Source organism: Erithacus rubecula (genome assembly GCF_903797595.1).
Source record: "Erithacus rubecula genome assembly, chromosome: 3".
NCBI lineage: Eukaryota > Metazoa > Chordata > Aves > Passeriformes > Muscicapidae > Erithacus > Erithacus rubecula.
Window position 1 is genome coordinate 30,501,963 of NC_136689.1, and position 60,948 is coordinate 30,562,910.

General features: G+C 40.2%; 2 protein-coding genes across 2 annotated transcripts; one reads left to right on the plus strand and one right to left on the minus strand.

The window, feature by feature from the left end:
• The first annotated feature begins 20,512 nt into the window (after positions 1-20,512).
• Positions 20,513-24,194, plus strand: AGR2 (anterior gradient 2, protein disulphide isomerase family member). Its single transcript, XM_079302424.1, has 7 exons — positions 20,513-20,670; positions 21,003-21,066; positions 21,136-21,188; positions 22,188-22,261; positions 22,640-22,703; positions 23,113-23,196; positions 23,789-24,194. The coding sequence occupies exons 1-7, from the start codon at positions 20,541-20,543 to the stop codon at positions 23,836-23,838; spliced, it is 519 nt and encodes a 172-aa protein (XP_079158550.1). The 5' UTR covers positions 20,513-20,540; the 3' UTR covers positions 23,839-24,194.
• Positions 24,195-27,236: 3,042 nt separating this feature from the next.
• TSPAN13 (tetraspanin 13) lies at positions 27,237-44,282 on the minus strand. Its single transcript, XM_079302423.1, has 6 exons — positions 44,121-44,282; positions 33,028-33,195; positions 31,919-31,999; positions 30,976-31,089; positions 30,527-30,637; positions 27,237-29,353 (listed from the first exon to the last, which is right to left on the minus strand). The coding sequence occupies exons 1-6, from the start codon at positions 44,181-44,183 to the stop codon at positions 29,279-29,281; spliced, it is 612 nt and encodes a 203-aa protein (XP_079158549.1). The 5' UTR covers positions 44,184-44,282; the 3' UTR covers positions 27,237-29,278.
• Between the last annotated feature and the right edge of the window lie 16,666 nt (positions 44,283-60,948).

Below are 60,948 nucleotides of genomic sequence, written 5' to 3' on the forward strand. Positions count from 1 at the left end.
ATGGAAAAAAGCACCAACTAATTGTCATTGCCTCTGACTGTGGATCTGTTCTATCAGTCATTTGAATTCCTCATATTGAGGGAGAAAAGGCATTGTGCTAAGACAAATGAAAGAGAGCATCCACAATTCTGTAGCTAACACATAAACCATGAAGCCTTTCCTTCCTACACTGAAGCAAATCAAAGGATACGTGTCCTTTGAGAGGATGACTCACCAAGAAAGCTAAAGAAAAATCTTCCTGCTATAGTTCCATAACATGGTCTACTGAGCCATAAACCTAGAAGTAACAATGTCTTTGAGAAAGAGTGAATTCCCAAAATACTTTTGGTAAACATAATTCCATAGCTCTGTCTACAGTGGTAGAGGTTAGCTACCATGTCTCCAGGAAAAGGTGAACTTCATTTAAAGAAACTGTGGCTCCAAGTCTGACACTAGGAAGCATTGCCAGAGCCAGTAAATACTTAGGCATGACACTATATGTATATTTTAGTCATGTAGGGTCAATATGTTTGTGGAAGTATGCTGATAAATCATGGAAATATTCAAGCTACATAGGGACTATAGGGGCAAGTTGCCAAAAAGATGTCAGGCTCATAGCCACATTTGAAACAGCAAAGTTGAAAAACAAGCAAAATCTCCCATAAAAATAATTATAATAATTTAAAACAGTGCAGAGAAAAATAAAAATCTTACATATTTGTATGCACAATTTGTGAAGGTATTGGCTATACTTGCGAAATGGAGAATAAAAAATATACTTTAAGGGATATTTAACTTATGAAACTGTAGATTGGTTTGCATGCTGATACAGGGCTGGGGGAAGGACAAGTGGCAGGATTATGGCTCCCATCCCTTTTGTGGGTAACCAAAACAACTGGGTGCTCTCTATACTGCCTGTCCAGAGAGACACATGGCATGGGGAGCCCATGGGAGGAATTAGAGGCCTGCATGCAGTTGCTGGGTTTACTAGGACTCTAATGGATGATCCAAGGCCTGCTTGGATGGGGCTCTGAGCAAACTAGTCCAGTGGAAGGTGTCCCTGAGCATGGAAGGGGGTTTGGAAATAGATGAGCTTTAAGGTTCTTCCCAATTCTCTGGTTCCATGGAGTGAGGACAGAACTCAGCCCCAACAGCAGCACATATTGCTGACATGAGCCCCTTTTTGGCCATTGTGCTCCTCACATGGTACTTGAGGTGAGTGATTACTGCACAAGTGAAATGCACTATTCCTACTCAACAATACTGGCTCTGCCTCAATGAAGAGAAGCTATGGTAGCTGTCATCATTGCTCTGCTTGGCTCATTTTGACACATAATTAAACAATAATCATAATCCCTTGATTGTTATGAGCTTATCTGAACTTTAACTACTAGCTAAATGCTAGTTGGCCTTGTACAAATTAAAGGGAGAAGCTTATGTTTCAAGGTCAGAGTATCTGCATAAGGCAGATGGCAGGAGAAATAAAGCCTTGGCACTGTTATCTTCCAAATATGAAGCTAACTTCCATTTGGAGAACAAAAATTGTCTCAAAGCAGAGCCTTGGCCTTCAGTGTGCACCTAGGTGTGGAGCCCTGAAGTTTCCTGACAAGTTCTTCTCTCTTGTTTTAGGAGTATTACTCCAAAATCAGAAGTGTTAGCATGAAGTGCTTTGGTTTGAAAGATGCCTGAATTCCTGTTGATGCCTGAAGGGGAGTGTGCACAAGCACATGAGGACCTACCACTGCCTGTGATTTACCTACACATCAAGTGCTTTCATGCCATGCTAATACATATTTGGATGGTAGTATTTTTAATTATTGATTTTATTACCTATAACAAGGATATAAACTTACTGTATGAAACACCAAACATATTGCCAGTGTGTTTCTGCAGCTAAATTATGAGTGGTTATAATCTCTTGCTATTAAAACCTTGATATAGAAAGGCTGCCTCCTCCTGGCATATGTTGGCTCTAATCAGCTCTTTAAGCACCTCTTCAGGCAACAAAAAACATCTGTAATTATCCTCAGTTACCAAAGCATTTACTGTGTGATCATTACAGAAGATTTTCAAACTCATCTCCTATATAAGCTAGACTTTGTGAAATCAGAGTGGAAGAGCAGACAGAAATTAGCTTCTTTAATAGAGAAAGGACAGCTTTTACACAGCTGAAGTGACAATGCTAGGCAAGAGTAAAGCCTGAATAAAACAGATTTCTTTGTTAATTTTAGGTGCAAATTGATGAAGTAAGTGATAACTTATATAAGCAACTTACATAAGTGTAGCCATTCTACACATTAAGCTTTAAAAATGTATTCTCTCTCTATAGCTGTGTCATTTCCTTTTCATGTCAACAAAACCACTTATAACATATGGAACCTAAAATTCATCTTTATGGTTCAATTAATTATTTGGATAAGACAGCAAAAGGGACTACAGGTGGGGATGATAATTTGGCAACTCATGCTACTAAACTTTAATTAGTTAATTTATTGCAAAGCATTGCATACTAGGGAACATAACAGTGATAAACTTCTTTAATTTGTTTTTAAATGTATACATCCATCTTAATTCTCCTGGTCATTGTTACCATTGCACAAAATTTGATTTAAGATCAAAAACATTATTTAAGATGAAAAACATTATTTAAGAGGAAAAACATGAAAGGAAGCAATGTCAAAAGTAAGACTGAGTCTGGAAGACTGTAGAGAAAGAAAGAATAAGCTATTCACTGAATAATTCCTCTGTATATCTTAAATGATATTTTCCTGAAGTCAAGTCAGAATCAAGCCAAAAAATTAAAGCCTTGAGGCTGCCATTCTCTAGGAAAAAAGCATGAGTCAGCTGTCAGTTGCTGCCTGGGGAAGAGAGGGTCATCACTGACAGATATTTAAGACAAATATTGCAACATATAATCTTGTCCTACTCAAAAGAAGATGGAGTGACACAAGCTGCAAAGAACAACAGTGCAAAATGTGCCCTCATAGGTTCTTTTCTCCAAAGATGGAAAAAAAAAAAAATAATTGCATCAAAGAGAGGCTGGTCTGAGCTACTTTAAACTACCATTTCCCTGCACGGATTTCCTAGGGAAGGAGCTCTGGAATCTGCCTCCCATTTACAGGGATTACACACTGCTCTTTCTGATATCTCCAGGACATGCAGTTTCCTTGTGTAGGCAGTTTGTGCCTATGTCTTCTCCTCCCTGGAATGAAGAAGGAAAGGAATTGTGGGCATGACCAAAGGAAGGCTACTGGGATTAAGTGAGCTGGTAAATGAACCAAAGATGTTAAGGATGTAGCTTCCACAGGAAGGGGTATAAATAAGGAAATACTTCTCCGGTGAATTTCACTCATAAGCAAGTAGAAAATTATTTTATCATCAGGGCATGTAGTCTAAGTAATATTCCTAAATCAAAGGAATTTTCACAATCAGAGGAAAATTGCTACAATTAAAATACATAATTCTAAGTAAAACTGTAGGTATGATGGTGGGGGGGGTTCACCAAAAGAGCACTTTGTGCTTTTCTGAAACATAAATTCAATTGCACAATTAAAATAACCCAGAAATGGGCAAGTATCCATGACAGCAAACTTCCAGTTCCTACACAGAATTTTGATTGTTGCTCAACACTTCTTTGTCATTGATTTACTATATCACTGATTCTATTTATCTTCATTTAGAGATCCCTCTTTCTGAAACACACAGGAGAGCAGAAGTGAGCCAAGCCCTTCACAATGCAGCTATTCACTGTGCACTCTGCTGAGCAGTCACTCAGGGTTAGTCACGTCAGGAGTGGCTGCAAATGTTCCTACAGGGTTTTGTGGGAGGTTTTGTGGGAGACAACTGCATCCTTTCCTGCGCCACAGGAAGTTCACACCACAAGCACGTGTATCACCGCCCTGATTTTCATTTCATCCTCCAGCACAAAAGTGCATCCAGGCAGGAAGAGCTGTCAGTGACCATCCACTCTCCCTTTTTGGCACAAAAAGCACAGGGCAGCTCTCTTCCCTTTTCACCACATGATGACTCCTGCGTTTCATTGAGGATCCTGTGCATGGCAGGCAAACTAGTCCAAGCTCCTGTCCACCTCACCCCTGTCTCCAGCATCCACCCAGCTATGCAAACAGGGCAAGGCAAGGCTGTGTTCAGCTGCAGCAGCAGCCAGCCTGCACAGCAATGCCACTCTCTCTGCTTCAGCTTAATTTCCAGAACACATCTATCCTCCCAGGTTGGTCTGCACAAAGCATTCTGTGTCCCTTAATTCTTTTCCACAGATAAAAAACCTTCACTGAATGCACAGCAGGGCCTCGGCCTGAGCAGTGAACTTAATGTGACCAGCTCAGGGATCAAAGGTCTTACTGCACATTTACAACACAAAAAAGAGTTGTCAAACAGTATGACAGGAATGATCAAGCATTCAAGAATCATTCCCTATCACTTCATTTGATAGGATAAGCTGTTTCCTATGCTCCCTCAAGACCAGAATATTACAGGGGGCAAGAAGGCAGAATATTAATCTTCAATAATCAGGCAAGAAGGAAACAAATAGCTGGGGTCAGAATGACAGCCATGCCCCAGCGTGGGTATATTTAGGGCCTTTGTTGAACAGACTACCATGTGAAAAACCCCCCAGTAGTCCTCCCAGCACAGCAGCTTAGTGCAGTTGTTTAGTCTCTCATTCCTGAGCCCCTCGCCACAGGAGCACAATTAGAGGCAGCACAGAGGCATCCCTCAGGCTGGGCTGGCAGGGCTGACCTCCTGCCCTCCCCTTCACCAGAGGAGCAGTGATCTCAGCCAGCACCAACCACAGCACTGACATCACGTTAGCACTGTAATGAGACAGCATGGCCTTTGTCAAGGGGCAGATTCATCCAGCTTGGCAGTCCCCAGTCCCAGGCATGGCTTACTGGTTTGGAATAAATTCACTCAGAGAGGAATAGAGCTGCCTGATGTCCACAATGGAAAGACCCTCTGATGGACAGCCTTGATGTGACTCCTTACAAAAAAACCCAGAAAAGTTCATGAGGCTTTTCAATTTTGCAACAGTGAGAAGTGGTCTTAACAAATATCAAATGTTTAAAATTACCACCATGAAAGAAGCTTGTTTCCTGTTCCCAAATATTAACTGAAAAAGAGGCCTTCTGCATCACTGCTCCGGCAAGACCCTTTGTCCTTTCTGGAGTCTGCACATGTATAGAGATAGATAGATAGATAGATAGATAGATAGATAGATAGATAGATAGATAGATAGATAGATAGATAGATAGTTTTCAAATGTGGATTTGACAGACAGACATGGCAATTTGAAATCTATGGATCAGATTTTAATGACATATATAGATATTTGCCTTTATAGAAACAGTAAACACAGGAATAAAAGTACACAAGATTTGGCACAGGTCTGAGATTTAGGACAAATTATTTAAGACTAATCAACTTGGAAATAATTGGTTAATACTAAAGGAAGTTCTTTGCAACTTAAATTAGAAGCAGCTTGACAAATTGAAACCATCATGGATAAATATAGCACGGGTATATTTATTCCCTGAAACTTCTTGAAAACATCAAGTCAGTCAGGAATAGGCAGGCAGCCCCTCACAAGCTGACACATTTTCTCTCCATCAGCAAAAGTGATTTGAAAGGGATTTGCATTACAAGAATACTCAAGAGATTTGCTATTGCTTAGCACAACATGCTGCAAATAGAACATTTGCAGCAGACTTATTGTCTGACCTAGGTCATCTCCTGATTAAATATATATAGATTGGAAGAGATTAGTCATTAAACTAAGTGGAAGTACAAGCCAAGCTACTGCTTACATGAAAAAACTATATCCAATTAGCTTTGCAAGTGAGCTAAATGCAGGAATTAAGAGGAAGGTAGTTTCAGGACACTTCCGCCAGCACATCCTGTTCAGGATGCCTGAACACACACCTGCTACACCCTGCATTATATTGAGTTGTATTTCCATATTCTGTGCCACAGGGACAGTATTTAAAAGATTATTAAATATTGACATCACTAAAATCGGGGAAAATTAAGGATTAATTTAAAAACCTGAGTCAGTAACAAAAAGTTGCCCTGCCACATTGTTTTCAAACTAAGAATTATAATCACAAACATTCATATCATCATGGCCTCAGACCATTCAGGGAGAGAGCTGAGGTCTCACTCTAAGCTGGTGCTTCTATTCACAGCCAGTCCCCAGGAAATGGACAGGAACCAGGACACAAATGAGCACTAACACCTGACACACAAGCTGTACCTCAGACAGCTTAACCTTAAAACCATGTCTGGCAGAAGTGAAACTCTTCATATAGACCTGGCAAAGGAAGGGCTACTCAGCACTGTGACAAGGCTCACCCAGGAAGAAAGGGGAAGTTCTCAGTGATAGGAGTTTAGAAATGAAGGCACTAGGCTAAGCAGTTAACTGATTACCCACAATGGTGCATTTCATCTGTCAAAATGACAGTATGATCACTCCTGTGTCCCAAATAACCCCAGAGGTGCTTAGCCAATTTTTGCACAGTATTATATCAGATAAGCTAAGATTTACTACTGAAAAGGAGAAGCTTTTCCAAACATTTGTGTGGCTATGCTGTGACCTGCCAATTCCTCCACTTCTGTATGTACTTACAACAACACTCTGCTCCAGTAGCTCTGGCATAGGGGACTCCATCAACATCACAAGGAACCTGTGCTCTCACATCTTCATTTATATAATTTCTCTTTTTTTTCATTATAATAGTCACAGTTTGCCAACAGGTTCATTGACACAGTTTCATAACTGCATTGATCTATGTGAACAGCTTTAGAGCTTTACAGTTGGTTATTTGATTTCATCTTTGGAGGCATAAATGGTAGAGCTCCATGGAAAAACTGGATTCAAAGTGTAGATGTCATATTAAGATGCCCCACAAGAGCTCTGGAATGACCCAGGTTCATGTCCAAAACAAACTCCTTCAGAATGGTAAAAGCTGTAGTCATTGTGCAGTACTAAACATCTAAACAACATTTAACAAAGTGTTTCTAATCAACAAGTACATGAGGGTGACTTAGTAGAAAGTCACAAGTAAATTTAGTAATGGTAGGCACAAAATGCAAATATAGGTCATAGATCCAAGTGTTGAGTCCAAAATTGCTCAGATTTCAGGGGCATTTTGTCCTGAAGTTGCAGGTTGAATGAATAGCAACTTCAAAATTGTGAATCTCTTGTTCTAAAAAATTTTAAAGCCTCAAGGCTTTTAATGCTTCAAGGAGCACTTAAATTCTCCATTTTTACTCTATAAGGCAAAATTCCACTCTCTGATTTTCTATCAAAAGTGGGAGACTCTATGGAAAATTACAAATTTCACGAGTCATGCTACATGATTTAACCAATTTTATCTTATTGATATCCCACCAGACTGTTCAACAGGTTAAGTCCTTTCTAAAACATAGACTTTGCAACTGGCTCATGCTTTCACTTAGAGAACTATTCACACTGTGGATCTCCACAAGTACAAGCATTCTCTGTGACAGTCTCATTTTGGGAAGTGAAGCCAAAATAATTACTTTTTCCAAACAAATTTTTACGTCAAGGAGAAATTTTGCAAAAAAAAATCCTACTTTTCATATCCAAACAGATTTTCTTTCTTTTTGAAAAATGACAATTTGACACAGCAAAAATGCAAGTATTTGATCAAGCACTTTTTTTAAAGTTAATTTTTTTGTTTAAAGTTTTTGGTTGACAGCAAATAACTCTCTGGATCCCCAGTCAACCCTTCTAAAAAAGCTGACCTAAATCATAGATGTCATCCGTCTGCAGAAGCCTGAGGGAAAAAAAGAATGAATGAATGAATGAATGAATGAATGAATGAATGAATGAATGAATGAATGAATGAATGAATGAAAAAAGAGTGGTCTGAATCTGACTCCACTCTCATTTTGAAGTTTCATGGTCCAGACTCTATGAATAGGTCCAAGGGCAGGGATAGCTGTCACCAAAACAAAGAACAAGTGTTATTTCTCCAGCCTCCAAATATGTGTTTATTTTCCAAAATATCAAACCTGGCACCTGTAGCAGATGGGCAAAGAGATGTTGGTGGGTCTTTCATTAATATCTTTGCTAAATTCATAACTTAGCACGAACTGGAGAATAGCACAATCTTAAAAACATAGAATAATATAACAAAACCCCTAAAGCTGTAGGGTGGAGCTTTTGTTTGTATTTAGTTTTATGTCCAATTCATTTCCTGTTGGAAGAATTGCAGCAGTATTTTTGGTACAACTTAGCTGCAAGCTACTGTTCAACCAGCAGAGTAAGCCCAGCATTAACTTTCATCCATCTCAGATTTGCTGACTGAGAGCTGCATTCCTGCATAAGAATGCCATCTCCAACATATTCAGAATGCAATACTATCCTGCATAGAACACACAATGAGAAAATAAAAGAGTGTTTTCCTTCATGGACAAAATAAACTCTTTGTCCTTTATCTACTGTAATATTTAAAACTCATTACTGTTATACACCACAGGTAGTCCTGCTCTTTCTCTCTCTCCCCCTCTCTACTTCCCTAGTCAAACTAAAGGTAGCAAGCAGGATATTTTGATCGTTAATTAAACAAAGCCACTCCCAAATTGTTTGGTGCCACAGAGCAGAGAACCAACACCCAGGGCTACTGCTATTAGAGATTCCTGCTCGCCAGCTCTGCGAGCCATCCTGGGAGAGACACACACAAGGCAGATGTCAGTGAAACCAAGCAAATTGCAGAGCAGCACTGCTCTGGGGCTGAGATAAAGATATTTTGAGATAAAATATTTTATCCAGCAAGGTTTCTATATAAAGCAATTTGCAAGGAGAGCTGAATTTATCATACCAGCTGACATGCAGTCAGAAAAAACAAAGGATATTCAGCTTGAGACTCACTTAAGGGCTCACTTGAACACTGGTTCTTCTGTACAAAGATTTTAAAATGACTTTTTGACAAATGGTCAAGATTAGAGCTTGGCTTTAAAATTTTTAGACATAGCAGTAAGAGAGATGCATAAGGATTTGGAAGCTGAAGTCTCTGTACTGAGTGTGAACCAGATCACAGACTGCACTCTCAAAAGGTTTGTTTGCTCACCAAACAGGCAACAGGAAAGAAACATGGCAACATGGTGCACTCTCATGAAGGCAAAACTCTGAGACTTCCCTGTAGGGGTCTTTGCTAATAGATTCACCTTACTAATAGAATCAGGTACTGTAGAGCAAAAGGAGTAATTTTTCTTTACATGAGCAATGTTACTGACAGGAAGAAAACCTTATGACTGTGCAGTAAGAATAATACTCCTGGAACAATTTTGCTTTTCAATTTAAATTGCCTGTAAACACAAAGCACCAGTTTCACTTTCCCCAGACCTTTGTGAATTCAACACTTCTTTTAAATTAAAATCTTTATTCTTTTAATCTGACCATAGAAATATAGAATATGCTGAGTTGGAAGGGACCCAAAAAGGTCATCAAAATTCAACTTCTGTCCCCAAACAGGGCACCTCCAAGAATCACACCACGTGCTCCTTTAAGCATATTTAGTCTTCCAAGGCATGTGTCAGTTATCAGAAAAAGATTTGTTAAATTAAACTCTTTTTCCTCATTTCCCAAGTCCATAGGAGCTAAAAAGCCTATGAGTAATGTAGACCCAAGCTCTGCTAGACAAATGCACATTCAACAACAAATGGCCCCACTAACTTTGCTGGAGTGCCTCACAATGGTAAGGCATTTCCCAGAAACTCTTAACAGTCTGCAGCTGAAATAGTTAAAAGGTAGGGCTACTCATATCAGGATTTGACATTCCTACATTTTCTATATTTAACAGAGAAAAAAATAGGTTGGTTTTATTTCAACACCAATCTGACTGACTCAAGGAGACAGTTGGAAAATTCTTATTATTATGGTGAATTCATGCTTAAGTTTCATTCACATAGCAGTGTCAATCACCAAAAGGATGGTCTCAAAATTCAAGATGTAGCTTGATACTTCTTCCAGTAATTCTTAGGCTTTTATGATGACTCTACTTTAATTTACCAGCTATAAGAATGCTATTTATTTTTTGGGCTGAGCCAGGATAGTCAAGACCAAAAAGTAGGACTGGTTCTGCATAATAGCTACATGAGAAACGGAGTCAGGCAAGCAAGATGCTGATCTCTTGCACACATCAACCAGGAAGTTGGCAAGAAAATACAGGTGTGACAATCTTATTGGTGAACAGAAAGAAAAAAAATATAAGGAACACCTCTCAAAACTATGAAGGCATCCTTAGTTGAACAGACTGCCTGATAGATTACTTTTCTTCTAAAAGAAGAGGAAAAATAAAGATTTTATAGATCATGCCAAGGGTCTCAGCTCCTAACCATAGAGGATAACTCTGCACACACACAGTATGACATTTGCAATATCTAAGTGTCCACAGGACACTCACCCAAAACTGCAAAAAATTTTTAGCTTTTTAGGATTTTCAGTTAGAAAATACAGGGAGCTAGAACAGATTGTGGGGCTTACAGGCTGTTAACAGTTTATTATTTAATCATCATATGAGCCAGGTAAAAGTATTGCCTACTATATAAAGCTGTAATGTAAATAATAGCAAGTATTATTGACTCCCATGCCTGTGGTCTTCTGGCATGTTACAGCCACATGAATATAGCATTGAATAATTGCTTCTCTCCAAAGAACTGACATCATCATCCACATGGCTGCCATCCATTACCTTCAGCTTGCTTTTTAACTTTTTTGAATAAGATATTTGACATTTTAAACTTAGAATCACTGGAGGGATCAGCACTGTCCTGCTAACCAGCCCACCAAAGCAGCAAACAGCAGAACTCCACAACAGCCAAACAAAGACAGGCATTTCCTCCATTCTTCCTGTGCTGCTGATCTATATTCCCTCCACTCATTCCAGAAAGGACGTGGATGCTACCAGCTGGTCCCTGGTTACTTCTGCCCAGCAACACCTGCAGAATGCAGGAGGCTGCTGCTTGCAGGCAGCCTGTTTGCTCTGCAGCTCCAGCAGCTGCATGATATGAAATAGGAGAGCAGGAACTGAAATCCCAACCTGCTGGTGCTTGTAATGACTCAATGCACTCAACTCTGGAAACCTAGCTAGCTACAGCAGGACAGCTACAGGTCTCTCAACACAAAACACTTCAACACTTTCTTCTCATTCAGACATGTTAAAAGCAGAAATGTCTCCTAACAGATAATGGACACAGGAACTCTAGTATGTGCATTTTTACTTATGTATGGCTCTCCATGAAGTGGTCTACTTTTAAGTGATCTGCTTTCAGATCACGCTTGCATCTTTATCTTTTTCCACACAGTTTTTTTGGCACGCAATTTTTTTTCGACTATGTGGGAATTCCCTGCATCCCAGGGAATCCCCAAGTGAGACATCTAGATAGGGGGAAGAGCTGGATGCAAAAAGACCACACTGCTTAACCTTGCTTCTATTTCAGTCTCTGTCAGCTGCTGGAATGACCTTGTAGAGAGGGAGGGCAAATGAAACACAGCTGCCCTGTCCCAAATCCTGCACCTCTGTGCTAAGCATAGCTGAAACATATATCAGCCTTTTGACCACCAAGTATTTCACAAGATTTAGGATAACATTGCTTATGCCACCTCCAGAAAAAAAAAAAAAAATGTAAACCCAGCAATTTTAAATGACCGGTTTGCATTTGAGTGCCAAGATAGAGCCACGTTACCATCAAGCCATCAGCTGGAACTGTGCCAGCAGGAGAATGGGAACACCCATCCTCTATCAGCTCCCTGTGACTGATACTGCTTGTTTAGTGTCACCACCTGTGGGGGTGTGCTCACCATTTCCAGGCCATGATGTTTAAACAAAAATTTAAGTACACGTTGCCTAAAGTCACTCCAGATGGCTTGAGCAGCCAGCTAGCTGTCCTGATAGAGACATTACAACTTCATTTGTACAGTGTATGACCCAAACTGTGGTGAAACATGAGCACCTCATGGGTAAAAGTTAATAGCCATTCATTACTGTTCCAGCAATAATATTCTAACCTGTGACATAGAATGGCATTTTCCCTTTAATTTAGCTTATATTGGACAACAGATCAGGCATAGCAGAGAGTAGAATATGCATGGGTTCAGTTACAAGTTCATCTTTGTACTATTTAACCTTTCTTTTATACATACTACCTATGTAGAATCACCAAATAACAGAATTGTTGAATTTGGCAGGCACCTCTGGAGACTGTCTAGTCCAAGTCTCCTGCTTGGGGAGGAGGGGTCACCTCCAGCAGGTTGCTCAGGGCTATACCCAGTTCAGTTTTAAATATATCCAAGGATGGGGATTCCACAACTTTTCTGGACAGCCTATTCCAGTCTTCAATCATCCTCACATTACAAAAAGAAAAAAAAAATGCATTTTATATTTGCATGTAATTTCCTGAATTTCAATGACAGAGAAGAGTCTGTTTGGCTTTTCCTTCTTTACTTAGAGCCAAAGAATCATAAAATGGCTTGGGTTGGAAGGGACCTTAAAAACCTTGTAGTTTCAGCCCTCCTGACACAGGCAGGGCACCTTCCACTAGACCAAGACCCATCCAACCTGGCCTTGAACACTTCCAGGGATGAGGCACCTACAGCTTCTCTGGACAACATGTCCCATAGCTTTACCACCCTTTTAAAGTATTTCTTTCTAATATCTAATCTGAATGTATTCTCATTCAGTTTAAGGCCATTACTCCTTGTCCTATTCCTACATGCTCTTGAAAGGAGTCTCTCTCCAGCTCTTTTGTAGCCCTCCCTTTGGATACTGGAAGGTGCTGTAAGGTCTCCCCAGAGATTTCTCCAGGCTAAAACCCCAAACCAGTCACTTGAAGACATGGTCCACCTTCTGATCATCTCTGTGCCCTTCCTCTGGATAAGCAGGTCTCCACAATCAGGTATTGATACACCCTGATGAGATCCCCCTGAGCTCTCTCTTCTGCAGCTGAACAGTCCCAGCTCTCTCAGCCCCTCCTCACATGACAGATGCTCCATCTTTTCACCACCTTCGAACCCTTCTGGTGGACTTGATCCATTGTGTGCATATCTCCTTTACTGGGGAGCTCAGAACTGGACCCAGCACTGTGGACGTGCCCTCACTTTCTTTGTCCTGCTGATAATTCAGTGGCCTGCATATGTCATTAGAATACTGTATAACAAAAGGCATTAAATTATATCAGTATTTGAAGACAAGGATTGCAGTGAGAAACTTTCAGAAGTATGTTCAATATCCTGCACTAGGAAGCACTTCACAGCATGAAGCAGCTGGAACTGGGTGCTGTGCTATTCCCAAGTTCACATTACAAAAAGTTGAAGGTCAGGCAGGATAAAAATACTCCTTCCAATGCCATCCCTGTGCATAATGAATAATGGCATTAATCATCAAACAATAAGTTTGTTGAACAACACTTTGAAACCTGACAGAACACTCCTCTGGGTAACTTGTGCCAGTGGTAAACTATTCTCTTCACAAAGATGAAAAAACAATCCCCACACTGCCCCCTCCCAAAAAAAAAAAAAAAAAAAAAAAAAAAAAAGGTAAGGTAAGGGGGAAAAGAAGTAAAATAAGAAGGTGAAAACATAGAGGATTTTATACCTACATTTGAAGAGTTAGTTTTACAACTTTTTCAATGAGACCCAGATAAAAATACAATATTCAGGATCTGGAAAATCCAGCTCATAAATGAGACTGCTGAATCCCAGATTTAATCTTGACAAGGCAACTGGAACTGCCCAAGCAGAGACCCCCACCCAGGTCAGACTGAAGCAGAGAGAGAAAAACATGGCATGTTTGGATGTGGTGGAACATCTAAGACACAGCAGCTGTGAGAGCTGGTGCAGAAAGGAGTCAGCACTGGGGTCTACTAAACCTGTGCAGTCTGTGTGACTGACTAAAACTGCACATTCTGTGATGAATACACAAGCCAAGGAAATGTCAAGAACTTGGGAGAAGAAGGAGGACATCATGCAGAGAGTGTCAACACCACGAGAGTCTGCAAAGCTTGGAGAAAAAAACCAACACCAGCAGGAAAGAGAGAAACCCAGCAGAACAAATGCATACACTTCATTGCAGAGGTCATGCTAATTGGGATATTGGTCCCAAAGCAAAAGCAATGTTACAAGAAAAAAAGACACTACCACACAAGCAACAGCAGGGCTAAGAAAGCAGCTGTGTCAGTGGTTTCAGCTGGAATTTCACTAAGATGTATTTACTGTTCATTGAAAAAAAACATAAATAAAAAGAACAGGATGTAATCCTTCATCTTTATCTTTGCAAACTTCCAGGTAAATTAGCAAGAATAAAGAGAATAAAGAGAATCCCATCCATTATTACTTAAGGACCATGAATTCTGGAGTCAGTTCTGGGACATCATGTCACTGCTATTCACTAGAAACCAAATGTTTCTGATCTTTTAGGTAAAGCATTAAGAAAACTAAGAGGATCTGGATTGCAGATAAACAGACATAAATTTGAAATAAGAACAATGAATACAAAGGAGGCCTACAGAGAGATCACAGCAAGGTGGCAACTCTGGGAGACTTGCTGAATTATGAGCATTGTGGCTCAACTACTTGCCTGTAATAGAGTTTAGCATCCAAGGACCAAGGCAGGCCAAAAACAGAAGAGGGCTTAATTTAAAAATGTCCATGTACAAAAATAAGATGTTCAAAACATAATTCTTTCCCCACTGTTCTCAAATATTACAGTATAACAAAATAGGAACTGCTGGCTTACAGATTTCAAGCTGTACTGCAAATTGCAGGGGAGGAGAAGACAGGGAAGGAGTCATTGGCTTTAATTCTGTAGTACAGCAAATTTTCTGGCTTTAGATAGAACTATTTTAATTTATTAAAATTCATTTATTTCAGTATAAAAATTTCAGACATGAAGTGTTGCTGATCACAACTGACTTGTCCAGTTAAGAAGACCAGATAAACAGCCTTCTTCACAGGCTGTGGTACAATCCCAGCATCCCAATCCCTCTCATCACAGAATTCCTCTTAATCCATTCACTACTTCCCTGTGAGACAGAGAAAAATATTTCAAAGCTAAATCTAAATGCTACCAGGATCAGGCTTTCTCTAACCAAACACAACTGAGCAATTAAGTTCCACATATGCTGGAAATCTTGGAACTCTTTGGTGTAATAGACCATGACAGTTTCCTTATTGTTGTGAAAAGGGCATTAAACAATACAAGAGCAAGTATATTTAATATGGGTCTTCAAATGACTCAGTGATTTTAAAACATGTCATTCAGCAATGCCTTCCAGACATCACATCAAGACTCAAAAGAAAGTATGGGATAAGAACTGGCTACATGACAAACCCACATCTTCATCTAAAACTGTGTAAGGGATGCTCCATGCTTTTCATGACAGCCTGTATCAAGAGGTGGTGATTTGTATTATAAACATCCAGTGAGTGGAAAAAAATGCCTCCTGAGATATCAAAATCCTCACAGATTGCTCTTTTGTTTTGCAAGCAGCAATTAAAGAGTCAGACTATAGCTTTTTAAATCCTTAGTGTCTTTTGTTCTAGCCAATTTGAAATATATTACCAATAAACTGTAGGTACTGAAAGTTAACTGAGTAATTTATTCAACCAAAAAAAAAGAAAATATTGGGTTGACATATTTTGGAAAACCATCATCCTTCAGGACAAATCATCAGATTCCTGGTAAAAGTTTACCTGAGCTCCAGTCACCAGCTTTAAATGTTCAACAACAGAAATCTGCTGAACATTTATCTTTCCATCCATACATTGAAATGTTGCTTTGTAATGAAAATAAAGTAGACCAGGGATGGTTGAACAATGGCCTTCCCACTCTCAAGAGAATGTCTGGACCACTTATAAGACACCAGTTTCTCCTTTAGTAATGCTTTCCATTTGCAAGTGGTAGCAAATATTTCCTGAGCCAATGTGAGAAAAATCACTTTCTTACCTAACAGATCACAACTGGGCAGGCCTGGGATTCAGTGCCTGCTCCAGCATAAATGCCTGTTACACAAATAAACAGCCCTGGCATGTGTGACAAGGGACATTGATTGTCATGGAACCTACCTATAATAGTCATGAAAAGGATTTGAACTCTTTCATGGCAAGAAGGAAATAAAATTGAACCTGCATCTGTCAGAGGTTTAAGAGGATGTCTCAGCTCCTAAATTTTGGGGTATAAGGCTTTCTGGAAAATTTTAGTCAAATTTGATCCAAAGAGCTTTCAGGTGATAAAAATTCTGTATAGGGTTAATGCTCTGACAAGAGAAATTTGTCCAGTTCTCAAATAAGTTTTGTTTGCTTTCAACCACTGTGTCTTACAATATACTTACTACTTCTTTAAGAGCACTGAAAGATTGATGATTTCCAGATCTGGCTGTCTCTGGCTTTGACTCAGAGCATTGCTAGTGTGGGACTGACTACACATCTCCTTCATTGCTTTTCATTCCTTCCATCTAAATTTCTGATATTTATCCTAAGCAGCAAATCATAAGACTTAGAAACATGTGTTTCTTAGGAAAGTAGGAGAAATGCCTGAATTTTGAAACTTCTGTATTGCAAAAGACAAGAAAAAACAAAGCACATCAGAGAATGCTTTCAGAGCAGAGGTAACATCAGCCACCTGAAGCATTGCAAATTTCTGTAAAACATAATGAACAAGGGCTCCTCAGAGCAGGAGAACCAAAATTATATTAAAAACCTGATGACTAATTTTGTAAAGATGTTAATATTTAACAGTAATAGGGTCTATCAGATCTTTATAGGCAAAGAGGAAAAACATTCTGGAATAGTCCTACTGGGTTTAAAGCTCTCTGGGCCATTTCCTGCAGGATTTAGTGACTCAGGCAGAGAAGGTAGCCCATTATAAAAGGCCAGAAGAAAACTTGGCAGCTGGGCACAGCTCAGTCTCAGGGCCCAACAGAGAGCTGTGGGAAAGACTGAGCTCCCCCCTCTCTGCATTACCAAGGCACAGAACTGGTTTGCAGACTAACTATCTGCATTGAGGTCACTGGGATTGAGCTGACAGGGAAACCCCTGTGAGGAGCTGCATTTGAATTACTGAGACTCTTATAGGAAACAGGTCTGTCAGAGTACAACAAGGCCATGTGGACACAGGTTAAGATACATGCATCCCCTGAAAACAGGAGAAAACAAGAGTGCAAATGACATGGAGACACATTTAAGGCTGGTGCCAGGAGCAGGTAGAGGTTTAGCTTTGGGGATGCATTTTTAGACAAAACCCATTTTTTTATAAAGTGTGTGAGTGAGAACCTACCTGCTTATTATCTCTTATTATCTCATAGCACCAGAGAGCAATTGGAACTTCTTTTACAAGCTTTAAAACTACCAAATGCTCTTAGATGTAACCTGAGAAGATAGTCAGCAAGAGTGTGTTAAATTACAATTATGAATTGTCTAAGTTGACATCAAAATGAGTACCCAAGGTTAACTTCTACATGTGTACTAAAGAGGATTTAGAATGTAAACTGAATTGTCCAAAGTCAGTGGTCCCATGTCGAAATATGAACCTTGGAGACTTCTTTTGGTGTATGTTTTGAAAGGAAAGCTGAGAGGATGTTGTTTGGATAGACAGTATAGGAGCAAACAAATGATATCTGTAAGTCTTCAGGGACAAGTGCTGAAGGAGAAGAAGAAATTTACATGCATATTCTCAGGAAAACATTCTTATTTCATGAAACTTACAGAAGGGGCAGTTAAAATTACTGATATGTCTGGGAGCTTTGGTTTCACCCTCCTAATACACCAAGCAGCTAAGCAAAGCATGGTAGAACTCGATTTTTTTTTTGCTGGAGTTCACCATCTTGCGTCTGAACTTTGTTGTCCTAATTACTATTCACGAAAAAAAAAAAAAAAAACAAACCCAAAAAGCAAGCCAAATCCACACTAAGACCCAAAACTCTAAATTCTCTCAAGTACATTTGCAACAAATGGTTGCTTTTAGCAGCCATCAGTCAGCACCATGAATTTCAAACAGGAAAATCCATATCTGATGTATTCATCTACCCAGCTGAGAAATATTAAGCATTCACTGCCCATGAACAGGGGATTTTAATCTCACTGAAATATATGAGGCATGCAGCAAGGAGGACATACTGCACTGACCTCTGGGGAAGGACCATGTGTGGTCAGTGCAGCAGTGGGAATGACCATCCAGGTCTCATTTTCCTGAGCATTGCACTGTACTCTACGTGCATCTGAAACCAAAGATGCTTGATTGGGCTCATATTGAAGTTAAAAATAAATGTCTACTCAACTAATTAAGTGGAATTTAAATTAAGTGTTGGCTTAAATCTCTGCTAATGAACACAGTTTTTTAGTATAGCCTCCAAATACATTTTTGTGAAGACCTTCACAAACTTTTTTTAGGTTTGATTACAGTTCTGTGTGCTGTTATATGTGCATGTGTGCACACATATCTGTATAATGTGCACAGTTATTTATCTAATTAACATCCACAGTTCTGAGTCATCAATTAACTTTTTCTAAGGACTAAAAGGACAGCAACCCATACTGGTTTTCCAACCAATCAAAAAAAGACAAATCACTCTTCTGGCAAATCAGGAGTCTTGACTTAAGCTTACCTGTACTTGGATCTTTGCCAATCTTTTAAAATCACCTTTCAAGAAATATCCCAAAAGGCTACAGAAATATCTCTGAGCTTTAGATACAGTATCTGACAGGAACCGGTATTGTTATTTCATTACAAAATTAACTCTGAGCGTTTTGGTGGGAAAAAACTCCAAAGTTTAGCTCTTTGAGAGTAGTATTCAAATTCAAATCTTGTGGGTGGAGTTGGGGTGTGAAGGTGCATAAATAGGCAGTAGGACCAGCAGCATTCACACTGAAACCAGGAACACCTTCACATCCTGGCAGGAGACTGGGAGTAAACAAGGTAAGGCACTGCACGCTCCCTGCTCCAGAAGGTACCTGGGGAGCTGTGAGCTCACTGGGGAAAGGAAAGGCTGCAGCAAAGCAGGCAAGGTCCAGCACAGCTTGTTAGGGAGGAAAATGTCCAGAGAAAGATTGGCTTTGCAGGGTAAAAACTCAAACAGAAGAGGGGTTATTTTGGAAAGCTTTTCAAAAATGCACATAGTCTTCAGAGGCAAAGCTTTTAAGGAGCAGGTTTAATGTTTCTCTGTCTTTACTTTCTGCATGCTGCATCTACAATAGCCTAAAAAGTACCTGTTCTTCAATTTCCTGGTTGTCCAATACTTTTTAATTTTTTTTTCTTTTTAAGGAAGCATTACTTCTGCTATACAGCTCTAGCCAAAAAAATTCTTGAGGCAACCCTGAAAATCCAGAGTTTGACTAAACTTTATGCAATTTTCTTCCTTGCCAAGGAGCCTTTTCTTGTGGCAGAAAAGCAGTATGCAGTAAAAGTTGTGTTTCATACCATTGAAACAGGCTCTCTCTGGATATTTGAGTTCTATTGGACATCCCACTAGCAAAGAGCATTGTATCACTCGTGGAAACTCAGCTTATGTCTCCTCCTGCAGTTCTCACCTGGAAAAACATTTCTCTTTTCCTGGAGCCCAGTTTTCATTGTCTGAACTTTACAAACAGTCTGCTTTGGTGAGGGATTTTTTGGTAGGCTCCTTTCTCCATTTTTTCCTTTTTTCTTTTTCACATGAATCTTTTCAATGTTCTGCACTGCTTTTGGAATCTCTTAAATTTTCTCTTGGTACTCATTATATTGGTTCTAGTTTCTAGAAGGAAGTGTAATGAGAAAACATAGGGTCATGTTGCTGAAATGATTTCCCCTTTCAGAGAAACATCCCAGCTGAAATGCTGAGGAGCTTTCCATCAGATGTGTCTTGTCTCCATGCCCCAGCCTGGCTCAGGAAAAGCTCTCTGCTTTGTGCTGCTTTCACCCTCAAACTCCATTTCAGTTCTCACTGGGCCACACATTAACTCCTCCCAACTCTTTTTCTTATACATTCTGCTGGCTTTAAGGATTGGATAATACTTTTGAGGGAAAAAAGAGGATCGGAAGCTTTAACACCACCATTAAGCCGTGTCTATGCTAATGTTCATTGTAAAGCCAACTTAAACTTTCTGACTTCTCATTTGAGCTGCTCCCACGGCAAAATGGGAGAAGAGCTGAGACAAATGAACTTTCCAGCACCTAGAGCTGGGTTACTGCAGCACTGGGAGACCAAGGTAGAACTGTGAACTTATTAGGACTTGCAAGGACTTTGGGAATTGCTGTAACTCAGTTATTTTCCTTTACGTAAAAAGAAGATACTAACAGGCACAGACAGGCACATCCTAGAAGGGCCATAGCCTGCCGGGGTGGGAGGCAGCCGGGTCCCTCAGGGCGCTGTGCTGAGCAAACCTGACCCTTCCGAGCCCTGCCCGGAGCTGCTGCTTCCAGCCCTGCCTCGCCCCGCTGCATATCTGTGACTGAGCTTTACCTGTCCCTCCCCTGTCGCTGGTGCCTCGCCGCCAGCTGCCATCGGGGAGGCACCGCCACCAGCCGGAGCTTCTCACCTGTTCCAGGGCAGCCATGGAGAAGAGTTACCTGTCCTTGTTCCTGCTGCTCATTGCCATCTCCTGCGCTCTGGCCAAGGATGCGGCCAAGAAGGATTCCAAGGACAGTACGGCTAAGCCAAAACTGCCTCAGACACTCTCCAGAGGTAAAAAAAAAAAACCAAAACCCAAACAACTGGAAAAAAACCTTCCACCAAATTTTTTAAAAGTTTTTCTTTTAAATTCTTTTGAAAAGAAATATCTGGTGGATATTTCAGCTACTATGCTGTTCTAAGAAGTTAATTCTCTAGCAACTCACTCTGCCAGACCTTTCCTAGTATTTCCTAGCCCCTCTCCTCCCTCGTTCCCGGTTTAAAGCCCCCGGCAGCGGGTTTGTCCCAAGCCCGTCCCGCAGCGGTGGGCAAGGGCAAGGCAGGGCTCGCTCCCCGGCCCCGCTATGAGGCTCTGTCTCAGTGTCTGTCTGTCTGTCCCTCCGCAGGCTGGGGTGACCAGCTCATCTGGACGCAGACCTACGAGGAGGCGCTTTTCCGAGCCAAGCACAGGTACCTGCCCCGCCGCGCCCCCCGAGCCCCCCGCGCCTCCCCGCCCTAACCACGGCTCTTCTTTTCCAGCCAGAAACCCCTGATGATTATCCACCACTTGGAAGACTGCCCACACAGCCAAGGTAATGCTTTTGCACTCGGGAGGGGAAAATTAAAAAAAAAAATTAAAAAAAAAAAAAAAAAAAGTCAATCAAGTATTTCAATTTTCTGGAAAAACTCTGCTTTAAGAAAAAGAAAAATTGCCACCGTTCTGCTTAAAACTTAGTGACTACTAGATTGCAGTACTAGCTTGCACAAGCATAGGGAGTGTTCTTCAAGTTACTGTACCACGAAGGTGCTTTCTAATGCGTGGAAATAAAATAAAAATGGTAATTCAGTATTGCATGATACAAGATGAATGTAGAAATGAGCATAGGTCAGTAGGGCTTGACCTCTGGCAAATCTGAATTTGGTTCACAGCACAGTCATCCAAAATCAATAACAGCATCAGTAGCAAAAAATAATTTGTTGGAAATACCATATTCAGCTCTTGATATCATCAGTGATTGAGACTGAATCCAGCCAGGGACTAAATCAATCCAGGTTGAAACTGAGCTCTTCCAGTTTCTGGTAACTGGGACTGCACTTTTCCCAGTGTCTGAATTTATCTGAGGACCCTCCTTCCTGCAAGTCAATCCACATGGCAGATCTTTGCAACCATCCATAGCTCTGGTTACTCCAGAAGGGTCTTTGTACAAGCATTTAAACCTTTCCAAATATTTTAGTCTGAAGCCCTACATGTTGGATTATCAAGTGCCTTAAGATCTGGGGCCAGAAACCACTATAGTAAAACAGGAGGTTTGAAGGGTTAAATGGTCAAGTTCAAACTTAAGCAGACAAAATTGAGAGCCAGCTTCCTCTGAAGGAAGATGGGACATTTTGCACTACTGTAATTATTCTTTAATGAAGAATATAAATGAATGGATCATGTTCCAACAGAATTAAATGACAATCTTCGTTTGCTGCAGTTGTAAACTGGAAATTCTCATTTTGTTTCATCAGTTTGTTTGAATTTCTTTTTGGACGACAATATATTTCAAAGGCATCTTTTTATTTTTCTCTCCCATTTGTTTCTACTCTAGCTCTCAAGAAGGTCTTTGCTGAACACAAAGATATACAGAAACTGGCTGAAAAATTCATTCTCCTGAACCTTGTGGTAAGTTCCCCAGTTACACTTAATTAAGTGAAAGTGACAAAGTTCTGCTTTTAATTTTGGCTTCTCTAACTTGAGTTTAATAGCTAGGATTGGCTAGGAAAATGGCCACTGCTGAAACATAACAGATTTCATAGTAAGTCTTTTTCACTTGTAGCTATCATAAACTCAGAAGGTGAAAGAATGTAAAGTTTAATAATAATATAAACTGTTACCAGTTTGCAATTCCAGCTGTTAAAAAACTGCACCCCAGACAGTGAATCTCTTAAACTGCAAAATGTATTATTTGAGCTGTAATTCATAACACAAAGTACGCTGAAGGAAAAAAATACTCATGTCACATGCCCTCCTTGACTAGGAACCTTCTCTGTTTTCTTTAAGTATGAAACCACAGACAAGAACCTTGCACCTGATGGCCAGTACGTCCCTCGGGTTTTGTTCATAGGTGAGTACCTCAAGCATCAAAGCTGATCTCAGCACAGAGCCCCTGCTGCACCTTGCATCCCAAATCCTCAGGCTGATTAACAGGAATTTATTTCATGAGAAATATAAAGGTTTGAGTTGGTTTTGTGAATCAAAACCACCCAGCTTCACAGGTCCAGCATTCCTCCCTCAACAGCTAATGCCACAGTCGCTGGAATGGGTAGCTCCTCCCATTCCTAATAAACCTGCAAACAAAACACTTAAAACTGAAATGTCAGTAACCCTGTTAGAACAATCTCTTAGTCAGCGGAAGCAGACATGTCTCACAGACACATTTAGGAAGCAAGCAGGAGTGCAGAAAGATTTATTTCCTTTTATTTCCTTCTGCTTGAAGGTTAACCTTGACAAATTCTTTCACCCTTTTTTCCCAGATCCTTCCCTGACTGTGAGAGCAGATATTACTGGAAGATACTCAAACCGTCTTTACGCATATGAGCCCTCTGACATTTCATTGTGTAAGTAGAGTGTTCTGACACATTCTGGAAACATTCTGAAAGCAGTCCCATTTTTCATGCGACAAGGAATAACACCAGGCATTACAGATTCTCACCATCAGGACTTGCTGAAAGACATTTAACTAGGATTAAAATTATACAGGATGCTAGACTTAAACTCAGTGAGATGAAGAAAATTATGGCAGAGCCCTGGAGCTTGAAGCATCCATCTGTTTTAAAAGCAAGCATACATCAGTAGGAACTTGCATAATTCAGCAGTGTTCACTGCAAGCAGTGGTGGGAACTCACGAGTCCCGACAGGCCAGGTCAGGAAATCTTCTGGGAGCAGGGAAAGGTGTTTGCTACAGCCATCCCTCACTGCTGCACAGCTCCAGTCTCTGCCCATGTGTTGGCATTAATGAATGTTCTCACCAGTAAAAATTAAATCCATGACGTTCACAAATTGCTCGGAAGAGTAAGTGCATCTGACTCCCTATAGCAATAGGCATGTGATTAAAAGCTTTAATAATAATGACAGTTTCTCTGCAGCATTTTTGGATGCTGGCAGAGGAAGTTGCAGCAAAAATAACATGCATGAATATTTCATTTCTAGTGTATTCAAATATGCAGAAAGCGCTGAAGCTCCTGAAGACTGAGCTGTAAGAGGAAGAAGAAAGCCCTTAAATATTATGGAGTCTTATCTTCCATCTCTTCTCCACACCTTGATACTGGTGAAGAGACTATTTAGAGTGATATTTAGTGATGTGTAGTGATGGTTTCTATACATAAACACTACAGTTTTACATTAGCACTTTTGTACTGGAAGCATTTTTAAAAGCTGGAAGCTTTTATTTTAAGGCGTACAGAAGAACACTGTATGATCCAACTGTAAAAATGATTTTTTAAAAAATAAATTCAAGTGTTTACATACAAAACCTTGTTGTGTTTTCAACTTTTTCCTTTACTTCGTTTACCATTATTAGACATAGCAAAATCACCATGTTGCTTGAGACCACAGCTTGCATTTTACATTCAATTTGGAAGGAAAAAGGCTGTCATAGATCAATCCCAGCCAACAGCCCCCACACAGCCACTTGCTCTCTCACTCCACTCCAGTGAGAAAGGAGAGAGAATCAGATTAAAAGTGAGAAAATTTATGGGTTCAGATAAAGAGAGTTTAATAGGTAAAGCAGAAGCTGTGTGCACAAGCAGAGCAATAGGCAGGATTAATTCATTGGCATTAATTCACTGGCAGGATTAATTCACTGCTTCCCACAGGCAGGCAGGTGTTCACCTACCTGCAAGAGAGCAGGGCCCACCGAATATAATGGTGACTTGGGCAGACAAACACCCTCACTCCAAATGTGCCCCCATTCCTGCTTCCCCCAGTTTGTATGGTGAGCATGGCATATCCTCTTATTCAGCTGTCTCAGCTCTGTCCCCTCCCAACTTCTCTGCAGCCCAGGGCTACTTCCTGGCAGGGCAGTGTGAGAGAGCAGCAGACCTTGACTCTTTGTCAGCAATCATAGAAAACAACCTGGTTTAATCAGCACCATTGTGGCTGCAAATCCAAAGCACAGCAGCATACAAGCCACTGTGAAGAGAATCAACTTCACTCAGCCAAAGCCAGCAGAAGAAAGCAGCTTTTTATCTCCAGTTTCAGCACCTAGCTAAGCTCTCTATTACTCAGCCTACTTTATCTCCAATTATTTTCTAGTAGCACCAGCCCATGTAGCATTTCATTATCAGCCCTTCCTTTACAGCTAAAATAGCAAGAGTCAAAAAAGTCAAAATCTTTCACAGAAAAGTACTTGAGACTAGAGAATGGGATTGTTTGCATACAGGATTGTTTTTCTTTAGAACTGAATGTATTCTGAAGTGATTTAGGATGTAAGTACTTCCCTTAAAAGGCCCCTGCTTACATCAGATTTCAGTAAAGCCCTGAGATGATTAATAAAGGGATTCCACATTGACTATGTGGCTGATTTCATGATTGCTTATTCAAAAGCCCAAAAGGAACAAGAGAAGTCAGAACTAAAATAAACGCTGCATATGAACACCATGAGAGTGCACATTACATAATGACATATGCAAAAAGGAGATATTCCAGCCCCAAATACTTGCTATCTCTGAACTCAGCAGTAGCATCAATGACAAACACTTTGGCCATGACCACGCCTTCATTATTCTCTCACTTCTTTGGCAACAGCAGCAATCTTACCACTTCTATTACTATTACTCCCACTACCAGTCATGGTGAGAACTACAAAAGGAAAATGCTTGGGAGGACAGGACAGGTGAGAGAAGCAAGGGTTTCACCTCAAGGGAATCTCTCAGCAAAATCAGATGGGAGGTACTTGCTAATAGTTCTTTGGCAAGTTGTGCAAACCCTGCCTCCCAGAAACCTCAAGAGGTACCTGGAAAGGGTCCCAGACATGGAATTCAGTATTCCTTCAGAACTTCAGTAAGATGTTACTTACTGTTGCAGCATCCAGAAGACAGAGGAAAAAGCGATGCAGTGGGGGGCAGAAATAGTCTCTAGAATCACACATCAGTCAGAAAAAGCAAAAAAGGTGGTAATACCATTTAGCAGAGGGACAGCAGAGAGGGAGGCCAGAGCAGCTGGTTATCAGAACCATCTTTACCTACTCAACCCAAAGTACACTTGCTAGAGCTATGTGACATAAACAAAGGCTGCCTGTGCTACAGTGTTTTACAAAGCTGTGTTTGTAACACTATGAGAAGTAGCATGATTTCCTTAAGCAGAGGTACTGATGCTATGTATAACATCCAGTAAATTGATATAAGGCATAACTACAAGGGTCTACCAATGTACATGCAAAGGAAGATGCAAATATACAAGTTAGTACTGCCTGCAAATATCAAGAAATGTTTCTGAAACTGAAATTTTTGATACATAAATGGTCAACTTAATCCTGCTCTTTTAATCCCTTCCTCTAAAGTGAGATTTTTTAGGCTTACAGAGGCATCAAGCCAAGCTGAGATACTGCAAAAAGCATCTTTCCATTTCTTTGGAAAACCTGAGAAAGCATTGCTAACTTACATATGATCACTAAATAATCCAAAGTACACAGGATGGATATGGGGGTTTTAAGAATTCCACTAGCATTCAATCTTCTAATTAATTAGGTTTAAAATAATAATGCAAGTTAAGAATACTAACACATTCCTCTTCACTTGTCATCTATAGCTTTTAAGGCATGTTTTTACAGGTACTTCAAGCTTTCCCTTTTGTAATAGTTACCCTCACACAAAAGGTGGCAGATACTGTGCAGTAGCATCAGGATGTTAGTCAATATCTGGATTCACTTTCTCACGTAGCTAGAATTAAATTGTTTTATAGCCAATTATTTTTATATTATAAAAATGTGTATGCATTTTAAAAGAAGACATCTTTCTACATTTTTCCCCAAGAACCAACTTGAAGAAAGCATTTCAACAAACTAAGGCTGAAAGACATCTAATGTAAGCAGTAAGAATGCTCTAAATTAAATAATTCCATTACTTTGACATTGGGCTGCTGTAAACGGCTTCTTGAAAATCTGGTGAACATGAAGTTCAAGTCTCAAGCAGTCAGGTGAAAATTAAAATTCATCTCTAGAAAACAAACAACAATGAACAAAAATCTTTGTGTGGTGAAAAAGTTTTTCCAGAGGAAAACACAACAAAGTTCAAAGACAAAACCCACCAAGAACAGGTATAAATAACTTTTTTAAGTAATTAAGTTTGGATTACAACAATGTCAGAATAGTATGGCATTTCTTGTATACTCACACAAGTCAGACTTAGATAGGCAACACTTCACCTTCCAAAAACAGTCTGACTCATTGTGTTTTACTGTCCCCTTCAGAATCAGGTTTGGGAAGCAAATCCACACCTCTGATTGGGAATTTCAGTGTTCATGTGAGTGGATGGATTTGTTTAACCACAATCTCAGAGAGACAATATATTCTTAATATGATAGAAAAACTTTAATCATTCCATGCAACCCACTGATCTGTCTTTTGACTACTAAAATAAATTCACATTATGAGACATGAGAGTTTTGGAAGTGGTAATATTTTCAGTGTTTTTGCATTGGTGCACATTTACACTCCAGTATCATCTACCATACTTATGAAACCAGATCCACCCAAAACTAAGCACCACAAAAACAATCAGGAAAAAAAAAGTCAAAACTGAAGCAGCAATATGGTATTATTTTAAGCTTCATTAACCCTCTCCCTATGACAACTCCTTGGATTTATTACTGTAATGCACAAGTAATGCACAAAACAGAGCCTGTCTAACCAGGAAAATGAACTGTTCCTAAAGGCAGCCATGAAATCACCACTGTCCTCTTGACACATATTGGGAATGGCTGGAGAGTAACTGGGGGAAGGAAAGTGCTGTGTACATTTTATCAGACTTCAGCAGGCCTGAAGGCTCTTAAGGTGCTTCAGCACACTTGTACCCTGGATCTCAGGTATGTGCTCAAGCCAGACACAGCAGCTGGGCAGGCACAGCAGCAGCTCCCAGAGCAGCTCCATGAGAAGGTGCTGACCATGGATGCTGAAAACTCAGCTACACCTGAAGAGAAGCAGTTCTATAGCAAGTTCTTGACATCCCTCTGCTTTCAGTTTCTGCTCTTCCCCTTCAAAACCTCAAAATAATTCCTTCTTCAGGAGCACTCAGTCCATGAAAGGCTGAAAGTGCTTTAATGAGCATGTGTTTCAAGTTCTTTTTGCCTCCTCTGCAGGAGTAAGGAGTGATCTCTCTAGTAAAGGGCAATTGTATGAGAATCTACTTCTGTCTGCCTCCAGACTTCCTTTCCACCTTGCTCAGGTACTGTATTCCTTGGCAGAGGGTCTTAATACTCTTCCTCTTTTCTTCCTGTAGACTTGTCTTTCAGGCTACAGCAACTGCCTACCCTGCCAGCAGCAGTGTGTGAATAATGAATGAAGAAAAGGTGCAGTGTAGATCTGCAATTCAGTATGATTACAAACAAATGGAATATTGTGCACCTTGGGTGTTTAAATGTCTGCTGTTTCAGCTGATGTAACACTTCTTTTACAGACAGCAAGAGGGACCATGGTTTCCTTCAGCTCAGAGAATACCTTTTACATGGAAAATGTACCATTCTAACTTGAAATTTTTGTTTTCAGAAAACAAACTACTGGAAACCATTTTTTGTTGCTGTTTTTCTTTCTTTTAACACATCACTCAATCTCTCATGAAATCAAGACTGTTATCTGGATGACACAGAAATATCCACTGCTGAGTTATTACAACAATGACTTTACACCATCAAAAAAAAAATAGCTGTACAACAACTTTCCAGATATCAAGTTTCTTACATCAGAGATGACAGACATTGATTGTGCAAATACCAAACCTCATTCACTTGTCAAGGGGAAAAAAATTCAAGTTAATCAGCCGCAGATTACATTCTCCTGGTTTTCTTCATTCATTGTTCTCATAATGACAGTATTCATTAACATTGTTTTTATTCTCAACAAAATTCTAAAGCTACAAGAAAACCAAAACAAACAGGGAAGGGGAGGGTTGAAGACTACAGTAGTCATTAACATACACTTATGTGCACTATAGAAAATAACATCTCTAGTTTCTATTTTTATTTTAACAGGAAAGTGGGAGACAAAAAAGTTTACAAGAGTACATCCTAAAACCTAAGTAAATCATACCCAACCATCCACCATAAATTTTTATCATTTTAATGAGAATTCATGTGAATTTTTGTAATCAATGAATACAGCAGAAAATACCTGTGGGGTTTTCTTTTACACCAGATAACCCAGTAGTGCTATAAAACTCATTGTAGAGAGTTCACCATATCAATTAACAAAGTCTTAACCAGCAGTTCAACTCTCCCCAGCTACTGAATGCACCCATCTACTTTAAGATAGAGATTCTTAGAAGAGAAACAGTAAAAATTAAATATGAAAACTACACATTTCTTACAGAACTTGAGTTTTATTTTGGGTACATGAAGAATACCTATTATGGAGAAATACCAAACTATGGAGAATCAGTATTTTTAAGTAGAGGGTGCAGAGAGAAGATTTAGTCCTTTATAAGCTTATCAAATAAATGCACTAGGGTTTGCACGGGGATCCTTTTGGTTCCTGTATCTGTAGGTCAGCCAGACTCCCAGAATCTGAAAATAAAAACCAAAGATATTATTAAGTAGAAAGTCTCCACCCCATCCTCTAGTTTTACAAAATTTGTTTTAAACATAAAATCACAACAACGAACTTCCAGTATACAGGTTTAGGATATTTTACTGTTGCTAAAATTGTATAAACACACTCCATCTTTCTTAATTAGAAAAAGCAATGCACCCTCTCTCTATGAAAAAAAACATACCCTAGCAACAGAGAGAAAAACAAAACAAAGACCACAAAACTATAAACAACAAAAGCCAAACCCATATTCACAATGCAATAAAAAATTTCTGTTGTTATAACAATAGTTAAATTATTCTTTTCCTCTTCCCAAATAATACTCATAAAGCTGCTTTTAGTATAATGATAAAAAAATTCTCAAAATTGTTTCATTTTACCATAACCACTTAACTATACAGCTATTCTTGTGCATTTTCAAATCTTGCTATTGCCCCCAACTATCTCCCTTCCCTCCCAGCACCTTCACTTTTTTAGCTGAGATGGCTGAGGTTAGCATGATTCTGCTTAAGTTGCCATATCTCTCTTGTTGCTGTCATATGTACAAACCTTCTAAAACTCCATTAAGCAACAGGGAGAACGTTTTCACATGCTCAGCTCTGGGACTAGGAAAAACTTGCTCTGAGGATTTTATACTCCAATCAATAAAGCAAGTTATGCATTATCATGGCACTAAAGCAAAGAGCCTAAAGAATTTTTAATTTTAACTTACTGTTTAAAGTACAGTTCACTCTTCATGCACTATCTTTGCACTACAGGTGGCACAAAAAAAAAAACCAAACACAAATCTCAAAGACCTTATGTGAGCAAGAGCAAGGAACAGGTGGGAAGAAGAGGGAACAACAGCACTCTTTTTATGACTGTTGAAGAATGGTACAATTGAATAGCCAACTTTTTGAAACGCTTAAACTTTACAGCACCATATTTTAATGCTGAGGTTTCTTGTCTAAATAACAAAGTTGCCAGAAAAGTCTTCCTTCTGACAGACTGAAGCAAGACCATAGTTTTGAAAAATTTGGCCTATTTAGTAATTGGACTACTGAGACCAGACTGAGATTTCCTGTAATAAACCCCCTAAAATTGTGTTTCATGAAACAGAACTTTACAAGTGGGAAAAAAACCACTCAATTTTCCAACCATCCACTCACCTCTGTGAAACTGAAGAAGAGTCCTATCCCTCCAACAAATCTCAGCACCATTCCAGCATATTCCTCCATTATTGGTGCACATGGTCTACAGTGGAGAGTTCTAAGACAATCCTGTAGCAGATACAGAGAATTGCTTTCCATTTGCTTGATGACACTTTGTTGTTTGAAAGCATCTAGTTTGCTCTAGAGGAGACTGCTACCCGTGGATACAACTCCAGCAGTTTTAGAAGATTCCAAGAGAGCAAGTATATATAAATGACAGAGGAGTACAAACTTTGCAGGGTGCCCTGTAACTGTCTTTCCAGTAAGTTAAGAAAAGAGCTTAGTATCGCTGCAACAACTACATTAGTCATCTGTTAAAATGCTGCTTTCTGTAACTGTGAAAACAGCTGTACATTTTTGAACAAACACAGCATGCAAAAGTTATGGTTTCTCACACTTGAACTTACAGCAGCGCAGGTTGCATTGGAATAAAAAACTCGGAATCCACAACAATTCAGATTTCTCTCAATATCTGATCTTGCACTGTTGGTGTTAGTCCATCCCACCTCTAGAAGTTCACTCTAGAAGCCATAAGCAAAAACATATTACATTAATTGAACTGTTTTACACTACAAGACAATATACAAAATCAAGCTGACAATGCTCTAACTAAAGCATTCAGATCTTGCTGCTTAACAGGAGCATACAAATATATTAAGGAATGACTGGGGTGTCCAAAGAGGCTGCTGTCCAATAGAAAAATGGCACCTAACAGCAGCAGATTCACAGATGTAATTCTTTCCTTCCTTTGTTTTTGCTAAACCCAACAAGATCACTAGTAAAGGGACATATGACTCTGCCCAGGCTATACACAAAAAGCACCCTCACATGGAAAACCTTATTGTTCAGTCACTGTGTCCTTATTCACTTTAAGAACAGGTCTCCTTACCACATGGAAGACTGTTTTACTTTCACACATAACTGCCTGATGTAGTTATAACCTTTCCAGTTACACAAGAACAATTCAGTGACTTCATCAAACTTACACCATGATTACTGCATATTTCATCAGCTTATCTGAAATTGCTGAACACAAGACATATCCAAGATATCATGCTGCTACACCTGTGACTATAAATCTAGAAAAGAAGCTTAAAAACAAATCAATTTTTTTAAAAAAAGTCAGTTTTGGCCCCAAATGTATTTCTTTCTAGCTGTCAGAGCCAAGCACTGACCAAGTTCTAGTGCTCCGAGATAATAATGTATTATATAAATAGGACAATGCTGATTTTCTTAAAATATCCTATCTCCATTTTAGGGAGGACCATACATAAATACATGTGTCTCTGTACATATGTCTTTATAATGCTATTCTATAGATTAACTGAGAAGTCAGAAAACTTTTCTTACCTGCTGTTCCTCATTTAATGCCAAACAGGCACAGGAGACAGAAAACTGGACAATAAAGACTAGCAGAAGAATAATCATGTACTGGAAACAATTAATAGTTAAGGATATACTCTCAAATTAATTCTGCTTTTATAACATATACATCTAATGGTATTCCTTATTTTACTGGGTAACAGTAAGTCCTTTAAAACAAAAGAATTATGATAGCAAATTCTGACTGGATGTGAAAAGATTACCTAAATAATGTTCCCAAAACCCAATCACCATGTATTGTCTCTTTTTGGCTACTACTATAGTTAGCTGGTATTTCCGGGTTAGGTATTTCTTGCCTAGCAAGAAAACATGAGCAGAGAGGTTAATAAAAGGAGCTTTGACAGAAAAACCTCCAGCTATTTTCTCCAGCTTTAGGGGTTCATCTAATTTCAATATATTTCACTTAAATAAAGTAGTAGAGGAAACAATTTTCTGGGTATTGCATATTCAGATTACAGAGTCCTGTAAAAAATTACAAAAAGTAACTTTAGCATAGATTAAAATTAAAAAAGGTAAGAGCTGCTCTTGAAACACAGCCTCACACACTTTCAGACTGCTGCATCTGCAGATGGTATAAAACAGAAGGAATAAATTTTGATACTAAAAATCATGTTTTGAAAATTGGGGAGTACTTCAAAATTTGGCTGCTGTGCTCAGAGGCAGATACTTCACACAATTAAGCTGTTTGCAAAGTGGAAATCAGTTCTTATTCACAGAGCACAGAAGTTAAACATTAATAGTTCACCTACTTTAGCTCTGTGTATGGCTGAGCACACAGTAAGAGGCACCTGTGACACTGTGAGCTACCACAAAAAGCTCTCAAAGAATTAAAACAGTCTTATTTTTAAAAGGAGATGTGAATACTTCTATCTTCAGAGCACCAACAATGGAGGGAAAAAAGGAAACTGAAACAAAGTTAAATGGGAAGGAAGTCTAATTTAGAGTGCACTTGACCAAAGCAGGATTGTGAATTTCTGTTGTTTCTGAAGCACTTCCCCCAGCCTCTCAGCTGACAGAGGAGGTTGTTCACATGGCTCCAACCATGCTGCAATCAATGCAATGCATCAGAAGGATACAAAGAATAGCAATACTTGATGATGTTTCACTGCACCAATCAATCCAACTAAGGCAATAAAGAAGAGGAAGACTCCTACTGCAATTACCACTCCAACAACTTTGAAACTAGAGATGAGGCCGAAGCCAATTCCCCATGCTGCAATTCCAATCAGTAGCAGGCTCACCAGCTGGAGGGAAGAGAAAACACAAAGTTAGACTGCATATTAAAATTGACTCCCACACACAGGTACTTTTTACATTAAAGCAGTTTTTAGAAAGGTACAATTTTTCTTTCTGGTGCAAAGAGAAGAAACATGACCCTAAATAAACCAATCTTCCATATCATTGTATAGGTAACTTCAGTTCCAGATGTTTTAAGGCATACATATTCTTCCACACTGCCAATGTGGAACTGTTACAACTCAAACTACCTATAAGTGAAGCCATATTGTACTATCAGTGACTGACTACGGACACTAAACTTTAGATCCCAACATAGTTGACAAATAAGCTAAAAATCACCAGCTTTAATTCAGAGTGGAATAAGAACAAAAGTTTCTGATGTTTTGTGAAACTGTGGCAGTGTATTTAAAGAAAATAGAATAATACAGCTGCACAGCTCCGAATGTTTAAAAAAGGGCACTTTGCCAAAACTTACTGTAATCAGTTGTATTAATTCATTGAAGAAGTTTCTATATACTTGATGATGTAACACAACAGTTAATATGGTCACACAAAAATACATTTTGGATCTGAATTTCAAGGATGTTATGCAGTGAAACAATAAGGGCATCCTGTCTCCTCTGCAAATTTCTTTAAGAAAATAGCTCTACTATTAAGGGAATCCTATTTCAATACCCAAAACACTTATGCTGTTTCCTTCCTTTTAAACATAGTATTCAGGGAAGGCAGGCAGGAATCTGCCCCAGTTACTTCACAGAGATTTATTGTTTATATGGGCAGGAAGCCCCAGCCTTTCCTGTTTCCACACCAAAAAAACATGACCCTGAGAAAAATTTCAACATGAAAAGCTGCAGATAAATCAGTAATGAAATCCAGCAGAAGGGAAGCAGCAGACAAAGCCAACCTAGATGTCCAAGGTACAAGATGCCCAAGAATCTCTGGTTTGAAATAGACCTATGGGTAACATTGCTCATTACATTCTCTGTTAAATGACATCAATTCAACATGCAAGTTTTAACTATCCAAAACTCTGATCTCACAAAAAAAATCCCACTTTATAGCTACTTAAAAAAATCCAAACCAACAGTATAAAACAGTAGGCACTCAGTCTAGTCCAAACTATTTGGCTTTGTTTAATAACAGGTATAGAGCAAGCAGTTACACTTGCTCACCACTTCCATCCAAACAAGGCACATTCTCATGACATTTTACTGCTTACCCAGAGGCAGGAAGGATTTAAAAAATAAAAAAAAATAAAAAAAGGTAATTTCCAACTTATCACTTTAGAATTCCCCTACAGGTGGGAATTCTTACTGGTTTTAATGCCAAATGCATCTGTACACTTTTTCTATTTAAGTACATTTTAGAGGACTAACCTATGTAATACAGCTCTTGAAACATGGAAATCTAGGATAACATCAAGAGAAAGCTAGAAAAACAGCCACAGATGCTCATCAATATAAAAACAGAGCAGGTGGAATTTTGTGTTCACACAGGAATACATTTCAAAAACCTTTTTACCAAAAACCAGTAATCCACACAAGAAATTTAAGAGCCTGCAAAAACAAAAGCAGGATATTTGTCATACCTACACTTCTCTCTTAGGACATAGAGAGACAAAAAACATATAACATTCACAGGAATTTTCAATACCAGCAGTGTTTTAGGATGATTTCACAATTGTCTTTGTTTCTCTTAAAAAAGCCTGAATTAACACATTTATTTAAAACCAAAACAACAGGCCAAGGTATCATGAATCAAAATTACAGAGAGGACTGAAGAAAAAAAAAAAAAAATAAAACAAAACACCTTGGCTCTAATACACAAATTTTCTGAATTCATGCTGCACAAGGCTATAAATTTCCTGATACCAGTACATTAAATATTAGCCTTGCTAATGAGTTTATTGCAAGACCTTTTTTGATCTGTGCCCATTCACTTAATTTCACTGTCTCATTCCACTGTAAGGATGTATTTCTCCATGTAAGTACCAGAAGTAACAAAAGAAACCCCACAGCCCCATGTCCAATCAAAAAGTGCTGTCTGACATCCTATGCTGTGCATCAGCTTCTAAGCACTAAACTCACACTGTCACTACATATGTCTTTAAAAAAAAAAAATCTCACAAGCAATGACAAATTTCAATTTATTTCACAAAGAAAACTTTATTCCTTATGATTTTCACCAATGCTTTTCTGCCTGAAGGCAAATCTTTCAGTAATCTGCCTCCAAGATGCCAAAACGTGTGTTTGTTCAGCTCTTTGCTCATTTCATAAGAGCTCCAAAAGCATTAGATGAAATTAGCTGGTTCTTAAAATACTGAAATCAAATCAAGAGACAAAATCTGTGCCTCTAAGACCTACTGGATAAATACAGTCTGTGAGGTGCAGGGTACCAGTTGCTTCTTGCTGCCATAACTGATCTCATCTTAATCTGATGATATACACATAAAATTGGTTCAATGACACTCAGTATGTCCTGACAGCCTAGCACAAGAAGCTTTTTTGCTAGAAACAGACACAGTATAATCTAAAATAGATCTGATTTTAAAACATGTGGGGGTGAAAAAAAGCTTCTCTGGATTTTACACCCATTACTGAATCCCAGATATTCAGGAAACAACATAAAATAGTTTAGTTTCACATTTAATCACATTTAATTTTCAGAGCTATCCATCATTTTCAAGTGTTACCTCCATAACACCAAGGCTCTATTTTCTTTCACTTGACAAAGTTGTCCATTGCCCACTTCCTTAAAACACCTGGAAATTCAGTGTGATCACAGATCCATGCTACTGGGATCTGGCTGACAAACTATGTGAAAACACTGTATGCAGTCAGGCAGATTCATCATCTGGATCAAAATCATTACTGGCCACTCCTTCCATGCCACTTGAAATTGTGGAAAACTGACTGTTTCAAAACTGAAATGGAGACTTACAGATCTACTAACCACTCCAGAAACTGATTTAGTATTAAGCTTCTGTCTCTTCCACATGTTTATTGAAAGATGAAATTATTATGAAATCATTATGAAATCATATTCACATTTGGTGTAGACTATCTGAATGAGAGGAATAACTCTCTCCAAAATAAACAGTGTCATCCTTGGAAGACAATTATCTATGAAACATAATTTTACCTATACGAATTTACTTACACAAAGCTAGCTTTGGTTAGTAACACTTCAAATATTTGCTTGATGCATTTACCAGAAATATCTGGAAGAACAGTCCAGTTCTTAGTGATTGGGGCTAATTCAGTTTCCCATAGAAGGGCTGGAGAAATGGCCTGTTAGACTGGATTGCCACAGGCCAGACTGCTGAACTTTAAGAACACCAAGTGTGGCTCAGCATCCAGCTGGTACCAGGTAAGCACCACCACAAAGGCTGATAATGGAGCCAGTATCACACAGTATCTTCATCAACAACCTGAATATAACACAAAATGAATTATCAGAAAATTCGTGGATACTAAATAAGGGAGAATGGTTGACTCTCCAAGAACAGATTTAACTCAGATATATCTTGATAAACTTGAGGAATAAGCCAACTTTAGGAACCTTGCAAAGTGAAAAATTGTGCTCCTGGGTGCTTCAGAGGAGCCTGGGATTGGAGCAGTTGAACAACACCCTTACTGAGATAGATATGGAGATCAAACTCTTTGTCAGGTTGAATAAGGCCAGGACACAGCTCTCTCTGAAAAGAGGGAAAGCCAAGAAGAGTGCAATCAAAGGAAACACAATGCTGGTGAGACTGAAGCTCAAATACTGTGTTCTATTTCAAGTACCCCCAGGCGGAAACGGAATTTGAGAACCTGGTATGAGTCAGTAAAATGGCATGGAGCCTTGAGAATGAGAGGTCTGAAAAGAAGCTGCTCATCATATAGTAATGGAAGCTGAAGGGACATGGAGGAAATCTCTTCTGGATATCACAAGTAACAGCTTGTGAGGTTCGGACTGGACATTAGAAAACATATCTGCAAGGTGGTTTGGTGATGATCTTTGTTCTCAGGGGTTTCCAAGACACCACAGATTAAGCCACAGACAGCAAGCTAGTTATTTCTAATCCTGTTCTAATCAGGTGCCTGGACTGATGAGCCCCAAAAATGCCTTCCAACCAACACTCCCACACACCACAGTCAGCACTTTGACCATGCCACTCTCTACACCAAAAATCAAAGTTTTAACAGGTAGATAAGAGGTGGATTTAGCACTGATCAAGGACTTTTCTGTACCATCTAGCTCACTGCATAGCTTCTAAAACACCTATCAGCAAAACACCTTCTTACAAGCAGTAAGAAAGTCTCTCAATAAAAGGCCAACAAATGATTCTTCAGAAGTACTTACACGGCTTCAAAAACACAAGTACAAGCCTTGTTCTCAGAAGTGATTTAAAAGGTCACAGTCACTTAAGGCATGGTCACATAAAAGCCAACAAGCATTACGAGCAAAGAATTTATAATAACCTTGAACTGGAATAATTTGTGTACAGAATGATGCTGTAAGCACATCTGTCCACAAACCAGAAAAAACAATACAAAGCCCCAGAAAGTGCATACATGTGGAGGGGTGGCAGTATTTTGTATTTAATATCTTCATTTACTATATATTATCTTGTTCACTGAATCAAGCCCTAGCTACCTTACTTAAAGGACACACACAGAAATACAGGCTTAGCTAATTTTGACACTAAGTAAATACCAAAATAAACCTTTAGGTAGCACAAATTCTACATGATGATCAGCGGTTTTCTCTACGAGATAAAAGCATTTCTACTTTAGAGTTAAAAAATGGGAAAAAAAATCAAGCAAATTGTCAGTAAAAAAATATTACACCAATGCCAGTGTCTGTATACGGAAAATTTTAGGGAAGATTTCAGTTCAAGATCAGTGGAAATGTAAGACTCCAGTTTAGGCAACTTCCCTTGTTTTTAATACACATATATACACACATTTGAACTTCAAAGACGTTCCAAAAATAACAGCTTCTCTAACAAATCTTCTAATTTGCTCTCTTCTTTAAATCAAAGTTCTCTTGCAGCACATAGCTGCTCATTTCCGTCATTCCTGTACTGAAAAAAACGTATTTCTCTCCACAAGTGCCCCTTCTGTACTTATGCGCAAGTATATAGCCTACATTACAAAAAAGAAACAAAAATACTGACAAACTATTTCTCTATGCAATGCCATGAGAAACAATTCAAATGCTAAAACCACTTCCTCCTTCCTACAACAAGAAACAACCAGCAAATCTGCTGTCTTGGCTAACTGGCAACCTTTTGGTATTTCAACTAGCGTGGTCTACTGGCTAGGAAAGAAGTCATATGCAGAAATTGCCACTGCTTCTTACCACATCAGTACAAACAGGAGTTGGCAAAAACTGCATTTCAGAATTTAAATTTCCCAAACTACTGACTCACCATTCCCAGGTAAAGAGATTATATGGCATTTATACTTATATCAGTTAGGGAAATATTTACAGAATAGCTGTCAGGGTGAATATGGAACAGGAACTAAAACCAGAGAGATTACAGAAATGATGAAACACATCCTCTCTAACCTCTCCCTCTGCATGTAAGTTCATATTCTACTACTTTTTAAGGGTGCTTTAAAATTTAAATGTCAAATGGCATATATACTGAAAGTAGAGGTTTCCATCACTCTCCCCTTCAATTTGGGCAACCACTTCTGCATAGCCATAGAGAATCTAGAAGACAATTCTGATTCCTGGCACTTTATTTAAAAATGCCACATTAAACAACAGGCGGTACATACTGGTGTAACCATAACCTTTAGCGAGTCAAAATGAAACTAAATTGGTTTCTATTAGAGCTGCAAGCTACTCAATCTGAAAGCAACTTTATTTCCTTACAGTACTACTTTAGCTTTACTGAGAGCAAAGGAAAGCTCTCCAAAGGCTTTCCAGCAGAAGGCACAATCTTCCACCTTTACGTGGCTTACCTAAATGAAGAGTGATCAGTGGTCTGATTACTGAACAGCCCAGAGACACACAGTCTGGAACAAGCAATTTATGTGAAAGGCAGCATTCCTGACTCCTGTCACAAAAGCCTGTTCTTTCAGTTTCAGGCCTTGTAAACAGTTCTTCACCTTACTGGCCATGTAACAAACTACTTACACACTAAAATGTCAGCTAGATTTAACCCCTGCCAAACACCATCTGGTCTTTGGAAATGAAAGCTTTCTGCTGTGCAGCAGGAACAATTATTCTGCAAAATGTTTACTTTTACACACATGTTTGTTCATTGTTTGTTTAAGAGGTTATGAAATGTTTCCAGAAAGCCTGGTGAGCCCATAGATCCCTCTTCCATACATCGTATCACCTTCAACACAAAAACAAGAGTACAAACCCCACAACTAATGAGGTATGCTACAATGCTTCTACAGGCCATTCTAAGGGGTTCTCAATAACTGTGCTGGTTTTAAAGTGCCCACCTGCACTACCAGGATGGCTGAAAAGATCAGCAGTACCAAACACCATGTTCCATACACCCTCCTCCTCTGTGCCCTGTCGTTCTCTTGTTCTTTGCCTTAGGACAGGCTGCTTCCTTGGCTCCAAACACCACTGCACACTCTGCACAAGACAATGAAAAACCAAAACCCACTCCTGGCTGGTCTATGGACCCAGCACACACCCTGATTCTGACCCAGCACCCCCACAAACTGCTGCCACTTGGGCTGTAAACTGACACACAGTATAGCTGAGGGCCTTTCCAAGCCCTGGGAAAATATCTTTAAGTATCTCTCTGTACTTTTGCTGTACTCTTCCGTGTTCTCAAGCCTGAGCATAGAAGCCTTCCCAAAATGCCAATGAAAACAAGAAGGCCACAAGACTGACATGACCAACATTATCTTCCTTGACTAACACCTTGGAGCCTCTGTACCAATTTTATTTACATGTCAAGACTAGATAGCCTAGCTTATACTGCCATCTTCAAAATGTTCTTGAGAACAACAGGAATGGCTCCAAGACAACCTGTCCCATTTTGCTGACCATCCAGTCATGACAATGAGTGAGACCAGCACAGAACAGGCTGGTGCTGGGGCAAACCCTCCATGCTGCACACCTAAATGCTGACCAGAGCCTGTCACACAGGGCAAGCAGTGGGTTAGTTATTTCTTACAGCTGAAAATAAACTTAAGACAAACCAAAATGCAGCTGCACTCAGAGATCACAGGCTGGCTTACCCACAAATGTGAAAGAAATTGCCCCTTGAGGCAAGAACTGTGCTTCTCTAACTCTTGTCTGCTTGTACCTGGCTCAGTGTAGCCACTGCACCAGTCAGGAAATATCAGATAAAATAAAGGCACATTCCCTTTCCCGAGGAAAATCCAGATGTTCGCCCTGCCTCTGACACCAAGTTTCCCCTATGTAGCAAAAAAGATGAAGCACACATTTGCATGGAAGATGCAATATCCTCCTGCATCAGGAATTCTGAAAAGTGTAACAAAAATTATTATAAAATAGATTAGTAATTAAAAACCCTCTTAAAATCTTCAAGGCCAGGTTGGATGAGTCTTTGAACAGCCTGGTCTAGTGGTAGGTGTTCCTGTCCATGGCAGAGGGGTATCATGATTTTGAAGGTCCCTTCCACCCAAATCATTCTATGTTACCAAGTACACACTGTCCAAATCTGAGAATTTCTATACTTATCTTTGCATATTTCCATAATAGAGGGAAAGCAAGTTTGCTAAAGAGGGCAGGAAGCCCAAATGCACCTTCAATAATTACAGCATCCTGAGAGCAAAAACAGTGATAGGAAAAACAAAACAAGCCCAAAAACCACAATGTTTTGAAAACGGATGCAAAAATCAAGTCATTTAAGAGGCAATCAAAAAAAGAGGTTCAGAGAATGAAGAAATCTAAAAAGTGAATTATTTTGATACGGTACTTTCTACTGTTACAAGTAAATGTGGATGCTTTTATGGAATAAGCTTTGTGCTACTAAAAGAATACACACTTATAATGGAAAAGGTACTGTATGTTCAAATGGAAATCAAATGGCTGCTCTAGGTGTAAGAAAAACAGAAAGCTTGCACATCAAAATGTGAGATGTTTACATGCTGCCAACAAACATTTCATGTTTCCTGCTGCAGCAATAATTAAGTAGCTGCTTGGGTGACAAAACCAGCACACATCACCTGAATGAACTGTCAATATTTTTTAAATTTTAATATCTAAACACATGGCTCACTTCAATCTTTCACCACTAGGTAGGAACTTCCCTTTCCAAAAATCAGATTTGAACAAAGATACTGACTGTTTGCACTTCAACACAAACATTGAAGACTTCCTTGGAAGCTTAAGTTTTAAGCTACAAACACATCCCTGAATTTGGATTAATTCTGTGGACAGGCACTTTAAACAGTGTGTATGGATTTGCCATTTGATGGGAAATGCAAATATGACTGACTAAATAAAAACTAAATAAGCCAGATACCCAAAAGTTAGTATTTTAAAGGTTCTTCTATTCAGTTCTTCCATGTAAGGCTTTACTCTGACAATTTGCATCATCATATACCCAGAGTCAATAAATAGTCTCAATTATTTTTTTCTACTCTTGCTCTACGCACAAGGAGCCATACTGAAGTCAGCAAGACTCAGCACAGACGCCAAAATTACTCATATATAATAGATTGAAAAATAGAATCAGGGCCTAAGGACACTAACTTAGTCAGGAAAAGAACAAAAAGACATCAGCAAAGTAACATCTGAAAAGAACATTAAGTGAGCAATTAGGTTACTGGGTTTCTGGTTTCTTGCATTAAATCGGTAAATGATTTATTAATGTCAGGACATATATTTTTCTTGGTGTACTACAACAAAAACTCAAAAAAGGCAGAACCAAAAAATAAATTAAGGTTCAATATAATATTTTATCTTGGAGTGTTTACTTGAAAGGTAGAATACAAACTGAAACCTCCAATATACAGTTTTCAGGGTTAATTCATATCACATAGATACATCAGTGCTGGCAACAAAAACATCCAAGTGTTATCTATCCCTTCGTACCACCACTACTCCCTTCTCATCACTTATTACTGAATCTACACTATTTTAAAGATATGATTATTAAGTTATTGCCCTGATTGTCTTCTGTACTTTTTTCCAGCTGGGAGAAAATAAGTCCATCATTTACTGTGATGCTCCAACCCTTGTATTTCAGGTTTCTGTCTAACCAGGGAACAGAGAAGCCCACACATTTTACTAGATCAACTCTACCAGGCCAACTAAGCACCCTGTTATTTTTCCAACTATGGATTTAAAAGCATTGTCTTGTAACTTGTCTAAAATTAATAAACAATCCTATCAACAGCGACTGGATATTTTTGTAAGAATAATTTAAAGACGTCATTCCTTCCTTTCAGCAAAAAACGTATGTTCTGTATAGGTCAAGCGACAGAAGACCAAGTGACACCCACAAAGTAAAGTCTATCAAGGAGACATCAGAGATTAAGGCTGTAAATACACTGTACAGGTACCACAGACAGAACTACAGAAGTCCAAAAGTTCAACCCACCCTTGCTGAGGGTAGATATGTCCAAAAGACCTACCAGACTCATTACACCTGGTTAATATATGGCTACATGCCTGCAGAAATAAATGATGGAATCATTAGAAAAATAAAACACCTGCTGTCCACATGACATCAAATAAGACTTGTGCATCCATCTGAGAATGATCCAGATTTCTCTCACTCTTTTGTCACTTACGGAATAATAGCAATAACAATAAAAGAACTCTTGCATTAACTGAAAAGCGAAATTGGGACGGGATAATGCACCCATAACCCACCTTCTGGGACAGGAAAATCCCATGAAAAGTTGAGCACAATGATCTGCTGGAGTTCCTTTCAACCCAGACTATTTTATCAACCAATTCTGGCTTCAGCACAGGTGCTCCCATATCCCTTCATGCTCCATCCTGGTGAGCACCATCAGGTCCAGTTACTGCCGGCTACTGTTTGTTCTGATGAACAGTGAGACCTGCTTGGTTCTCCTATCCTGCCTTCAGCCAAGATCATGCAATGCTTTCGGAAAAGCACAGATACAACTGCCCACAAGCCCTGGATGACCCCAATTTCAGTCTGCTGGAAGTCACTGCCAAGCACAGTTGTTAACCTGAAACATTAGAGGACATTCTACCTCTCCAGATGTGTTGTGAGAGGAAGCCATTACACTTACTCCCGTTTCTTGCTATTTCTGAGCCCTTTAAAAATAGATAGCGAGGAAAAAAATTCCTGTAGCTACACCGCAAGTGGAGATTTTATTCTTTTCTGTTGAGAACAAGCCATCCAGCATGTTGGAACAAAATCAGGCACCTGCCTGGAGCTCCCCAGTAAAGTCATTTATTTAACATCCTACTTCTTTCCCCCTCCTCACGTATGTTGCCACCTGCCCAAGCTGTCGGACTCGGCAACTCGCTGGTCCATCCAGCGAGAACAGGGGGTGCTGGGGGCCTTATCACGAACCGAACCGCACTCATCTGGGCATTGATCCTCGGCTGAGGAATTACAAATTCCCTGCTTCAAGCCAGGATTGGTGCGGCGCCCTTTCCCGATGGAGAAAAAGGGCACGGGCGGGCCGGGCCCCGGGGCCGCTCCTTCCAGGAGATGAGCCAGCCGCCGCCCCGGGCGGACAGCACTCCCAGGCCGCCCTGGATTTTGATCCCGGGCAGCCACGTCCGCGCGGTGACAAAGCCCGGCCTAACCGCTGTCCCCTCCGCACCCTCCAACCCCATCCTCCCCAGCCGGAAGCCGCGACCGCCCAGCGGCCGCAGCGCGGACCCCCCCCCGCCGCGGCCGCATCCCGCCGGGAGACGCGCAGCGAACCCCGCCGCCTCCCCAGCGCAGCGCAGCCGGCGGCGGGAGCAGCAGAGCCCCGCGGGGTGCTCGGAGACGAGCGGCACGCACCGTGTAGAGCAGGTTGAGGGCGCACAGGCAGTTCTTGGAGCAGGCGAAGCCCCCGCACGCCATCGCGCCGCCGCCGCCGCCGCCCCGCGCGGCAGCCGCTCCGCCAGGAGGCCGCGGCCCCGCCCCCGGCCGCGCGCGGGTGCGGCCGCAGCAGGTGAGCGGCGCCCGCTGATTGGCCGCCGCGGGGCGCAAAGGTAAATGGATGCAAATGAGAGCGGTGACGTCGGCGCCGTCACCCGCTATCCGGCGGCTCGCGCTGGGCGGGCCGGGCCCGGTCCGCTGTCCCCGGTCACCGCCTGCGGTGACAATACGGGCCCCGCTCCCCGATCCCCGCTGCGGTGACAATACGGGCCCCGATCCCCGCTACGGTGACAATACGGGCCCCGATCCCCGTTCCCCGATCCCCGCTGCGGTGACAATACGGGCCCGGGCCTCGCCCCCGCCCGCGGGACCCCGCCGGGCCCCGCTCTGTTCCCCTCAGGAGCGGCAGCGCCTCGCCGGTGCGGCCGCACCCCTGTAACCGCAGCCTGTGTAATGCCAAGGAAAACATCCAGGGATTCACTTGTACAGACCGTGAAATTGTTCGGAGTGCTGGTAGTTCCACCAGCGCTTCATAGAATCAGCAAGGTTGAAAGAGATTGTCAAAGTCCAACCGTCAAACCAGCGCTGCTGCTGTCCTCTTAGTTCTATTGTTAACATATTTTATTTACTTATTTATTTATTTTCACTAATATCTTTCTACTCTGCCTCCTTACATATTTGTGTATTTCCTTAGTTTGAGGGTTAAATATTTTTCGTTACTATTATATTACTTTGCAAAACGTTCCACCTGTATCGATAATTTCCTGCTATTCAGTGACTAGTTTTTATGAAATGCCCATACTTAGCTTGAATAGTGTCCTAGTTCACCACAACCATCCAAAATCCGGTCTGTTGCAACCTGCTGAATGATGCTTTATATTAAATACAACAGATCTGATATCTGCCAGCTATTCCAGTGTGGACACGTGTTGCAGGATTAGTGTCCAAGACCGTTTCTTATAATTTTTTCTGGGCTTCACAAAGAAACAAGGACATGCCTGTTCCTCCCTTGGCATGCCTGTAAGGGTACATGGCACGGTAGTTTTACTTTATCAGGTTTTGGTGCTACAGAAGTGTTGATCAGTTCCTAGTAAGCAAAGGAAGCTGCATCTATTTTCTGATGGATTCACAACAATTCTTAATAGGAACTTGTCATCAAAACAGTTCAGGGAGGAAATTCTGAAAGTGGGTTTTTTCTGTAATTTGGCTGGCCTTCATCTCCTAAGGAAGCCCCAGCAGGCGAATAATCATTGCCAGCAGTGAGACATGGAACAGCAGCACACTTTGTCTTTCCTAGTCTATCACTCAGATCTTTTCTTTTTAGTTTTAAGCATCTTTTTTTTCCATGCTCCTTGGTATTTTGCTAGACTTCTTCAATTAAATACAATACACTTTTTTTTTCTCATGCAATAACAAAGACCTGTTGCTTTTCTGTTGATGTATATATCCATCTTCCAGCTGCTAGACAGACAACAAATTCAGATTCTGCATTATTTGTGACCACAAATTAAATCTGAATGCTCAACAGCTGCTGAAGCTTTATGTTTGTTTCTAAACTTGACATCCCTGTTGCTGGACCTTTGTCCAATTACAGAAAGCATTAAAAATATGTTGAGATGTTTTTTCTCTGATAATTAAACTGAGTTATTGTTGTGGCTTATTTGTCTTGTTGGATATGCAGATTTACTGACTGGAGCTATTGCCTTTACTGGCCCATGATTCTGATCCTTTGGGCTCAACTCTGCAGAGCATAAACCCAGTATAAAGTCACTTGTTTCAGCTAATTTTACTAGCAGCTTAATATTTTATTGTAAAGACCGGTTTCAGAAATTCTCCACTTGATAGAAAAGTGTATTTTGGATGCATGCCCTTTCCTGAACACAGGCAGCCATCAGCATATCAAATGTTTTTGTTGGATTTTGTTGCAAATGCTAACATCTAAAGTTACTGTGCCATTGTTGCATTGGTTATAATGCTGAATTATTCAATACGATCATCCACTACTCGTCTTTTTAGAAGATCTCTTTCACTATTAATTATTAAAAGCTGTACCTCCACTTTCTTAATTAATGGTGGTGTTTCTTATTAAAGAACCCAGCTCCCACAGCCTGCTGTGGGTGGGAAGTACCTTTTACATGTTCACTGCCTCATGCTCAGGTAGGCATCTAACCACGTGTGATGCAACGTGGTTCATACCCACCTCTGGCCATAAACTCTGGGGCATAGTTCAGCTGATGTAAGCACTCAAAGGCTCCAGTTAAGTAAATAGATCTATGACAAATGCAGCAGGGCTCCTTCCTCCATTCCCCTTCCAATTTTGTTCACAAACTGTAGTGCAAACTTGGAATAATACGGTTTGGATTTAAAATAACACTTTTGGTGATAGAGCAGTCGGCTGTACTGATGTCTGTAATTTCTGATGGTGGTCAGGAGTGTGTCTGTGCTCCCATTTCACATCAGGCTTCACTACTTAGCTTGTATTCTGGCTAGAACTAAATTGGCTCAATTCTTTTAGATGGCTTATTTTGACTTGCTAGTTTTAGAAAGACTCTCCTGCAGCTGGAGAGAAATCTGTCCTTCTTTTTAGGGGAAATATAGATAGTGATACTTTGATATTCTTTTAAGATTAAGTACCTGGTCCAAGTGAGGATCCTAGGTATTTGTCTTCTCAGCCTCTGTCTTTGTAGGGGATAAATTCTGAACTCCCATTCTGTTGCAACAAATCCAGAGCTGCTGGACATAACCAAGAGCTGAATATGCATTTTCCTTTTCTTTGCTCGTTTTTTTGTGGTTTTTTTTTTGTTTTTTTTTTTTTTTTTTGGTCTTTCTGGTGCTTATTCTCCGCTTCCTTGCACACTCTTTGTTCTCCTGCCCTTCCATGGTGTGTTTCAGTGGCACTGCTGGCAGCAGGAGGAGCTACAAACAGTGTGAATTAGATTTGCTTTCATGGGAAACTGCAGTGTGGGGAGAGTACCCTGGGCACTTGTAATGCTGCTGACGTGCACTTACAAGACAGTACAAAAAGTAAATGCTTGTGCAAAGGGAGAGGGGAGTGGAAACAGAGTTACAGGGGCTCAATGCTGGCACAATTCTTACTAGTCTGAAAAGCTTAAAATGAAGCTGATTGAGTAGTTTATTGATTTCCCAGTAATCTCACATCAGCTGGATTGTTTTCTGGAGGATTGCTGCATGAAGCCCGTTACTGAAACACTAAATGAAAACTCAGCTTATAGGCAAATCTGTTCTGTTTCTGTAGGCTGTGGTCTCATGTGGGCACACTGGTTTCTGTTACCTATTATGTGCCTGAAATCTAAAGGTCTGTGACACTTCTGAGGCACAAATTTGAAAAGTGAAGGCTAAAGTACATGCAAAGTTCTCCTAAAGTGTATACTGCTGTCTTAAAATTAAGACAGTGTGACCTTTTTTCTTACTCTCTGCTATTATGGGGTATCTAAAATGTGAGTGAAACATTGTTTGCAGAAATTGATTTTTATCACTTTATTTTTCCCAGGTTTACAATAAGTTGTTCACAGAACTTTAGGTATTTCATTTCACTCTTTGTCTTGTAAAGTCATTTTTCTTCCCCTCATTTGTATAAAGTTTCTCATGCACATCAAAATCAGGGAGGGGGAAAATAGGGTTTAAGAAAGGTAGGTGTTTCCAGGAGTAGTATTTATTGTATACAGTTGACATATTTAAATGTTAGTCTTGAGGTGAACAGTGTGTACGCCCAACAAGACAGGGCTTCAGCTGGGTTTACCTGGAGTAAATAAAGTGCTTATCCTTCCTTGGAAGTTGACCATTAAAGCATGTTCCCATGCCAGTTAAGAATGCCTGAAGTTTGGTGATGAATGTAGAATCTGTCAACTAAGTCCGTGAAGTAAAATGCTGTTTATCATCAGTCGTGTTCCTCCACGGATGCAGAGTTTCCAATGTTCACTCATTTCTTGTGTCACTGGGCAGGAAAATATGAGTCATGTGAGTCACCTGAACTGCCTCAATTATTGAGTCATGTTGGTCAGTCACCTTAGTTGTCAGTAACTTGTGACTGAACATATGGGATCAATTAAACATACACTTAAAACATTATCTGCTGTAACAATCAAGATTTTTTTTTTCTCAAATTCAGCACAAATATCCTGTGGACATACCCCAGTTATTTCCTGAGGTGTTACTAATGAATTGGCTGTGCTGTGCTGTTTGCTTGCAGTCATGAAATTCTCCCTACTTCCTGGAACAAAACCAATTCCCAGCAGTGCTACTGCACTTGTGCCATTCCATTGCCAACCTCAAAGAAGCCCTTTCTGGCACTAGGCAGTGAGGAGCAGCATGAGTAGGTGGAGCTGTTGCATGGATCTTTGCTGTCTTACAGGCTGACACACAAGGTGTGGTGGTGCTGTTTCTTCTTAATGATCATTATGAGCCAGACACGGTGGAGAGGTGAGCCTGGCATATAGAGTAAATTTGTTCTTTGGAGAATCTTCTCTGCAGAAAAAAAAATATAGAGAACTGTTTGGGATTTTTATTTATTTCTTTGGTGAAGCGGAGCATTGTAGACAGAGAAAGGGAAATTAGGACAGGAAAATAGGCCGCTTAAGTACTGTGGCTAGGGCTACCCACAACTAGGTCAGAAATTAGCTCCTCCAAAAGCACAAAGACATGGCTCCTGTTCAGTTTAATAAATCTAACAAGTGGTTACAAAGGAAATAATGGTTTGTTCATCTTTGCTCTTGGACAGACAGATAATGAGTATATTCTTTGACAAACTTTCTGACCAGAATCCAAGTGGCATAAAGCTCTTGGATTGAGTCTGGGAAGTTAAATTGCTGTTTGGAAACTACCTAGAAGGGAGACTTACTCAAGCAGAAGCAGCTACAGGCAAGGGCAGAATTGTCCTGGATGAAGCAGCTGTTTGCCCAGCCTTGTTTTTTGAGCCATTCTTTGTTATTCCCACCAGATAGACCATGCAGTGGTAGAAAATAACATTGCAGTGTAACAATAGCATGTCTTCTTCTTAACTCAGTTGATGCCCACATCTTTTGAATTCTTTCATGTATAGTGCTTGCCAGAGAAGATAGGCTTGGTGAAGTTTGTCCCTTTAAAGTTTGTAGACAGGTGAGAGGAGGAAAAAGCAAAACAATGAAACAAAGAACTAAAATAGCCCTAGGACACAGAATTTAAAGAGAAAGTGTATTTCAGAGGCCAGCCTGCTAAAAATAGTAAAATAGGCAAATACTTAAAAGTCCAGAAGCTATGTCTTGGGATTTCTAAAGATCTTAACTGTAAGAATCACCTTTCATCACATTTAAAACCCATTTTGAATTAAGCTGATAGAGGATTAGGATAAGGAGAATTTGTTACATCTCATGTATTAAAGAAACAACTGGAAACTGAAAATAGAAGTATAATGGTATTTTTAATACCATTGACTGAAAGCCCAGTCTTTCTATTCAGGACCAAGATTCAGAAATGTGCTGAAATTGGGCTGGTTTTAATTAAGTCTGGAAGAGAAAAAGGCAGAATTCTAGATCCTGGAAGTGAAATGGTCTAGGGCTTCCTCCAGACAAATCCAACCTTACTTGGCCTTATAGGGCACTTGTGTGTTTCTCTGGAGAGGTGGATAATTAGCAGGAAAGTAGCCTTTCAGAGACTGTGTCTATCATTCTTTGTTTCCATAGAAGGGAATCATGGCAGCATGCTGGTACCTGACACATCTGTTCTTCAGGTCTGAAATAAACCCAGCAAACTTCAACAGCAAATATAAATTAATAACTCTGTAATTAGCAGGACATTTTAATGCTTGTGGACTAACACTGGGGTGTAAGCTGTAAAGAGAGCAAACAGCTTTCAGATTAATTGCAGATCTTATTGGATTTAAGTTATGTCTGCTGTGGGTTGTCATTGCCATTGCATCCCAAAGAGTTCTTATTTATCACATTCTTGTTGAAACCACCACCTTTTCAAGGGAAATGGATGCTATCTGCTGAATGCCCTTCCAGGTGATTCCCTGGGAGATTTCCAAGAAATTCTAAGAAGCAGAAATCCTAATCCTTTATAAGTACAGAGCAGAAAGAAGAGGGAGGTTTGACCAGGACCTTGTATGGTGGAAGCATAAGGGTGGGGAGAAAAGCTGGGCATTACAAAGGAAATGTGAGCACCAAGGCTCTGATGTTAGTTGATTTGCTAAGGGATCATCATCAGGTGTGTGTTGGCTGTGTCACTGATCCTCCTGTGCATGTGAGCTGTGTGATGAGCCGTGTTGTGCCTGTCACAGAAGCATGGAGAACACAGGTTGGAGGGGACTCCTGGGGGCTGATCCAACATTCAGCTCAAAAGCCAAAGCAGTTTTCCCAGAGAGATGTTCAGTCAAGTTTTGAATGTCTCTAAGGATGAAAGGCAACACCACCTTGTTCCAGTGGTTGAGTACTCACTGTGAAAACCTTTCCATTATCTGAATTAACCTTGTTGCAACTTGTGACCATTGTCTTGCTCTTTTGTTGTGCCAAATGAGAAATTTGGCTCTGTCTTCATTCTGATTCCTTTCTGGATTTAGAAGTCTTCCACTTTTCTGGAGTGGAAGACTGCAGTAAGATCTACCCCCAGCCTTCTATGTAGACTAAATAAAGACAGTTTCATTGTCATTCCCACGTCATTTGTCCAGGAGCCAGAACAGTAATTTTCTTCCCTGTGATATCATGACTGGTACTTTCCTTTGATATCCTGCTAAAGAACAGAACAGAGAGAGAGAGAGATAGAGACATTTCGTCCAAATCAGTAATCCCTCAGTGAAATTCACAGGGCAAAGAGAAAGGCAGAATGCCGAGTTTTGGTGAATCTGTTATTTCTTTCTGTGGTTTCTGTAAGGCACAGTCAGTGTTCTCACCCTGCTCTATTAGTGTGGCTTAGCTGTGGTAAAGTTAGCTGCTGTGCTCCTTTGGTGAGGTAAGAACTTTTCAGAAATAGACAGTTTGGTTATGAGCAAAACCTTGAAATCATGAACAGTAAATGGCTCAAAATTCAGAAGTTAAATCTAAAGGACCCAATTTCTTTCCTAATATCAAATTTTAAACCAGTGTCATAACTAATTTAGACACGTGACATAGATTTTGAAGCAGTTGGATAATGCTGTATGCCTCTAGCAAGTCATCTTTAAAATATCTCATTAGAGTAGCCTAGATTCTTTTCTTGCAAACAGAAGACCTTTAGCTGTGAGCTGCCAGTAATGTGAATTCAGCACTTCTGAGCAGGCATGAGGAGCATATAGAAAAGCTATGGCTCTTTAGTTAGGAAAACAACCTGCTGCTGCCAGCCAGTTCTGCTGCATCACCACCATCATCTGTGTGCTAGCTGGGGACAAGCTGGGAAGCAATTTCATCATCTGGTCTTTTTTCTTTTGATGGAATAAAAATTTAAAGCAACAAGAGTGCTCAGGTGTATGTTCATCTGTAGGAACAGCTCTATTTTCCAGTAGTCTTCTTGCAAGCAGATGACACTAACAGCAGAATGGGTATCTAGTAACATGGAAATAGAAGAAACAAACCTTGTTTGTTACTTGAAGTGTCAGATGGTGACCCAGGGTTTGACAGTGAAGCCCTGAAGTCTCATGCTTATTCTGAATTCTCTGCTTTGCTCTTGAGCTATATAAATCCAGCTCCAGTGCAGTGGCACACATATCACTGTGAAAATCAGCCCATTTCTATTGGTGTGGAGTGCATTTCTGGTTTTATGTAAGCTAAGCAGTATATGCGCTTACATATTTAAACTTAGCTTCTTATTTTATCCCACAAGCTAGCTGCTTATGGAGTCTACTGCTAGTGCTTTTTGCTGTCAGTGCCCAAACATCTGCATTAGGGACATGACACAAGCTGACAGTCAGATACTGGTATTTGCAATAAGTAATTAATCCCTTAAGCACACAGGAATTTTCTGCCAGTCGAATTGTCTTGGTACAATTTCTCTAAAAGAAAATTAAAGCTGATAGATCATGGCTTATCTTTTATCAAAGCTTCTTCTTGGCTTCACAAGATTTGTCTCTTTTTACTGCCTGGCTTCCCAGCTGCAATCCAGTTTAGGGTTTGCCGTTTTGAAACTGTGGGTTTCTGTCAGTGCTGATGAAGATAGCCATCAGTTGAAAATGGTTTTATATTAATTGGCCAGGTATTAGCTTTGGTTTATTCTTTTTTTTATATGTGATTGTTTTTTACTGTACTGTTTACACGAAGAGAAGTGTTCTGCCAGTGTGTTAACACTGTTTCCATTTAATTGTGTATTTCATATGGATCAAGAACCCTTCTGCAAGAGGGTAAGAGAAGCAGTTAGGAATGAGAACAGTTAGGAATGAAGGAAGAATAAATTGGGTTTTATACAGTTCTACTTTTTTTTTAAAGGAAGTAAGTAAAGATTCCTAAAAACAGTATTTGCATTTACTGTGCTTTCCAGAATGTACACTGAAATCTAAGCAACTCTAAAGGTAAATCTAAACTTAATTCTGCAGACAATTTTAAATGATGGTGGATTTTAATATAGTTAATAATTAGTTTGCTTCCTACCATCAGCTGGAAAGTGTTTTTGACACCATCTTGTGTTTTATTTCCACCTTCTGTGTGATGGCAGCTCGGGAAGCTGCCAGCCTGTTGCCACAGGAGTGGCTTTTCTCCCAGAGGTGTATTGGAACTCGATGGCAGTTTCTCTAGAGCAGCCCAAGTCCTGGCAGCTGGCAGAACTCTTGGTGCTGCTTCCTTGTTGATGCCACCAAGACAGACACAGCAGCTGACAAAGCAATAACTGGGGTGCTGATGGGAAACAAGACTGCTACAGCAGTAGGAAACCATTTTAAATATGAACCAATCTTTTTAGAGGATCCAGCCTTAAATTAATACGTATTCTGAATAAGGTGCTCTTGAAGGCTGCTTTCCCCAGGAAATGTTCTTCCCATGATTTAGGGAGAACAAACAGTTAGGAGTGGAGAGATGTGGAGCACGGGCACCTCTGGGTGCACTGTGGTGCTGCCTTGTACCCAGTGGGATTGCTGGCATGAGGGATAAAAGATTGCTCTCAGGTATTACAAGTGATGGTAGAAGCAGGCTGACAAAAGTGGGACAGACTTTATGGCCTGTTGCACTTTTTTTTTTTGTTTTGTTTTGTTAGAGTTGGGATTAAAGATGGTATTTTTTGTTTGGACTTTGATGTTTATTAGTTTTAATTATTATAGTCTTACTTATGAGTTGTACAACACTTCAAGTTAACAAACTAAAAAATGGAGCTTTATTTTTTTTTTCCTACAAGGTCTTTTAAAGATAAACTGTTTAGTTAAGAAATGCTACTTAAATTATTTTCAACTTAATAACCAACCACTCGAGGCATGCAATGCCAACTTTTTTATTCAATTACACAATATTACCCAAACTCATGATGAAGAAGAAGATGAACGACTAGCTTCTGCCCTAAAACTTGCATCTTGCTTTTTATATATTACTATATTCTAAAACTTTAAAAAGTTTTCCACCATGTGATATTACACACTTCTATTCAAATTACACACCTGTAATTCTAATTTTAATATTCTATATTGGAAGCCTTCTCCAGGGCCTTAGGTCAGGTGCAATGTTCTGGGGGTCAGTGCCTGTCAGCACAGGAAGTCTAAAATTCTCAGTGACCAGGGTTCCAACAATGGCCCTCTTCTCAGCACCAGCAGGCCAGGGTTTGTTTCTTGTCTCAGTTATGGCTGTGGTTGCAAAGATGTTTTTCTTTGAGAAAGAAAGGAATGGATCTCAGGTCTCTTACTGGCTTCTCATTGCTATACCTATGTTGGGGCTGAGACCATTTCACACTGCTAAGTCTCTGCTGTCAGAATTCATACAGCATTTACAGGCATCTTAATGTCTTCCTTAAGTGTCATCTCCATTTCTGAGTCAAAGGGCAGTAAGGTCACAGGTCTGACAGAACAAAGGAGATCTCTTAAAGGATTTACTCCAAATGCTGGTTAAATCCTTAACTATTAAGACAATTCTTAATTTCCTTATTTTATTTGACACTCTTGTGTCAAAGGCATGTGCCCTTCACTAACTGAATGCTGCACTAACCAAAGCACCTCTGCATTTGAGGAGTAGAGCACACTTGATATTTTCATTCAGCAGTCAGGTTTTTTTCACAATGCTTTATCACTTTATCTATTTAATATTATTTTCCTGAGCTGGATGATTTCATGGGTTTTTTTTGCCTCTGAAGAATATGTTTCTGTCCCTTACAGACTAGCACATCAGTAAAAAGTGGTTGGTGAGGGGTGGCTCAGTAATATAATGATACTGTCTCCAAACACTTTCTCCGAACAGGAAGGTGTCTCTGGCTGTGATGAGGAAATCTTGTTCCTCTTGGGAGGTTATCTGGATTCTCCCATTTTATGAGCTGGACTAAAGCCCCTTGGGAATTCAGAATATCTCAGGGTTCCTGATATTTTAAGTGACTTCTGGTGAGAAAAGTTAACATGAATTTCAGTATGGAAACAAAATTCCAGCTTAAATGTCATCTACAGCATGACTCAGACCTCCCACAGTTGCAGGACTGGCAGGTTGTTGCTATGTTGTCTATTATGTTTGCAGAAGGCCATGCTTTTGTGCTTTTCCTCTAATTTACATTTAGGTTCCTTTCCATACTATTAATATTGTCCCTAGTGGATTCTTCCTTTGATATGGGAAGATGCTGTCCTTTTGCTTCCTCTCTGAGGATTAGTGTTCCCCAGAAAACCACACTTTTCCTCTGTACTTTTTTCACATTAAAACTCCAGGGCTGCTTTGCAGCATCAGCACCACCATGTGTTTCTCCTCAGTCAGTTGCCCATACAGCTTTCAAACCTCTCCCACACCCTGTGGAAGCCATTTGGAATTTAGGGTCATGAGAACCAGTTGCTTTAGGACTTCTTTAGCAAATATACCCATGTCTTTGATTTATCCATGCTGATTCTTCTTGCCTGCATCTGATTCTTGCATTTCATCCATCCTACTCAAGCTTGGTAATGCATAAAGGTGAAGTTGCACACAGGCAAAGCATAAACAAGTTTGTTTTTTCAGTAGTTGAAGGGAGGATGGTTTTATTCAGTTTAAATAAATCATCCAGATGTGTGCCTGTATCATCTGAGCTGCATTTTGCCTGAAGAATCCTTCCATTTAAAGGATTACTATAAGCTGCTGTTTCAAGAAAGTTTCTTAGTAAAGAAATTAGTTCCTATAACAGCCACTAAATTATAACATAAATATGACACAAATGCTACAAAAATCACTAAATTATAGCCAGTTATTATAAAAATAATAAAACTCACCTCCACAAAACAACAACAAAAAAAAAGTATATAAAGAGAACTGTGGATGTGATTATATATAAAATGCTGTTAAAAGATGAAATAGAAAAAAACCCAGAAATAAAGCAGTCTCTGCTCATCAGTAACAGGGATCTGGTGTAACTCTAAGAGGAGCAACACATGGGAGTGTTACATAAGTTCTGTTTGGTGCAAGAAGGGACAACACATGACCTTGATTAATGCAGGTATTCTGAATTATCTTTCTGTCCTGTTTTTTGTGTCCCATACTTCTCTTGGGACTGCTACTTCTCTCTCTGTCTTTGGAGTGTTTGCTGGCACTTCCCCTGACAAGCTACTGGCCTGTTTGGGATCTCTAGGGGCTGCATCCCTATAAATGTGGTGCTGTGATTATTTTAGTCCCTGAGGAGCAGAGGAACTGTGCCAGATGTGGTTCATTGCTTTGCTTCCCCTGGGCCCAGCAGGGAGGCTGGGTGCCAGCTGGAGGGACACCAAGAGGGGCTGAAGCAATGGCTTTGGTGCCTGCCTCAGCCCCTGGGAAAGGGGGATCTTCTTTCCTTCCTCCAAGTGAGGACGTGTCTCTGCACAGGCTCTTCAGCAGCATGGGAGAACAGACAGCTCTGAGTGCAGGTCCAGAAACTGAACTGAGTGTGACAAAATGCTTTCCCAGTCTCTGGAAATCTGTGCCAATCTGTGAGGTTGAGGAAGGTGAGAAACCACAGTAAGTGCGAGGTGATCTGTCTGGGAGCAGAAGACATTTCCATGTTGGATTTATTGAATTAAATGTGGTTTGTGATGGGAGAGAGAAATCAGGACTTTCTCAGCAAGGTACAGGATGAGATACCCTTTGATTAGAAATCAGCATTAATGGGTTCTTCTAGAACAGTTTACTGGTCCAGTTTTCTGGATTCGTTAATTTCTTAAAGCAAAATGCAGAAGATAAACTATTTGTGATAATAATAATAATAATAATAATAATAATAATAATAATAATAATAATAATAATAATAATTTTAAAAAGTAGTTCCTATTAATCCCAGAATACCATTGTCTTGATCACAGAAAACTGGGGTTTATTTCCAAATGGTGGGGAAAGTATAATCTTCCAGGTCTTCCACTGATTCCATTTCTTTAGACCAGAAAAATTTCTTGTTGTGGAAGTAGAATGTCATCTCCAGGCTCTTTCAGAAGACATCTTAGCTTTGCTGTTATACAAAGGGCCATCATAGGGACTGAAAGGAACAGAGTTGATGTATGAATGGGCAGCAAACCTCATGATAAATTCACTTTCTCTGTCAATGTCATCAGTAAAAGAGAAAGATTCTGTGACAATTTTTAAACTTTTTTTTTAACTGACTGTCGTATTTATTCCACAAACTGTAAATTATCTGCCTTCTTATTTCCCTTTAGAATCTCCTTCAGTATCAGAGATACCATCTATTTTCTTTTGGGTGGTCTTACTAATACAAATCTAACTAAATGTTAGATCAGTTTTTCTCAGTCAGTTTTTATTTTTTCAAGGCTGCTGCTTCTATTTTGGACTTGGAGAAGGAAATGTAATTGAAAGCTTATTGATTTTTCCCAGCTAGACAAGTGGGTTTAATAACATATGTCTGGCTAAAAACCTTATTTTGATCATATCCTGGGATACATCAACAATACTGTTTTGTTATTTCTTCTAGCATAATTTATGGCTGTCAGTGCTTTGCAAATATCCCAGCAATAAGTAGTAATGATATGGAGAGTGTTATGTTAACCAATTTCATCAGAGAAAAATAAACAGAAAAATCTCAGGCAACTGATGCACTTTGAGAGACTACAACACAAATGTATCTTCCTGATAGGAAGTTGCCATGATACAGTCTTGTGTTCACTGTGGATTGAATTTTTTTTTTTTTTTTTTTTTATTCTTGTAGGCTCCTAAATCAGGGAAATTTGGTGTTCAGGCTGTGTTTCTCCATGCTGGTGACATTCCAGAGCAGTTTGGAGTTTCCCTGCATTCCTGTTGGGTGAAGAGTGTGCATAGCATGGAAGCAGAACTCGAATCTTGTAACACCATCAGCAGAAGAGCTGTGGTGAGTGTAGGACACAGGAAGCAATCGATAACATTGAACTCTCTATGAGACACTTGGGCTGAGGCAACTGAGTTTCTGGCAGCCATGGGAGGGACAGATCAAATGCCAAAATGTTACCTGTCAGTCTGCAGCTGTGCTGTATTAGCAGCTCCAGCACTGTCCTCTCCTAGTGCTGACTTGGAGATGATGGATCTTGGCATGCACAGTCCAGCAGTGCCTCTCCCATGGGTGGGGGACATGTCCTACATGTCTGCAGAGCAGAGCCATGCCTGGGGTGCTGCTTGCTGATAACTGAGATGACAAGTGCAGTTCCTGCATAAGTGTGGGACAAGCAGCAGGAAAACAAGCACGTACCCTTCACTCTCCTAATCTGGATCTCCTCAGATGGGTACTGAGGACACTGCTCTCCCAGCATGGCCTCTGGGGCCCCAGGGCAGCAGGAAGTTGTTGTGAGGTGGGACTGCACAGCTCCTGCTGAAGTTCCTGAGGTTTTGTAAGCTCAGGACTTCTTTCTCATCAGGGAATAATGTTGGTGAATGGAAAGGAGCACCTGACCCCCTGCTGGTGTGTGGCATGACATCAGCTACCAGCCTCTGTGGCAGGAACTGAGGCTATCACCGTGGTGTTAATCGGATTTCTGCCAAGAAAAAATAGCAAGTGAGCTATTTTAGTCATCCAGGACACCAGTACAGTGGCTCTGTGACATGGACCAAATATAGGTTACATGCACAGCCCAGGAGTGCTCACCTGCCTGAATCGTGTCTTCTGCAGGTGTTGACATAACTTCTCCTCCTGGGATTTGTTTTCATTTACATGAAGCTAAAAAGAAGAACTAACTTTTGCTTAAAATATCATAGCTAAAACAAAACCAAAAGCCTGCTGGAAAAGTGGAAGAAGTCAACCCTTACTTTTTTCTCCCTTCAAAATCAAAAGATGTGGCTTTTTTTGGAAAATATATACTTATGTAATTTGTCCTAATTTTGGTTCTTAATAACCAGCACTAATCCAGTGAGAGCTGAATGGTTGTTGCAATTAAACTCATGTAACGTTATCTGTGGCTGTTTCTGAGAAAGGACTGGTTTGTCTCAGCCCACAAGACTTATTTTAGATAATCACCGTTTTTAAGTGCAAATGTGATTTTAAAGGTAGTTATTCTTGTCCATGAACATGACAGGCGTTTAAAAGCCTTTGAGATGCCAGAAGGGACCTGTTAGGATTACCAGGCACATAGAATTTACCAGTGCCTCAGTTAAGGGCATGCTTGGGAGCAATGGGTTTTATTCTCCAAATGCTGTTCAGACAAACCTGGCACGACATTGACCATGTGCCCCCCATCTGCAACCACTCTAGGCTGAACCACCTGGTTCTGGTAGGTCACATTTTGAGGAAAAGGTTCAAAGCAAAAATCAGAGTTCAGCAACCCTCCACCCTTACATTAGTGAACAAAAGGGATTGGGCCAGCTTTTTCTTGCCCCCTGCTTGCCTTGAAGTGCTGTCGTGTCATTGCTGAAGTGTACAAGCTGCCCTGAAATAAAGCTGTACTGCTCAGATACAGGCACAAAAAAGCTTGTTCACTGCTGCTAATAAAATAGCAAAGCTGCTTGTCAGTGCCCTGACCCAGGCACCACCCCTGGGGAGCTGTGCTGGGATTGGGAGCCCCACAAAGAGCTGCACCAGACACACTCAGCCCAAGTGTTACCTGGAGTGGGGAGGAAGGGTCTCCAACACTGCCCAGACCATCAGACCCTCAGAGCTGCTCAGTCAGTGATGGGTGTTTGCTCTGATCAGAGCTCTGCCTCTGAAACTGTGGATTATGCCAGCATTAAAGGGTGTGTGACTCCCACAGCCACCCTTCTATGAGGCATTGTTTAACACTACCTTGTTGCTAAATGGACCAGGGTGGGGGAAGGCTTCCAAAGACTTGAGAAAATGGCTTTATATTGCTTGAAGAGCCACTTTTGTGGAAAAATCTTAATTGTGCACACACACATGACCACCTACATAGCCCTCCCTCTCCCAAGTGGGGTCATGGGGTGGACCCTGGGACCTCCTAGGGGATCTCACCTGGCACATGCTGGTTTCTCTGGATGTTAAATGCCTTCCTTGCTCAGCCAGCCTACAGCTGCCACAGGGATGAGGTTGGGGAGTTTTCCATCACTCCTTTTGGCACTGGTCTGACTTCTGGGTTTGGGATGTGTTGGCTAAGCAGAAAAGGGGGATGCTGGCAGAGCAGCTCATCACCTTCTTGGGGGTAAATCTCTATCAGCCAAAGCATAGTAAGGGTGCAAGACTGCTGTTGAAAACAATGTCAGCTCGATGATGGTTTGTGATCTGTGGGATTACTGACTGCAATGGACTGCACAGGGCTTGACATAGCAAGACAAACCTGCAATGCAATTAGGTAGTTGGAACAGCAAGAAATAGGAACTGTGTCAGCCCTTTCAGATTCATAACCAGTGCTTTAACCAACCTCACTGTAAAACCTCACTGTTGCATCCCAAGGATGATGTGGTCTCTCTCCTGGAGAGCACTTGTACACCAGAATGTTTTAAAGCAATATAATTTGCTTAGTTAAAACCTCAGCATGATTTCAGAAGAGAGAGGCCAGAATAGAAGAATCACCTTCCAATTCAGCAATCCCCATTTTAAAGTGCACCCTATTGCAATTTATTGTAAAGTAAAACATGTATGGTTCTGACATTAGGATTGCAGTTTCAAAATTGAATGCCATATATTATGTGCAGCACATTGTCTATAAGTATCTTTTTATTTTTACAAGACAACTGATTCCATATTTAAAGCATGTATTTGGTGCTGAATGTAGCTTTGATTTCTCTAGCAGAGAAACACTAATTCAAGAGCTGTATTGAAGAAATGCCTTGGGTTGGGAACATTTTAAACTGAAATACAGATTCTCTGATGGCTTCAAGGGAAGGGCACTTTGCCTGAAGGGAGTCACATCAAAAGCTCTGCCCAGCTTCTAATCTGCAAATTTCCTGAAAAACCCTATCATTACATGCTTTTGTACTGACATTCAGTCTGATGCAAACCAGATCTATTTGTATGTGCCCCTACCTACCAGCATATATGTGAAATGCTGGATGAAAAAATATACATGTAAGTTCCCATCTGAACTGATCTCAGAGATTAAGTGGGAAAAATTCCTGAAAACTAGATTCAGAAACTCTTAGTGTCTAATAATTTTCCTGGGGGAGGGCAAGCTGAGAGGGGCTCCCAGGAGTTAAAACATTAGGCATGATATGAACACAGAAGATGTTTGGGTTTCAGGCATGGCCTGGCTGAAAAATGAACAACTCCTGTCAGCCCAGAGTGCAACTCCTCACCCTGCTCCAAATCACAA

Coding starts and splice junctions, on each gene's coding strand:
- AGR2 (XM_079302424.1), top strand. CDS start 20,541: ATGGAGAAGAGTTACCTGTCCTTGTTCCTGCTGCTCATTGCCATCTCC. Junction 21,189..22,187: donor AGACTGCCCACACAGCCAAG/GTAATGCTTTTG, acceptor TTTCTACTCTAG/CTCTCAAGAAGGTCTTTGCT. Junction 22,262..22,639: donor TCATTCTCCTGAACCTTGTG/GTAAGTTCCCCA, acceptor GTTTTCTTTAAG/TATGAAACCACAGACAAGAA.
- TSPAN13 (XM_079302423.1), bottom strand. CDS start 44,183: ATGGCGTGCGGGGGCTTCGCCTGCTCCAAGAACTGCCTGTGCGCCCTC. Junction 30,638..30,975: donor CCAATGCAACCTGCGCTGCT/GTAAGTTCAAGT, acceptor TATCTGCTACAG/GATTGTCTTAGAACTCTCCA. Junction 29,354..30,526: donor TCTTCTTCAGTTTCACAGAG/GTGAGTGGATGG, acceptor TTTTATTTTCAG/ATTCTGGGAGTCTGGCTGAC.